The sequence below is a fragment of the Labeo rohita genome, chromosome 5, assembly GCF_022985175.1.
Source record: "Labeo rohita strain BAU-BD-2019 chromosome 5, IGBB_LRoh.1.0, whole genome shotgun sequence".
Lineage (NCBI taxonomy): Eukaryota > Metazoa > Chordata > Actinopteri > Cypriniformes > Cyprinidae > Labeo > Labeo rohita.
The window spans coordinates 20190400-20248806 of NC_066873.1; the positions used below are offsets into that span (position 1 = coordinate 20190400).

A 58407-nucleotide genomic window follows, 5' to 3' on the forward strand; every position below is an offset into this window, starting at 1 on the left:
TTGGGGAAAAGATGCATGTTTGTTTTTCCCCATGTTTGTATCTGCGTGTGTGCAGAGGTCAGCTGCTGACAGGCGCCAAGAATGAACAGCACTTCTCTATGTGTGATGTCATGCGTGTTTTTAGCATCCAGTATTCTTCCCATGTGTGCCGTGTAGATGCATCACTCATCCTGTCATGTGTTGTGACACGTCCTTATGGACACTGGAATTTCTAGCCGTTCCTATTGGAATCTGGATGGCACTTTGCCCCGGTAGAGAAAGTGGAATGCGGAACGCCCCCTCCCCCTTCTTGTATCAGGCCATAGGGAGCCCAAGAGTTAAAGATGTTAAAGTTAAAGATGTTGCTCAATACACTGCCCTCGGGTCTTATATAGCTCCCAGCTGTGTGGAGCTGGCCAGCTCCTTGGTGCTCGAGAGGCCTGGAATGTTTGGAGCGCAAGCATGCTGGAAAGCTCAAGTCACCAACAACAATCTCTTGGAGATGGAGTAGAGAGAGAAAGAACGAGAAAGAGAGAGAGAGAGGAAGAAAGACAGGGCGGTAACATGTTCCACAGTCTGCCTCACCCAAGAAACAGTGGGTTTAGTTCCATGACAGATAACAAATGGGTGGAAAAACATGCAATTGTTTTCCTTAACTGGCTCTAACTGCCAGTAATTATTACATTTACATTGTTTTTCAGGTTTGCATTGTCTAAATAACACAATCATCTTTAAATCTATAGATATGAATCAGAGTTTAAACATTTGTCATGGCAAGTTCCATTACCTCACAGATATGCATCATAGCATAAAAAAAGTTACTGATTAATCCACAAATCAAAGTGAAATAACAAAGAATGTCCTTTTGTAACTAGGCTTATTATGGAAATGTAAATGATGGGCGTTTCCCACAATCACTATTAATATTAATAATTACCATGCATTTATTCTTGCTTTAAAATACTCTGATTCATCATTAATATAATGCAGCAGTGAGGGTGCGGTGTGGATTACGACCAGACAGTCAGTGTTTACTCAGCTGTGTGAATTCCTCAAAATTTACGTGGAGAAATGTGGAACCAATATAAATTCATTACAAACTGACATGCACATCAATTATGAAGGGAAGGACTGAGATTACTGTAACTGTAAATGTGCATTACGTGTTGCTGAAGCACAGGCATTTTCAATCTTAGCAGTGCCTGGAACTCATAGGATTAACAAGACTAAATGTTCATTTAAAAAAATAACATGGATTGTTGGAAAGTAAAAAAAATAGATATACTTGGGCTGTCATGATGCCATGACCCACTGAACCCCTTGTGTATCTTTAAGAATCCTGAACGCATATAATTTACACCAGTGACACAGATTTGTTGTGTGTGTGTACAAAACAAACACTGGCTGTATCTCAAAACTTACTGAGTTGTCTACACACACAGCATTCGTGGGCATCATGTGTGACTGCAATATTTTATGACAAGAATGCACCTAGTGAATCTTATCTGCATAGCCATTTAGATCAATTTTAAGATACAGCCAGAGCATGACAAAAGACAAACAGTCCTAGCGGACAGCAAATCTGCTAGGAAATTGCTAAAAGTTGCTACATTTTTAAAGTTTTTTTAACTTTAGTAAAAGAATACAGCATTTTGAGTCTGCTCATTAACTTCTATTCAATGTAATTTCTATTCAATTTCTTTTGTTTTCGGAATTTCAAATCAATGTTTTTTTTTTTTTTAGAAGAACGACTGAGAAGGGTTGAAAAAGTGCAATGAACAGCATTGCACTGCAATCACAGGTTGCCACTGCCACTTTGATTTCATTTCAAATTTAAGGCAACAATTAAACTTATTTTTTAAATACTATTTTAATATGTAGCAATGTTTCACAATGTTAAGGTGAGCTTTAGTCAACTTCATTCTCGAAAAGAAATTGCGTTTTAAAAACGGAGAAAAACTGCAAAATAATGCACACGCGGGCAAAAACAGTAAATCACACTAAATACAGACAGTAAAACATCAGATAATATTTCAAACTTTAAAGTTTTTGTTTTTAAAAAATTCTTACCTTTAATGTGATCTCGCCTCGTGAATCTTTCGGGTTACACGCGTCAGTAAAGTGCTCACTGCCTTCTACTTACAGAAAAAGCATACAGTTTTGTGTCCTTCTTCCATAAAGATAAAAGAAAAAAGAGTTAGTCACTCAGCTGGGACAGCCCAAAACTCTAGGGAGGGACAGTAGTTGCCAACCAACAGTTCTCAGATCCTGTAACGACGAGCTTCGGTTCCGAGTCTCTTCCAAACAGACCAGACGAAGTGTGCTCGCGTGGTGCTGATGCGAGTTTTCAGTCTCGCCCTTTTGATTCTGTCACGCCTTTGAAAAGAGATTGGTACAATTATCTCTCTACTTTGCCACAACACTGAAGGAATGCAGTTCGGGATATCCAGATATAGCGACGTAGACCACAAACCCCCAAAAGGACCAAACAAAGCAGGTCTCTCAGATGCTTTGGGGGTGAAATGAATCGCGCGAATCAAAAAGTCGCTGTGAATCATGTGAGATTATTAGCGTGATTACAGCGAATGTAACTTTTTATTATTCAGTCCGCAAACGTGTCCAAGTTGTCTTTGGGCGGTCAAAAAACTACATGCCTGCGATTCCTTTGTCTCCCCTAACCCATCCTCCCACCCTGTAACATGTGAACTGCCCCTGTCTGTCACAGTTGCGTGCTCACCGTATCGCCTTCAGTCGCCTTCTGCCCCTGAAGCCCGAGTCTGTCTCGTTCTGGCTGCTGTCATATGCTGTCCACTTGCTGTCCTGTCAAGTCCACTGACGACCGCCAGCGTCTCTTAACAGCGTGACGACACTGACACTGACACTACAGCGCCACTCCCATCCATTCATAAAGTGGAGCGCGAGCGATTCTGCCTACAGCTCGCGCTGGAGCGCGTGGACAGTCCACGGCGCGTGCTGCGTCGCCGTTCAGAGGCTGAAATTGTGCAAGTGATAAGACAAACGATTGTGAACGTAATCATCTGATACAATGCACTTATTGTTTTCAAATTTAAATGCATCTGTAATTACATTTATTACACTGTTGACCAATCCCTACATCTTAACCCACTCTTAAACCTATCCTTACCATCATAACTTTACCCATATCCAACCTCAATAGCATAAATGACTTTATTTTAAGATGTTATTGTTACAGTGTAATTATACATTTAAATATTGAGCAACATTAATTCATTACATGTACTTAGGGATAGGATTAGGGTTTGGCTTAGGGTTACTTGCGTGTAATTATGTATAATTAATTGTTATTATAATAGTAAGTATGTGTAACATGTTACAAGGACACATTAACATAAAGTGTTACTGCCTTGCAAAAGTATTCATACCCCTTCATTTTCACGTTTTATGTCGCTACGTTATGTTAAACTGTTTTCAATTACTTTTCCTCCACATCAGTCCACGCTCCAGGTACCATAATGACAAAGCAAAAACAGAATTGTCACAAAAATGAAATAAGTACATTGCATAAGTATTCATACCCTTAACTCAGTACCTATCTGAAGCACCTTTTCAGCCTTAAGTCTTTTTGGGTATGATGCGACAAGCTTTGGATATCTGCATTTGGCAATTATCTGCCATTCTTCTCCTCACCTCTTCGCCTCTCAAGCTCTGTCAGCTTGGATGGGGTCTGGCAGATATTTTCAGGTTTCTCCAGAAATGTTTGATTGGATTCAAGCCCAGACTCTGGCTGGGCCACTCAAGGACATTCACAGAGTTGTCTATAAGCCACTCTTGCTGTGTGCTTAGGGTCATTGCCCTATTGAAAGAGGAACCTTCTGCACAGTGTAAGCTTCTTGCTTTGGACTGAGTTTTCATTAAGGCTATCTCAGTATTTTGCTGTTGTGAGCTTTCCTTCTTCTCTGATGAGTCCCTCTTAAAAACAGTCTCGCTTAAAAACAGCCCTACAACATGAGGCTGCTACCACCACACTTTATGTTGTGATGGTACTGTGCAGGTGATGGGCAGTGCCTGGTTTCCTCTATAGATGATGCTTGGAATTGAGGTCCATCAGACCACAGAATCTTGTTTCTCATAGTCTGAGGGTCCTTTAGATTTTTTTTTTTTTTTTTTGCAAATTCCAAGTGTGTTTCCATGTATCTTCACTGAAGAGAGTCTTGCCACACCGCCATAAAGCCCAGATCAATGGAGTGTTGCAGTAATGTTTCTCCTTCTGTAAGTTTTATCATCTGCATATATGATCATTCAGAGATCAACTAGAGTGACCTTCAGTTTATTGGTCACCACTCTGACCAAAGCCCTTCTCCATCAATTGCTCAGTTTGGCCAGGAGGCCAGCTCTAGGAAGAGTCCTGGCTGTTTCAAACTTCTTCCATTAAGGGTAATGTGCTTCTGTGAACCTTCAGTGCTGCAGTTTTTTTTTTCTGAACTCATCCCCAGATCTGTGGCTTGATGCAATCCTGCAATCTGAGCTCTACAGGCATTTTTTTTTAACTTTAGGGCTTGGTTTTTCTTCACTCAAAGTGTAGTGACATCTTCAAGCAACATGAATGCTCCTGAGCTAAATTTTAACTGTCCCAGAGAAGGGTATGAATACTTATGCAATGGAAGTTTTTATTTTTAATAAATTTGCAAAAATGTTAAAAGCCTGTTTTTTGCTTTGCCATTATGGTGTATGGAGTGTAGACTGATGTGGAAAGAAAGTATTTTAAAGCAGTTTAACATAAGGCAGCAACATAAAATGTGAACAAAAAAATGAAGGGGTATGAATACTTTCGCAAGGCACTGTAAGTATGCTGTACTTTATAGGTACATAGTAGCTAAGGCCACCAAATATAAAGTGGAACCATTGTGTTTGCTAAATATAGAAATGAATGGTTAAATTTAGTTATGAGCTAATTTGGGTTCACAATGTTGGGAGTAAGTAAATGCTATTAATAACACATAAGGTAAACATTACCACCAGTGAATTTATTTCCATGTAATCAGTGACTTCCTCTCAAGAAATGCATAACAGTAAATATTTACAGTGCCAGAACAAAATACATAAAATGAATGTAAATATTTAAAATCTAAATATAATTGCTGTTATCAAAACATGAAAATGAGGATAAACGAAATATTATGAGAGATTTTGTGAATAATTTTAATTTATTTCATTTAAGAAGTGGGGTTGTTTTAGAATACTGTTGGTTTAACTTAATGTAATACACAGAAAGTATTTTATTGGCTTGCAACACTCCCAATTCAGTCTGCTGACTAGTCACAATGTCTCCTATCATTCAGCAAAGGAGAGGCATGTTCTATTATAAGGCAATCATTGTGCAACAAATCAATTTTTTTACAAAAAATAATAGTATATCAATACCTGCTTTTATGAGTAATTGTCACTTTGTTGTCTTTCACACAAGTTTTGCATTTTACTTTACAAATACTAACATAGTACAGACCCACAGGGAACACACTCGCTGGTGAGCATAAAGCATGTTAAACGTGCTCCACTGTGCAGTCGCCGCTTCACCTCTGTGCGGATGGCTCTGCTGGACCTGTCAGAGCGCTTCACATATGGCCTACATCAGTGACACGCATTCAGCTCCATCTCATTACAAACACACCTGGGGTACATTCAGCAGGGTTTGTTATTCTAGAACATTTCAGCAAATTTCAGAGAACAGAATCCCACATGTGATATGAGCCTGATCCATTCTTAAGCAGAACCTAAACTTAAATAAACACTCTTGGGACAATATTTGCTCATCAATATTAAAATGTTAAACTGTGGCCCGTATGAACAATAATAATAAAAAAAGTGAAAGATTTGTTAACAATAAAAAACACGCTAATAACTAACAGCCTGGAAAGTCCCAAATGTTTAAAAACTTGAAAAGGTTTTTATTATTATTACTATTGTTTAAAAATGGATTCTATGTCATGGCACTGACAAAGCACGATTTTTCCTTCTGTTTGCAAAACAGAACACTTTTCCATAATGAATGAGCATTTTTAGCTGATGCTGTTTACTGTTCATTGATCTTAGAACTTTCCGAGAACTGCCTTGATAATACGTCTTGTTCTAAAATAACATCCTTTAACTTTTTCCTCAATAATTATGTCGTACTGTTTTTGCTGAGGCTGAATGACAGGTGAACAGTGTGGCAGAAACATATCAAGCTATTCAAGTTTTACACTCATGTATTATTAGTTAAGACAGTTATTTGCTATTTGTAAAATATAGAATTGGATTCTAGGTCAGCTTCCCTAAATAGTATAGTTCACCCAAATATGTGAAAGTAAATGAGTCATCATTTACTCATCCTGATTTCGACCTGTATTTATTTATTTGCATCGTGATACTCTCGTGAACGCATGTCGAAAACTGACATGGAAGAGAAGAAATTGTTAAATAAAGTTGTTATTTTTGTTTTCTTTGCACACAAAATTTTTTTTCGTAGCTTTATAAAATTACAGTTGAACCACTGATGTCACATGAACTATTTTAACAATATCGTTACTACCTTCCTGGCCTTGAACGTGGTAGTTGTGTTGCTGTCTAAGCAGGGTCAGAAAGCTCTCTGATTTAATTAAAAATATCTTAATTTGCGTTCTGAAGATGAACAAATGACTTACGGATTTGGAACGACTTGAGGGTGAGTAATTAATGGTGAAAAGCGTGGCAGAAACACATCAGGTTATTTTAAGACCCATGTATTATTAGGACAGTTATTTGCGATTAGCAAAATAAACTTTCCTGAAAGGTATAGTTCAGCCAAAAGTGTGAAAGTAAATGATTCTGTCATCATTTACTCATCTTGATGTCGTTTCAAACTTGAAGTCCTATTTGTTTATTTCTTTATTTGTGTTGTGCTACTCTCATGAACGTGTGGCGAACACTGACACAGAAGAAAAGAAATTGTTGAATAAAGTTGTTATTTTTATTTTCTTTGCACACAAAAAGTATTATCGTAGCTTCATAAAATTACGGTTGAACCACTGATATCACAAGGACTATTTTAACGATGTCATTACTACCTTTCTAGGCCTTGAACGTGATAGTTGTGTTGCTCTCTATGCAGGGTTAAGAAAGCCCTCAGATTTCATCTGAGTAGTTAAAGGGTCATGAAACCCCCCTGTTTGATAGGTTGCGTTAAGGAGTTGTAAAAACTGCTATTATACTCACCTTATGAATAAATCGCGTTTGTGCCGAACTCTACTTACAAAGCAAACAAAAACTTCTTCGATCCATTAACGTTTCTCTCAGTTAATATATGCAGTCTCACAGTCTGAAGCGTCTGTCATAGCAAATCAACATGCGCTGTCGTGAATAATTAGACGAAGCGTCTTCTCATAGGATAAGAACACGCAGCCTCATGAATAATTATGAGACACCGACGCGTCATCGATGTACTATAGTCCATTGCCACGTCACAAACTGTGACGTCAGCACAATGTAGATTTTAAACCCGGAAGATGAAAATAGAGTAGAAAAGCTCAAAATTAACCAGTTTTCTCCAACAATTAAAATTAATGGATGCTACCATTGTCATATATGATGTGCAACACAAACACCTCTGCTCAAATCTCAGAAAAACTAGTCTGGGGTTTCATGACCCTTTAATGGTGAAAAGCATGGCAGAAACACACGAGGCCCATGTATTATTAGTTAGGACAATTATTTGTGATTTGCAGAATATAGAATTGGATTTTAGTTAAACGTCCCTTAAAGGTATAATTCAGGCAAAAGTTTGAAAATAAATGATTGTGTCATCATTTATTCATCCTGATGTTGTTTCAAAACTGTATTTATTTATTTATTTATTTGTGTCATGCTACTCTTGTGAAATAGTTGAATAAAGTTGTTATTTTTATTTTCTTTGCACACAAAAAGTATTCCCGTAGCTTTATAAAATTTCGGTTGAACCACTGATGTCACAAGGACTATTTTAACAATGTCATTACTACCTTTATGGGCCTTAAATGTCGTAGTTGCATTGCTGTCTACGCAGGGTCAGAAAGCTCTCAGATTTCATAAAAAAAAATCTTTATTTGTGTTCTGAAGATGAACGAAGGTCTTACGGGTTTGGAACAACATGAGCGTGAGTAATTAATGACAGATTTTTCATTTTTCAGTGAACTTTTCCTTTAAGTGTCTCCAACTAAGCAATTCAAAAGGCGACAATGGCAAGGAACCCAAACTCCATTGGTGACAAAAATGGAGAAAAATCCTTCGCAGAAACCAGTCTTTAGTTGAGGGGCCAGTTCTCCTCTGGTCAGACGAACCAACACGGTGTGGTTTAGTTCGAGAGTGCAACGCAAGTCAGACTGTGGACTGGCATCACTCAAAACATCAATTCAGGTCCTTCCTCTTGAAGACTGAATACATCACACTGTGAAGGAGTCCAAGCTGGCTGCAGAGTCTGGGCAGAGGGCTTGTCTGGTTTTTGTGGTCTTTGCTGAGGATTTGTGTCGATGGCTTTCTAGAGGCATTTTCAGGTGGGGTTATTTAAATACCAGTCACTGTCCAAACTAAATGACCCAGTTTATTTAACCTTGTGGCAATTGGCGATTTCACCAGGGTTTTCAGATATCCTGGGATCTGTTCCAAGAAAAAAGCTCCCTCATGCTTGCCACTCTGTTCCACAAAGTGCCGTCTGAAGTAGGCCAGTAGGATGTGTCCAGACTCGTCCCTCTCAGTTAAGATATGAAGTGTCCCTAAAGCATTTGAAAAATCTGTCTTCATCTTATTATCTAGAAATAATTAGGTACTGTACCTGATTCGTGGGTTCCACGCAATTGAGTGACACTGTTGGATCTAAATCTAGATCTCATACACAACAATGGAAAAACCGAACAATTTACTCATTATTCCAAACACGTGAGTGCACTTTTATTGCATTAACTTGTAAAACAGTTTGTATAGGGTGTTACAATAAAACAACAAGCTGTTGCTGATTCCCCCTGGGTTTTTATTCCAAAGTGTCTTTCCCAGCAGTTTTTTTTTGTTTTTTTTTTTTTTTTGCTCAGGCTTCTACTCGACGCTATTGATGTACCCATGGGCACAATGGGGAATAAAGGTGGCTTCTGTGCAGTCCACTGCCTCTCTCCCTTCTCCCAGGGGGGTAAAGTGCTGATCATTGGGTTGGAAAGACCTTGCGTAGGCTGATTCTAACAAAGCCAATGCTGGCCAAAGCCATAGACACATGAAAGACTAGGGGTTAAGCCTGGCCAGATCAATTTCTCTCAGCAACTCTCCGTGTCCCTGGCACTGAACAGGCAGAGCCCACAATGGCTTGTTTTCTGTGGCATAGAGCCGTGCCATTCTAAACACTGATCCACTTTACAAAAGCCCATTACAGAGGTGCCAATTGAGCTTGAACAATCACCCACAAAAGCTGTTATTTACATAGATTCTGTCCCCAGGCTCAACCCCTCTGCCCAAAAAAACTGTCCAGTCGCAGACTAGTTGAGCTCTTCTCACTGTGTGAGATCACTTTTGGGTCCAATCGCAGAGTCGAGATCATTGAGCCGTAAATGCATGGAAGCGTTTAGTAAGTATATGAGAGCTAACAAATAATTAGGAATAATTATACTTGTTCATTTTATGACATAGAAATAAAAATAATACAGATAAAATAATACAAATATTTTATTATTTTTTATTTAAAACGTAAATGCGTCTTCTTCCAGAAACAAAAAGTATCCGAGATGAACTTTTTATGTAGTTTACCTACTTACACGTCCGCACGTCTCACGTGGATATTTAACATTTAAAAAGCAGAGCCGCTTGTGGTCGTGATTACATTAGAGTTAATGAGTTTAGACGGGAAAAACTGGAGCTGGCGCTGGTATCAAATGGATTACTTTATCAGAGAATATTTGTTTTCGACGTGACTTACTTTATTTAAAACTAGACATTTCAAGCGTTCTTTACATATATGTGTAATGTCTGTAAAGTATGTATTCGCTGAGATTCAGGTTGTTTTATTTACATGCCTGTGAAGAGAGGTGGCAGAGACAGAGACGGCAGAGAGCGCACCCTGTCTATTTTCTTTATTTTACAAAAGTACAGTGTTTTGTTGTTATTATGACTATACACAAATAAAAGTAGACCCTTTGCCGTTTTAAATGATACCTTGTTCTTATCTGTTGGATGTTTTTTCATGTCCGCGGGTTGAAGCAACCCCAATAACGTGATATTTAGCCCCTGGAAGGTGTCTCTCACATTGTTGCACAGCAACATTAAAATAGTGTAGATTAGTGTACAATGTTTTTTTTTTTTTTTTTTTTCATTTAACATATTTTTATATTGGTGGCATTCAAGTTATTTGTCATATTTGAACTTTTTTTTTTTTTTTAAGTAACACAATAGTTACTTTTTCTGGTAATTAGTTACTTTTATGATGATGTAACTCATATTAAGTATTACACTCAATATGTATATTAAGTATTACATTCTATTACTTATTACAAATACGAAAAAGAAAAAAAATACAAAGTAATACACGTACCACAAATATACAAATGTCCTGTTACATACTTTTCACTGTACTCTCTCTCTCTCTCTCTCTCTCTCTCTATTTCTACATTGTGTTGTAAAATGTATTTCTGATTCATTCACTTTAAAATATTCAGATTTCATTAATTTATTAATTTTTTTGAATGTGCAAAACTATCGAACAAATTTATGCCGCATAGTGTTTAGTGTACACATCATATTGGGTATGGTTGTATGTATGTGTGTGAATTATTATTTTGAACTTGAAAATCTGAAAATTGTCAATTTGAATTTGAAAGACAAGATAAATAACAAAAAAACCGAATTGCCATAAATTATTTTGAGGTTTGGACTGAATTGACTGAAATGAAATCAAAATGAACATCAAGTCAAAATGAAATAAACATATTTGTTCACAACTAAAAAGAACATTCCAACAGTACTCCAAAATGGTCCTAATAGTTTCTATCTGGGGAAAACTGTGTCACTAAAGCCCATCGCTGTTGGATAGCAGGTGTTATTCAGAGTTGAGCTGAACTACTGAGAATTGAGATTTTGCAGGCAGCCCATGAACACACCTGCGCTCTGCTAGCCCCCCTTGCGCTCTACCCTGCGTTTCTCTAAAATCAGCATGAGACGGTCTGATCTGGGCTGGGCTGCGTAGCCCAACTGTACCCGCCACATGCCCATCCTCAGCGTGGCTCACCACTGAGCACTATGAATAGAAACTTAGCGAACGAGAGATAAGCAGTAGGCTTTGGCACATGCCACACTCCTAGCAGCGTCACACCTCCTAGCAGCACTTTGGGGTCGCCATGGAAACAGGGACGAGTACAGCTAACGCTGCCCTGACATCTTCCTATCATGCCCACTCAAGATGATTAACATCGCACGTTTATTTCCTAACCCCCAAGACAGGTGAGAGTCTTCCACTGAAATTTGAGGGTCAGTGGAGTTGGGGTCAGCAGATTAATATGGCTCAGGTGAAAAAAACCTTCTGCTTCAGTCCCCCTGAGAGTTTTCTCAAATTGTTTCTCACTGCTTACGAATGCGTGCTCTCAGGTTTATAATGCTTGGTAAGATTAATTTAAATATAAATTAGTGGGGTGTCATGTAAGCAATAACCACACATTCTAGACTGCTGCTCTGAATGAACCCTATTCATATTTCTGGGTATGGAATGTTTACATAGTATTTATTCCATAAAGAATTTACAGATGGTGGCAAGCTACAATTATTCTAGTTGTATGAAAAAGTTCTTTGGTTTAGGCCATGTCCTTTGTCCAAATCCTGGGGATGCAGATTTTGGTCCTGGCTGAAGATGAAGAAATTGACTATTGTGCGTCTATGGACCTGATCGGATATCTGATCTGATTTGTTTGGCCACTTTGGCCACATAAATGTGTCTTCGCAAAATGGACATAAATCTGTTTTTCAATTCCCACGCTATATGCAAATTTAACAGAGTTCACGTCAATGAAAGCAACAGATATGCACTGTATTTTATTAATTATCAGCTAATTTCAAGATCAAAGACCGCAACAGAAAGAGCATTAGCACCGGAAATACAGGTTAGTCTTACTACTTTTAATGAAGATGATTGTGTGTTGAGCATCTGCAACTTACTTTCAATTTCATTTGTGGCAGTTTGCCTGTTGGCTTTCTGAGGAGATACTCAATTACTTATCTGTGGCAAATAAATTTTAACATCTACCTCCATTATTACCCAGTGTAGACTGTAGTGTCCATGTCCGAAAGTCCTAGAATGCCATGCGTTGCCGACGTCACGTTCCCATACTCTATAAAACGCTCTCACATGTTTATTATTTTAATAATAATAAGGAGTAAAATTTTCATAGGTGCTTTTAACAACTAGGTGCATTTAACTCTTGTCCAGTTTCAGCTCAGACCACCTCCTGATGTGGTTTGAGCAATCGGATTTAAATGCATCCCGAAAGCGTTTCGGAGGGCATTTACACCTGCTCTTTTTACGATCAGATAACTCTCCGATCAGAGAAAACGCATGAGGTGACCAGGTGTAAACAGGCCCTAAAGGCGAGTCATTGAATCTATTGTTCAGCCAGTTTGTTCAGACAACATTGATTTATTTAGGAATGAATAGCTGGGCTTGTCCAAATACACACACTTGTGGTCTAGGCCACTTGAGAGCACGTGCACACAACAGGAAGTAAATTTGCCAGACTGTCCAAGAATGCCAAAGCTCAGTGCCCTTAATGCACGCTAAACCCAGACTTAAAGGGATAGTTCACCCAAAAACGAAAATTCTGTCATTAATTATTCACCCTCATGTAATTCCAAACCTTTAGTTTATCTTCAGAACACATATGAAGATATTTTTGATGAAATCCGAGAGCTTTCTGACCCTGTATAGACAACAAAGCAACTGACATGTTCAAGGCCCAGAAAGGTAGTAAAGACATCATTAAATTAGTCCATGTGACATCAGTGGTTCAACTTTAATTTTATGAAGCTACGATAATACTTCACGAGAGTACCACGATGAAGGTCTTACGGATTTGGAAGGACATGAGGGTGAGTAATTAATGACAGAATTTTCATTTTGGGTGAATTATCATTTTAATAACACACTGACCAGTATTAGAGGTTAAATGTATCCCATCATGCATCATAACCAGGAACTCACATACCAAATCGTGAGAAGGAAAACATTCCATTGTAAGATAAATTAATTAGATATTAAATATAATTTGGTAGTAAAATTTAGTGCTGTATATTTTATTGCAAAGATGAGTATGTATATTTTATATTCAGATCAGATATATACTTGCAACTGCTTTTTATAACTTAATTAGAAGTGTGTCCTGTTATAGGGTCTACTAAACAGACATTTAGATGTTTATTTAAAAAAGCAAAGTATTGAAAATCAAAAGTAAAGCTCTGTAAGCACTTGAATTTTTACAACACTGTGTGTTCCGTTCGGTAATCAAACATTCCAAAACTAGAGCAAGAAACAGAAAATGTGCTGTAAACAAGTGGTTAAGTGCAAAGATTGCAAGTGTGGGTGTTCGGACAGGCCTAGCTTTTCATTCATAAACAAATCAAAGTTGTTTTAACAAATTGGTTGAATGAATGATTCAATGACTCACTTATAGAGATAACTTCTCATCACCCACTGGCATAACAATATATCCTACAGATATATTATATTTATTATATTATATTTAAGCACAAGCAAAGGATTGTATTTTCAAACGAAATATGAGGAAAATGTCTGATGACTGTTCACTAACCACTGGTAGTCTATCATTAGTCTATCATTAAAGCCCACCTCCAACGCTTCTTATTGTCAAAGCCAAAATTGTGATGTTTGCACTTCATTTGACCATTTTCATTTAGTGTCCATCCTCATTAACTGTGTGGAAAGACTAAATGAACAGACCACTGTATTTGTCTTTCTGCTCCATTTAGATTTCTGCGTTCATTCACCTCTGATCACGCTGTCCAGGCCTGAGTGCCCATCTGGAGGCCACACAGTTTATCAACCCAGTCTCCTGTGTAAACCCGGTCAAGAGGAGAATTCCCTGTATAGGTGTTCTATTTCCAGGGCATGCCGATGTCACGGCCTCTAGGATCTTGTGACTGTGGTGTCTGGAATAGAGAACACTGACTGCTAATATGCTAAAGTTCAAATCTGACTTCATGTGTATCGGTGCTGATATAATTTATATTTGCTTTTGCAAACTGGATGGGAAAACAGACTGTAGATCTGAGTTCAGTCTAGGGACTTGTGGGTTTTAGGGGGGCTGAGAGGATTGGGGTCAGGTTTGTGTTTTTTTGTGTGCATGTAACTATGACTAGGTTGAATTTCTGCTCAGCACAGCAAATTTAGATCCTCTCAAGGGGCAAAGGCCAGTGTGTGTTATGAGTGTAGTGGGTTTCCTTGAGTGACAGCACAGCTGGAGCATACAAACACACACATACACACGTACGCACTCATATCGAAGAAAATTACCCACTGTACTCCCATGTTTGCTCATGGTAATTATATATTATGTAATTGATATGTCTCTGTTGAGGCCTGCAGCCAGTTCACTGGAGCTGTCATTGTTTTTTAATTTTTTAATGTGCTAAAACATTGGCTAATTCTACATCCTTTGAGGCAAAATTTGTACAGCGTTGTAATATATTTAGCCTGTAAGTGAATAGTTGCACAAGCGCACTGATAAGAAAAAATAACAAACATCTTTGCACGCACTATTGAGACAAGAAAATATTGCTTACACTGCCATGTCAAAGTCCTGTTCCTGATTCAACAAAAACTAGCACTGCATTTTGGACAAATTCAGAAATGTCAACAAAACTAATGTCTACAAGTCTGTTATGGATGAATTCATATAACTGCTCTAGATCTAAATCTTAAGTGTATGTTTGAGTGCACCATGAAGTCACCGGTTACCCATGTGATAGCGTTCAAAACATATTGACTTTAAAACCTGACATATGAAACCAGGTCTGAACACTCTGTGAAAAACTTACCAGGAACTCCCTGGTAAGACCTTGCTGCTCTGCAAACATTATTAGTTGACATAATCATGAAGTGGTTATATAACTAAATATCTAACTAAAACATTAAGTTTAAAGGGTGGAGTGCTGCATTCAAGCCTGAGAACATACTTTGCATTTGTTGTTTGAACTGAAATTGTGAATAAGTGTGGGAATCATAAAGTTAAGTGATTCTGAATTTGGTTCTTCTCAGTAGCTCCATTTCCATTTCAGTTCCATTAATGTTTCTTTTTGTACTTTTTAAGGAACATTTGGGGATAAAAGCAATTCCATTGCCAAAAGATCTTGATAAGGTAACTGACCCCTTTCATTACAGCTGCTATGTCCGACAAGCCATGGCGCTCTTACGCCACACATCATGTTCTCACACAGTGAAAAATACATTGAGGAGCAAAGAGGAAACTGACAACATGCTGACAGACAAGACAGAGCAGGTTACTTTAAGTATGAAACAAAGTCTCAGCTTTCAAATTTTGTAATTTTTTAAGAAATTGAATTGTGGCTCTTCAACTTGTGAGAGATCACCGTAATGCCTCATTTCAAGTGGCACATGAACCGATTATCTCTTTCTCTTTACTGGTTATAGCATGAAATAAACATGAACATCAGAAGGTATCCTGTTTAAATCGCGGTAAGATGTCAATACACACCATTTTTCAAGTTTAAGCCGACGTTATGACTGGTCAGATCGCCTGTCAATCAAAATCTTTGCAAGGGTTGGCTGCAAATAGTTTTTCTAAAGGGTGTTTACAGAGAATTTTAATTTACAAATTGCAATATCCAACAGACAATGTGGTAACACATTTAATTCAGTAATATTTATAAAATACTGCCGACCAAATGCATAAAGTGTCTTTAGATGCACGCTGTCATATAAATGACCAGTCAGTACCTTACCGTTTGATTCACTAAAGAACCGACTCATTCGAGTGATTTGTTTAAATGATGTGTTTGTTTCACTAAAACAAACCAAAAAGAATCTGCTCATAAAATAAATAGTTCAGGAATGGCCTTATTGAATTTTATGCTAATGAAAATGAGGCTGTGAGATGTAGATTAACAGTATAACTGCTTGAGCTATACAGGTATACTGATCACATATTGATCACATCCCTGGTAGCACCCCTGATAGCACACATACATCACAGAGACGTCTATTCGACGTCTGCATTTACGTCTGGAAGACGTATTTTTTGATGAGTGTTTGCTCATCTGCAATACGTCTATAGGACGTTTCCTATCAGATGTCAAATATGTTTATGATTTAGAATGAATGTAAAACTGACATCTTACAGATGTCTGTCAGATGCTTGTTCACAGTAGGTGCTTTCCAGATCAAGTGATACATATGCTATCTGGGACACGTACATCACAGAGATGCCTATTTGACGTCTGCATTTACATCTGCAAGACGTATTTTTTAGAGTCATCTGCAATACGTCTATTGGATGTGTCCTATCAGATGTCAAATAGATGTATATTAGATGTCTTTAAGATGTTTATGATTTAAAATGTATGTAAAACTGACATCTGAAAGACATCTGTCAGATATTTGTACTCAGCAGAAGCTTCCCAGATCAAGAGATCTTGCAGACATAAGTGTACTATCTGGGATGTCATATTCAAAACTCACAATCAACTTTCATGTGTGGTTTTATGTAAGTTTTTGCCTACAGAAAGCCTTGTGGAAAGATGTTTCATCGGCTGAACAACCAATATGTTGTTAAACAACAGTACAATCCATTGAACACACTGTACTTCTAATCCCCACAGTATAATTTTCATTCCTGTCAAAATTAATAATGGCACTAACCTGACTATAAGGTTCGTTTGGTATATGGTATTCTGTCGCCAATGACGGAAAAGAGTAAGAGAACAATTAGATCCATAGTAGGTTAGAGCAATTAGAAAATTTGAAAAAGTTTGAAAATCATCCATCATGGTTTGAAAATACAACTTATGGTGATTCGGAACTATTTAATGTTTTGATGACTGATGTGTATGAATTCTTACAATCTAATTTGTCAAAAATAGTCACCTGTTCTCATGAGATTGGGTTGAAAAATACCAAGTCGCATATCGGAGATCCAATTGAGCATGGGACGTGACTGTAAAACACACCACACCTGTATTTCTTTTAAACGCAACCGGTTCTGAATAAGGACCAATTCACGGTTGCCAGCCTTTATTGTGAAAACTCTTTGAACGGATGTGTCACACATACATGTCTATACATAGTCTGTAGACCATATTTTGACTCTCTCTCTTACACACTCACACACACACACACACAGACACTTACACATGCTACTTAAGTGTTACCTCACTTTTTGGGGCCTGTGTGGTTAGGTCATGACTAAGTCCTGCTACACACCCCCAGCACTTACATACACACACACTTCATAGTCAGAAGTGCTTTGCCCGTGCTAACGTGTTGATCTCTGATGCCTGTCTGCTAGTGCCAAGTCTTTGGGCTGTCTGCTCACTCCTCTGTGCCAAACTCACACCCTTGTGCCCTATCCTGCAGTGTCATTTGATCACACCTGGCTCGGGACATTCGTTTCTGATAATTGAGGTGCAAATTCAGGCTGATGACAATAAACACACTTGATCTTTAAAGACAATTACCTCATTAATGAAGCTTTGCAATAAATCAGTGGGCACTGCTCCATGCTTGTCTCTAGCTGAGCTATTTGAGGGTGTCCATAAGAATAGGAATATTGGCATGCATGACAGTGTAGCTAAGATTTTAAAAGCAGAGAGTAGATCACATAGAAGTAATAACTTAGTTTGTACTTTATGTGATTATATAATCTAACTAGGCCTAGAAGAAAACAAATAGATCTACCTACTGCCATTTTGAAGCCTTTTGTGACCATTAAAGTCAACCATCCAATGCCTGGCAACGCTACTATTTCACTACAGCTTGCATGTTTATTTAACATTATAACTCTCAAACCTTAATGTTTCTTGAGCCAGCTAATTAGTATTAGCAACAGTGGAAAAAGAGACTGGTGAGGTGTGGAAATGTGGATTATTCACTGTCTGCCTGGATTTCTCATGTACGATAATGACTGTATGCCTATTTAATTTAATTAGAATAAAAGGTCAAATTGAGGGTTACTTTGCTTTCAGTTTTCTGTATTTTTCCTTCCAGGAATCTCCACTGAATTTGTTTAGCTCACACAAAAATGAAAATTCTGTCATTAATTAGTCACCTTCATGTCGTTCCAAAACCGTAAGACCTTCGTACATCTTCGGAAAACAGATTAAGATATTTTTGATGAAATTCGAGAGCTTTCTGACCCTGTAAGGACAGCAACACAACGAAAGGTAGTAAGGACAATGAAAAAATAGTCTGTGTGACATTAGTGGCTTTTAGCATTAGTACTTTTTGTGCGCAAAGACAACATAATAACAACTTTATTCAACAATTTCTTCTCTTTCATGTCAATCTTACAATGACACATCAAAAAAATTGAGGGTGAATAACTAATGATGAACTTTTAGTAGTCATGATGTACTGTATGACTGGATGGCTCATTTTACAGCAAGAAGTCATCATCACAGTTGCCACACTCTCAGAAAAAAGGTACAAAACGCTAAGGTATATCTTTGTACCTTATTTAGCCCTAAATGATACATATTAGTACTTTAAAATTACATATTGGTACCTTTTGAAAGGGTACCACACCTCTGACAGTTTTGTCAGAGAAAGAGTTAGTTAATGACAAATTCATGAGGAGTTATAGTGAAACTGACTTGGCTCATGGGCGGAGGGTGAACTAACTCCAGGGGCCGGTTGCACAAAAGGTTTGAACTAGTCTTAAAAGTTAGTCATCAGTTTTTTTTCTCCAAGACTTCTCCAAAATTTCTAAAATTTGGTTACATTAGTCTATGTTGAATCCAAAATATAAGACTGATTACCCCTTAGTTAACTGCTAGTTGGTCAAACTAAGTTGTAAGACACTGTCTTAACATAGAGGCTAAGTTTATGGAACTGTCCCCAAAACGGGCGTTTCAGTGGTGACTCATCTGAACGCCTCTTATTGGCCACTTCATTCCTAAACTCAACAGAATCGTATGTGATTGGCTATAAAGCGCAACACTACAAAAATGCCTAAATAGAAATAACGTGCAAAGCCACAATCGACACTTTCATTCATTTCACTTTGTTAGCAACATAAGTCCCTGTGGCCAGGGGAAGGCTAAGCCTTTCCCGGCCTTACACACGCTCTGCCTATGACTTGACTTGTTCATGTCACAACATTAGTTGTGTTTTTCATGTAATCAGTGATTTTCTAATGTTGTCATGTTTGTAACAACATTAGAATACAATGCAGGGAATGGTGTAAAGTTTTGAGAAACAAAATAATTGATAAAGCCAGAGTTGAGATGCTTTTAGTTTTGGTGCAGCGCCCCATGGGTAGGACAGAAAAATGTTTCAAACAGCTCAGTCTCCATTTTTACTGTTCTCACAGTACCCAGCAGAGGAGACGGGAGCAGCTGTTGGAGCGGGTGGAGTGTGCACACGTCTCACTCTCGAGATGACCAGATGAATCATCAGCATGGCGTCAACTTTTTCTCACTCCGCTTTCTATCCCTCCATGTCTCACTCATCCAGTATTTGTCTGTGTGTCTGATCCCACTTCCCCCTCCTGCTGATTCCAGTCTATTTATATGAACTATTTTCAGGAGACACTTTTCCCTAATTTCCTCCTTGCGTCTGTTTTTTCCTCAGCTCCAGACTGGTGAGGAATTACTTTGTCAATCCCTGTGTGGCGAAGCTTTCCCAGCAGGCTCAACGCTGAGGCCGATAGATTTTGGAAAGTCTTGAGAGAGGGGGAGCGAGTGCATCATGTTCCATCCAGACATCTCCAAATTAATCATTCACGTTAATGGGATGCGTCCAGCGGCTTTTGTTTGCTGAACATCAAAGCCGGGTCGCTGGGTTTAACTATTGCTAAAAATACGATGACAAAACAGGCACGATAGAAAGTGAATAAACTGTCATGTTTTATATAGACAGATTATTGTGCACAATTCAATGCCAGTTCAATCTCTTCTCCATGAATAAAAAGACATGTGCGTCTGCAGAGTATTTTGATCGTGCTCACTTGCGTCTGAACTGTCCTCGAAACCCTCTCCCCATCTCATTTACATGAATAAACATGTAAAATCTAGCATCAAAACATATTCAGTTCAGCCTAATGAGCCTGTTATGGTTTCTATTGGCTTTTATAATACCAAGTACGGAAGCCAGAACAAAGCAAACAACTAATGCATGTTTATTTAAATCCCAAGAGCTAATTAAAGATAAAACAATGTGCTCGTGTTTAACTGTCAAGTCAAAATTAGTATGACAGTCCCTCCATCATTTATGTATTTTTCTTCAACTAATGTGCACTTCTGACCCAGTGGACCCTGTGAAAATATAATGCACATTTTAAGTGACAAAACTAAAGCAGTGACAGATCTTTTCTTTTGTATTGTGATGTACATCTGAGTGAAAGAAGACAAATGTAGGGTGGGACTTGGTTTTACCCATTGTTTGATGATTGTGAGAAAGGAGCAGGGTTTAAGGGGACTAAATGATTGGAGAATTCCTGCATATGTCACCAGAAACATGTTGTTGTTTTCATGGGAAGATCCAGCTATGATATTTTTATTAAATATCACAAGATTTAAAAAAAAATTCAGTAAACATATGCATGGGTCAGGGTTATTAACTAAAACTAAACTTGTAGTTTTAAGGACTAAAGTTATTTAAAATAAATAATAGATTTTTTTTTTTTTAAAGCACATTTTAACATTTTAATTTCAAACATTGTATATGCTTGTATCCAAAGAGAATTCTGTGATTTTTGTCATTTCAAACACAATATAATTTCCAGCAAACTGACGTATTGTGTTAAATGGTATTTCGTTATGGAAATTACATTTAAAGAGTTTATTGCTAAAATAGCAGACTCCTTTGCCTGCTAAATGTTATAGGTACTACTTTATGTATACTACATATAAAATATAACAACATGTCTGCATAATTTGAGAGCATTACATCTTGACTGGAAAAGATGCACAGCAACATACTCTTACTGATTTTTTTTTGGGGTCTGAGTCAAGGATACATTTACAGTGCCTTGCAAAAATGTTCATACCCCATTATTTTTTTCACGTTTTGTTAGGTTGCTGCCTTGTTAAACTGCTTTAAATTGCCCCCACATCAATTTACACTCCATACACCATAATGACAAAGCAAAAACAGAACTGTCACAACTTTGCAAATTTATAAAAAAAATAACTTAAGTACATTGCATAAGTATTCATACCCTTAACTCAGTACTCAGCTAAAGCACCTTAAACCCTTACGTTTTTTTGGGGGGTATGATGCGACAAGCTTTGCACATCAGCATTTGACAATTATCTGCAATTCTGCTCCTCACCTCTTCACCTCTCAAGCTCAAGTTGGATGAGGGCTAATGCACATTTTCAGGTTTCTCCAGAAATGTTTCATTGGGTTCAAGCCCAGGCTGTGGCTGGGCCACTCAAGGACATTCACAGAGTTGCTGTATGCTTAGGGTCATTGTCCTGTTGGAAGGTGAACCTTCTGCCCAGTCTGAGGTTCTGAATGCTGTGGACTGGGTTTTCAGTACACCTAACTCAATATTTTGGCACACTGAGCTTTCCATCTACTCTGAGTCTACTACTAAGTCTCTGCCACTGAAAAACAGCCCCACAGCATGAGGCTGCTACCTCCATAATTTACACAATTTACTGATTTTTTACTGAATTGACTAATTTCTTTTTTTTTCTGAACTGTTCCCCAGATGTGTGACTTGACACAATACTGTTTCTGAGCTCTACAGGCGGTTATTTTTTTTTTACCTCAAGACTTGGTTTTTGGTCTGATATGCATTTTCAGCTGTTAGACCTTTTATTAAGACGTGTGTACCTTTCCAAATCATACCCATTTAATTGATTTTGCCACAGGTTAACTTTTCTTGAAGTATAGTAACATCTACAAGCAATATGAATGCTTCTGAGCTAAATTTCCAACTGTCCCAGATAAGGGTATGAATACTTATGCAATGAAATCATTTATTTTATTTTATTTTATTTTAAATAAATTTGCAAAGATTTTAAAAACCTGTCTTTTTTTTTGCTTTGTTATTATGGTGTATGGAGTGTAGACTGATGTGGGGAAAAAAAGTCATTTAAAGCAGTTTAACATAAGGCAGCAACATAAAATGTGACAAAAATAACTTTCGCAAGGCACTGTAAATAAAAAAAAAGGCTTTTGAAAATGCTAGAATTTTTTTTTTATGTAACCTTCTTATAACAAAAAAAGAGAAGCTGAAATTTTATAATAAAAATCAATTCTTAGCAAATAAAAGTGCCCATATTAGTAGAAATGTCACATGACATGCATAGAAAACACAAAAAAACACTTTTATTTGTAATAAATGAGCATCTTGTGTCCTCTGGAACAGCACTCTGCCACACCGGCTGGCAGTCCCCATCTGCAAACACTGCGACCCCCCCGGAGGCCACAGATCTGGTGTGTCTGGAGAGCACTATTGAATTTTACATGGCCTGCAGACCAGCCATAGTGTTTATTACCACAGGTCCCACTAAACACAATGACCTTAAACCCATCTCACTGTAAAACTCCAGTGCTGCACGGCAGCGTTACGTAATTCCATTAAACCCGCAGCCAATGCCGCAAAGCAAATGACGCTCTCTGGTCTCTCTCCCTCTCCGTCCACCATCAAATCTGACGGTCAGCAGTCTATTCTCTACCCATTAGATCTGTCCCTCTGTTTCATTGATATTCACCCTCTCTCCATAACAGATATAGGGCACACACAGTGTCATTCATAGGACAAAGTTAAAAGTCTTACATAAGAGACCATGGTGTTTTATCAACAGCAAGCTAGAATTTGAGGTCATGTGTAGATAATACTATGAGGGAACAACAAAAATATGGACATAAGTATTATGGGGGAAATACAGTCAAATGAGCATTGCAGATATTTTAGTAAGTTAGAGAGTTGACTTGATAATCTGCATTCCTCTGGTGTTCTGCTTTGACCTATAAAAACAGGAACCTGCATAGATGAATGATGTAATGACAACAAACCATTACAGTGTGATAACAGGGTGTAAATCAAGGACAAGGACTCATCAGGGCCTCATGGGCAGGTGTATGAAGGACACATCTGACAATCAAAGTCTTCCTCTCTCTTTTTTTAACAGAGGCACAAAGGGACTAAGGTTAATTGTGATGAATACAGTCATGGATAAAAACACTGCTTATTCATAAATTTGCTTTTGATAGAAAATTGTCATGAAGCTGATCTAAAACATTTTCTATTCACGTCACGCCTTAAGGTTACACAGAGATAGCACTGAGGACCATTAAAACCCAATGCACACAGGTAGTGTGACCATATGTCTGCTTTTTCCTAAATCTCCTGGCAGGAATTTGTAAATTGCCTAAAATGTCCGGGTTTTGATTTTGTTTTCCTGTTGTTTTCATACATGCTGAAGGGTAATGACTGAAAAGTAGCTTGCGCGCAGGCATTGTACATAATCAAATAACCGTGGTGTGCGAATCGTGGTATTATATTAAAATCAGTTCTACAAAGAACTGTCAAAACAATGTAAATATATACATATAATGTATAAGGACATAGAGAGTGCAGCAATAGACATTTCAGGAATTTTAGCCCAAAACACTGACATTTTAGGCAATTTATGTTTGATATTTTTTACATTTTGAATAGAAATGAGTGCTGGATATGTATGTCTAATATGTTCTATGGTATGGTTCATAGATGTTTTTATATGGATTAATGCACTTGTGCTTAAATTAAATATGCTAATCCTGATCTCAAAAGTTACAAATGTTCAAAATGTTTTAGAAAACCATTAAAGATATAAGATCTATTGCCATCTACTGGTACACATTTCTAATTGCAATAAAGCCACAATATATTAATCATTTTCTTTTTTCTTTTTTAATAGAGTGCTGAATTGTCACTGACAATTGCTTACAACGAAACAGAAAATAGCAAAAACTATGACGACAACACAAAATATAAAATGTGTGGTTTAGCATTAAGCTGAAATAACTACTTAGATTCAGTGTTTATTTCTAGACAAATATAAAGAAAATTATAATTCCACTTGGAAAAAATAACCTCTGCTATATTTAATATTCATAATATTCATAATGAATAAATACTTTACAAACTATTTTGATATGTTTTGTTTTCTGAACCACAAATATGACTACATGCCATTTGATTCAAATGCACATTCAAAACTGTTCAATGAGGTAAAAGAAATTCAGTAAATAGATTTACTAAACAAATTATGTGAGAAGCAAAACACTAACAGAACAACCCCTTCTAACATGTATTCACATTAATGCTTCATTTCCAGATCTACACTACCAGTCAAAAGTTTTTGAACAGTAAGATTTTTAATGTTTTTTTTTTTTAAAGAAATCTTTTCTGCTCACCAAGCCTGCATTTATTTGATCCACATTACAGCAAAAACAGTACCATTTTGAAATATTTTTACTATTTAAAATAATATAATTTTAGAAAATAATTTTCTATTTGAATATATTTTAAAATGTAATTTATTCCTTCTGTGAGTTTAAAGCTGAATTTTTAGCATCATTACTCCAGTCAGATGATCCTTCAGAAATTATTGTAATATTCTGATTTGCTGTAAAAACATTTATTATTATTACAGGTGAGTAGAATTTTTTCAGGTTTCTTTGATAGAAATAGAAAGTTCAGAAAAACAGCATATATAAATGTCTTCATCATCACTTTTACAGGATCCTTGCTAAATAAAAGTAATAATTTCTACAATTTCTACCCAAGATGCTGATCTTCAGATCTTTCGATTCATCAAAGTATCCCAAGAAAATCTAATCAACTGTTTTAAATATTGATAATAATAATAATAATAATAATAATAAAATGTTTCTTGAACTTGATTTCTGAAGGATCGTGTGACACTGAAGACTGGAGAAATGATTCTGAAAATTTAGCTTTGATTACAGGAATAAACTACATTTTAAAATATATTCAAATAGAAATGTTTTTTTTTTTTTTTTTTTTTTTTTTTAATAATATTAATATTTATTTAGTATTTCATAATATTACTGTTTTTGCTGTACTTTGGATCAAATAAATGCAGGCTTGTTGAGCAGAAGAGGCTTCTTTAAAAAACATTTAAAATCTTACTGTTCAAAAACTTTTGACTGGTAGTGTACATGTTCTGTATTTAACAAAAGTAATTTGTACTTATGATAACTGTCAATCATATACTGTACTAAACACAGTCACCTGATTCAAGTGTGGCTTTTTAGGCATGTAGTGTCTATGAAGTTACAAGGAGATTTTAGGATGACATTCACTCCAGCCTGACCCTGCCTATCATGACTGCATACCAATATATTGTCCAGACATGACCTTCCTCCAGGTGATCCTCATATGACCAATGGGAATGTCTTAGAAGTGCACGCCGTAATCCTGACTAGGCTTGCGTGTAGCGGATGATCTCACTCAAGTCATAGCCAGTCACTGCAAAGGCGTAGCCGTCCCCGTCACAGAACTTGGCTCCACAGATCTGCGTATCAGTCACACACTCATTGTACATGTGCTCAATCTAGAAAGGGTAGAGAAAAATGTGGGAATATGTTTTAAAACAGCTGTACACGAATGTTCATTTAACTACTAATGCAGCTCTAGTGCATGTACTAGTGTACTGTATGTGTCTGTGAGTGGTTTACCTCTACACTATTAGTCTCTGGAGTCAAGCTCAGATGCCACACTCTAACCCAGGAGTCTTCTGCTGCAGAGATCAGCTTTTTCATTGAACAAAGGACAATAATATCAGTATATGAGAGTTTATCATTTTAATAAAATACTTTTAAATACACCAACTTCTTAATTAAGCCTATTTGTGCTCATCAATGACTTATTTACTACTTAAAATGCACATATGTATAATTGCGTACATTAACTGTGCAACATACAAAATGTATACATAGTTTTTCCCTCACCAGTCCAGTGAACGGGGCAATGTCCAGTGAGTAAATCCAGCGTGCATGGGCATTGACCTCTGCATGCAGTATACCCGTGACCCCCTCATACAGACGGATCTGTCCCGTTCCATAGCCAGCAATGACTGTGCCCTTCCAGAGTTTTACTGAAGAACAACTCGTGCTGAGAAAAGAAGATATGTAATAACAAACATTATATTAATGATGTATTTGTATAAGTATAGTGAGCTTCTTTCAGGAAACACAAGATGAGTACAAGCACATGAGCTTTTGTGTAAATAGTTCGTACAGTCGCTCTAATGTAAATTTTCAGTTTCATGAGAAAGTGCATTTTGTTCTTTTAGGAAGACTGATCTATTTTAATAACACTTACCATAATAATGTATAATCACACAATGAATTAGTTATCCAATTAGATGTGAAAAAAAAAAAATCACTGCTAAACAAAAGGCAGACATGAGTCTCATTATGAGTCTTCTTTTGTTTTAATTACAGAACACTATTATTTGTGCACTAGCATTATTCTGCAAGCTTAACACTTTAATTGAATCAGTTGTGTTAGGAATATGGCCAATTATTATTTTGTATTTATGTAATATATTGGAGCCAACCCTGAAAAGGGAGTATACATAATTCATGTTTTTGTAATTTATGGGTGGAGATTTTACTAATAGTCAATGAGTGTGTAAATGAAGTTCTGTGGTTTACAACTTGTTTGTGAATCCAAGGGAAACTTTTCAGGAAAGTGCCAGTTTTTTAGAATATACTAATATATTTGCAAACATTTCATGAACGAAATTGTATAGTGAGTGTCAATTCCTAACATACTCAAAACCAGGGATCTTGTTGAGCAGCTGAAAATCTTCTCCTGATTTCCACACACAGAGGAGGCCTGAGTCATCAGCACTAACTAAATCAGCAATGCACTCCTAAAAAAGAAATTCATTTTTAATAATAAAACTCCAGTAACTTAAAGAGTTAGTTCACCCAAAATATTAAAATTCTGTCATTAATTACTCACCGTCACGTCATTCCAAACCCAGACCTTCGTTCATGTTCAGAACACAAATTAAGATATTTTTGATTAATTCCGAGAACTCTCTGTCCCTCCACAGACAGCAAGGGTCCTACCACGGTCAAGGCACAGAAACATAGTAAGGACATTGTTAAAATGGCATTGTGGTACTCTCCATAATGGTGCTAGGGTGACGTGGAGGAGAAGAATTGTTGAATAAAGTCTATTTTTTTTATTTGAGCACAAAAAGTATTCTCATAGCTTCATAAAATTACGTTTGAACCACTGATATCACATTTTAATGATGTCCTTACTGCGTTTCTGCACATTGACCGTCGTAGGGCCCTTGATGTCTATAAAGGGTCAGAAAGATCTCGGATTTCATCTAAAATATCTCAATTTGTGTTCCCGAAGATGAAGAAAGATGAAGGACTTATGGGTTTGGAACGACATGATGGTGAGTAATTAATGACAGAATTTTCATTTTTGAGTGAACTAGGGGATCGTCCATTGAAAATTCTGTCAATAAGTCACCTGAACCAAACATGAAAAAAGCACGTATAAATAGTATAAATATAGTATAATAACGTATAAATATCACACATATGAATGTTACTGTAAGTTAATACCAGGTTGCCTGAGCACTCGGAGGCCATGTCTGTGATTGCTTCTTTGTGTTCCTCCAAAACCTCAGACAGGGTGATGTTACTGCCTTTACTGGGAACGTCAAACACCAGCACTGAGCCAGATGAGACCCCTAAAGGAAGTGTGAGGTATTGAAAAGGGCACTTTTACTGTAAATACTAAGCAAACATGTAAATGGATTAGAACAGTATCTATCCACTGCTGATAGATTAATCCACTCACCTACACAAATATATTTTTCCCGCACCGCTGCAATTCCTCGGGCAAACACTGCCTTCGCTGGAAAATTACAACAGACAATGTCAGACAGGTACACAGTAATCACAAACTTCAAGTCACGAGAATAAGAATGAACACATTTACTGTATTTACAGAGACACATAAGTATGCACTGACCAGTAGGAGTCTCTGGTGTGTCCAGTGCATGCCAATAGACCATAATGGATCCATCGGATTCATACATCTGATGAATAAGCAAAGTTCAAATCATGTTTCCTGGGCAAATAAGCCTTTTTAAAGAGAGAGTTTGCCCAAAGATGAAAATACTGTCATGAATGCGTGACAAAGACTGGCACGGAACTGAACGTGTCAGTTACGTTGCTGTCTATGCAGGGTCAGAAAGCTCTCAGATTGAGAGACAACATATTAATGCTAGAATTTTTTCTTTAATAGCATGGCATAACACTCAACCCACCTGGATTCCTTTCTGAGAGGTGAGAACAAGAAGATCTCTAGAGGGCAGGACACACCAGGCTGCCTGTCAGATTAAAAAGTTAAATATGATCTTGGAATAAAGGTGAAACAATAAATAGTTGACACTTTTTGTTTACATTTAGATACTGTAGGCACAACTGCACTAAACCATTATAATCAATTGTCTTTATCAGGAGTCAAATGGTACTTTAGTTAACATGGTACTTTACTTATCATGTTACCTGCATGATAAGTGAGGAGCTGGTGGCCACATTGCCCTCTTTAGATTGCAGCTGTCGGTGAGAATAGTTCAGCCCGTCCCAGGAGGCGCTGACCATGTTCACCACGTTGGCGTGGACAACCGTGAAATAGGTGAGACAGCGCGGCGCGATGCGCAGGACGCTCAGGTTGTTGTAAAGCGCGGACGCGCTGCTCTTCAGCTGAATGCTTTTCTCTTTGTGGTACATTTTCGCCATATTTGGAAGAGCGCCCGATTGTTTACTTTATAAACCAAAGATGTTGTTTCTGACAAGACAAGACAAGGCAGGACATGGAAATCAGTTCCAACTAAATTAACAGTAGTGAAGAGTTTCTCGAGAAAGTGAATTCGAGGTTAGTTGCGATGCATTGCATTAAATCGGCTTTTAGCAGCACGTCCAGGTAGGTGGTCTCTCGACAGCAAGATGTGAAACATGAAATACTGCTTCTTTTCCAATAACACTGACATTCAGTTAATCTCAAAAAATATTATTTACCATGTAATTGGGCGTGATATATATAAATCTAAGCAGCTACCAACCCTAAATGAAGGCAGCTGATGGATTCTCCTGTTAATCCTCTTCGTTTCAGAGCGAATACTGAACCAAACGGCTCCAGATATGAAATTAACATACGCCGTTTCTGTTATTAGACCAAAGAACGTCAGATAAGAAGTATTATGGATATACTTGTCTAATTGTATTCAAGCAAGCTTTCAGCATCTCGCGTCTCTTGCAGCCATAGTGACGGAGCAGACGTGTGTACAACGTCACCGTTATCGGCGGTGCACGGAGTGACGCAAAGTTCTGAGCGTCTGAAAAAAAAACGTATCTGCAGCACCAAAGGGCGGCACTGTATTACATGTAGTGATGGGAAGTTCAGATCATTTTACCGACTCGGACCTTTGAGTCTCGTTTAGCAAAATGAACGAATCCTTTTTCGAGTCATTTCGCTCATTTTAGCAAAATATAATTAAATGTTACGCGTTACCTCCCTAACACATCTACTGCTTACACAAACGTTGATAACACTACAAAGAGGACAAAACTATAATGCTATAAGAAGCAGAAAAGATTAATTCATTGTTTACCTGGGTCTTTAGTCTATGATTAGCTCTATGATTATCTGACAAGTTTTCGGGTTTGACTCGTTCGGGTATCACGTGACAGCCCCATATACTTAACCTATGTAGTCTGAGCCGGTTTTGTGCCCAATTCTGACCCCCACCAGATTACTACACCCCCAGAAAATTGATTAGTCTTAGCTCTCGAGTCTTCGGGTTCGAGTCATTCGTTCATCACGTGACAGCCCCATAAGATGAACAACCGACTCCAAAAACCCGAAGACTCGAAACAGGTGAACTAATTCCAGTACAGAACCTCATAGAATGTTGCGCACGCGCGACTGAACGAATCACTCCCCGAATCACTTTTTTTATTTTTTTATTTCTGTATTTCTTTATGTATGTAGGGTATGTACCCTGCTGAAAAAAACAACAACAACAAAAAAAAAAAAAAAAAAAAACAATAGACACCTTCAAAAATTTTGTAATGGTTTTACTGGTTATAATGGGACTTGTATTGGTTTAATGGAAACTGTAATGGACCCTGGTTGGCCTCTACTGTTAATTGGTCACCTTCTATTGGTGGCTTGTCAAAGTCGATAAATCCTAATGGAATATGTCCCAAAACACACTACAGAAAACATTTTTTAATGGTTTTAATGGTTAAAAGTTGATGGTTTGTAATGTTTGTAATGGTATTTGTAGTGGAAACCATTAGAATTTCCTGTGATGGTTCTATTGTTTGTTTGTTTTTTTTTCAGCAGGGCGCGTATGTTTTATATGGTTAGCTGCTTCTGTTCATATAGATAGATAGATAGATAGATAGATAGATAGATAGATAGACTGGATGGACAAACCTACAAATTGCCACTGTGAAATTCTCAAAAATTGTCAAGGGTCCTTCGATTTGATGTCAAGGAGAACTGTCAGGGAAGAACACGATAAAAACTGGGAAACTGGGACATTTAGGAAAAATGGGTAAAAAGACTGGCATTAATGTACAATCCTAGTCTGGTTCAGAGATTGTTGCCCCTTCAAACAATTCATGCAGAGTAACCCTGTCAAGTACTGTATGGCATTAAAGTCTGGGCAGCCTGTAATGCCAGTACAAGCTAAACCTAGAATATGTAGGTCTTCACAGGCAAAACTGCTGGGGCACAGCCTGAAAGAAATCAGGGCAGACACATTGTACTCCAAATGACAGCTGTTCTCTAGAGACATGCAATAACGTGCAACACTTTCTTCACATTGAAACTTCTGAGAAAATTGACCATGGTTGGAACTGTGTGTAGGAATAAGCCAAAGCTCCCATCTTTAGACAGAAGACAGCTTGCTGGCCCATGGCACTGTTTTTCAATATGCTGGATATTTACATGTACAATTCCTTTGTGCCTGAGAAGGAAATAAATCTTTGTTGGATTCAAGGAAAGAGCTACCAGAGGAGGTTCTGGATGAGATAAAGAGCACTGGTGTCCCCTGATTCTGATGAGAAAGGCACAGGAATGGACTTTTGATGACAAGGACGAGGTCATCATCTTCTCAACAACTAGGGATTCATTAGAAAATCTGCAGCCTTCTAGTGGTTAAACCATATCATTACATTTGACTGGGATTTCCCCACCACCACCAGATGGCACCAGTATACAGTATGGTAGTATAGAGTGTACATTTATTATATAGAGTTTTATAATTTTATGTGAAAATAAATTTTAAATGTGTATAATTTAGAGATTATTATGGTCTAAATAGCATAAATAGCATAAATAATTCTTGCTGCTCCCTACTGAAGGCTGACTAAGCCTAATATCCAAAGCATTTAGATTTTAACTGCCACTGAATGGGTTCAGTCTGTGCAGAAGTTATTTTGGAAATACACCCGTCCCATGCAAATATGGACACCTGGCTGTAAAATTAAAACTCAAGAGGTTTTAATTTAGATACTAATTTTGATTATGGTTTAAATGAGACAATGTGATAATATGATATGGTGATCATTTAGGATAAGTGCATAGAATCTGCATCTGAAATGTCAAAATTAGGCCTATGTAAGATAGATTTAATGCAGATGCAGGTTAATGCAGATCACATATTATTTGTTTACCAGTTAAGACAAGATTCTAGCATCCTCGTTTTACTTTTTGCAGCACATTGGAAAACAAGAAGCTGCCTGTAACCCTCCTACGTCATGCAATATCAAAATCTCTTTTGATATCTAGCTGTGAAAGATCTAATTGTCAGCATTCTGTGGGAGGTACAAGGTTTCCTCCTTCTGAAAGACCTGAGCAAAATTTTATTTAGTCAGTGAAAAGCAAAATACAAATACAAATTCTGAAATTTCCCTCAATAAAAAAATATTTTTTTAAAAAGGTAAGACCATAAAAGCAGTAAAACAATCATACAACGCAAAACAATTAATGAAGAAGCAACATGAAACATGTTAACATGTAACAATATATAGTATTGTCAACCTCACACGATAACCACACTGTAAACTGCTTACCACAAAGTATATGTGTCCATTTGTCGACAGCAAGCGAAGAGAACAAATGAATGACTTTGTGCACAAGAGGCCTGTCAGGGAGGTCAAAGATGTGTGTAGGCTTGTGAAAGTATAGTGAGCATGGGCCCCATTATGTAAAGAGATGGGCATGAGAGGGAGGGAGACAGAGGCCAGGATGGAGTCCAGGACATCTTTTGTTGATCATGTAATGAACAAAAGCCTTAACATCTGAAATGGTATAAACTGTAAATTCAGATCCCATAAAAACATTCTTTAAGAAGAATCATTTGCAGGATATATTGTACAGTATACTGTAAATGGCATTACTGATTTAGGAGGTCTAGCTGTCAAACAATTCTTACAGTATAATTTGAAGTTCTGTTTTACTCTACACAACTGTTGTGGCAGTGTAGAAATGCTTTACTCGCTATCACCCATTAAAAAATGTATTCAGCAAAATAATAACAGCAGTACAAAGATGAATCATCTTAAATGATTAGTTCACTTCCAGAATAAAAAAAAATCTGATAATTTACTCACCCCCCATGTCATCCAAGATGTTCATGTTTTTATTTCTTCAGTCAAAAAGAAATTAAGTTTTTTGAGAAAAACATTCCAGGATTTTTTCCAGGTCCAAATTTCAGGTTTAATGCAGCTTCAAATGGCTCTACACGATTCCAGACAAGGGTCATATCTAGCAAAATGATCTGTTATTTTCTGAAAAAATAGAAAATACAAATGCATAACTTTTTAACCAGAAATGCTTATCTTGCACAAGCTGTGCAATGCACATGCATGACTTCATGCATTACGTAATCATGTTGGAAAAGTCACACGTGGGTTTGTTCTTCGTCTGTGTGCTCCGTTTCAAAAGGATAGGTCTTATTTTCTCCAACTTCAAAATTGTCCAACATGTTTGTTTTACCTTGTTCTGTAATGGGCGTTTGACTTTCTTTGCATGTTCGCTTTGTAAACACTGGGTCGGTACTTCTCCAAGGTGCCTATGTAATGCTTGAGGTCGAGCTAGTGCAAGACGAGCATTTGTTGTTAAAAAGTACATACATTTCTATTTTTTTTCTTTTTTTTAGAAAATTACCGATCGTTTTGCTAGACAAAACCCTTATTCCTCGGGTGGGATCGTGCAGAGCTCTTTGAAGCTGCATTGAAACTGCAATTTGGCTCCCACTGAAGACCACTACATAGGCTATAGAGGAAAATCCTGGAATGTTTTCCTCAAAAACCTTCATTTCTTATCGACTGAAGTAACAAAGACATGAACATCTTGGATGACTTGGGGATGAGTAAATCAGGATTTTTTTTAGAAAGCAAACTAATCCTTTAAGGTAAGAGCCTACTTAACTTTCATTTAAAAACTGGCACTTTACAGTGACTATCCAAACCGTTTAACCCACAATAGCTAGTCCAGAAAAGCAGCATTTTGTAGCATTATTTTAGACGTTCGGCACCATAGAAACACAACTAGGTGGAAACATGCTGTAAGTGTTTTCTTTCGCGGTCCCATTCTCTTTAAATACGGCCTGACTCTGTCGACACCAACTTAGAAACAACATAGCAACGAGAACAGAAGCTCTGTCATCTCAGTTTAAATGGAATGCCATTCAAACTGTTGAGACGCATAAAATGATCTTCCTCTTTGTACATCTGTAGATTACAGTTCAGATTTCTTTGCCAGTCATGCTTAGCCTGTTGAAAATAAACGTCTTTTACATTAACACACTTATAATGTCCACAATAGTTGATTGTAGTCTTGTTTTACTGCCTTTACCCCAACATAGCAGAGCACTTAATTGCCTTTCATCGTCTCTTGTTAATTAGTATTCTGCACTCACTAGTTGAACACTTTTGCGCTTCATGCGCCATAAATTTCCAGTCTTCTCTCATGTGAAAATCTGTTGTGCTACAGTGTCCACTATCGGGTGGATCAACATTGTCGCTCTTCACTCTCTGCCTTGCTTTAGGGGCATATGCGTGCTGGGAAATAATACTTTATACGCTATCTTTTTCAGAACAGATCATACCTGTAATCTGGAAGTCGAACATTTTATGCTTAGTGTTGTTATTGCACCACATACCCGCAGTGATGGATTTCGTCTGGAGAGGATTCTGCACTTTTGTTCTCACAACACTTGTTTTCCAAGGTAAAGAACACGTAATATCAGTAGCTAATCTTAATTCTAACGTTTAAACTTATAGGACAAATTGCATTTGTCGATAAACAATGTTTGTCTTAAATTATAGCCTACCATTTGTCAGTACACAGGCTAGTTGCTAACTTGTTTATACTACAGAAACTTTCTATTTCGTAAGTGAAACTAAACAGATATGTTTATGCGTTATGACATTTCAGCAAATACTGGTCGCAGCACCACGAATATTATTTATTAAATCGTAAATATGTAATAAAGTTACTGCTACAGTCTTCTAACTTCTAACTTGAACAAGACTGTTGTCTTTTATGCTTCTATCTGTGAAGTTGTTTATATAGTGCTGTTAGCAGCAGATGTACTGAGGATTTTGATGTGTGCTAAATTCTATTTTTCAGCATCTCTCTTTTCCTGTGTAGAAGTTACAGGACTCATGATCAGGAATGAAGAGCTGAGAAAGTGTTTACAAGTAAGTGAAGATCAGGTCAGCAGCCGGTTAACGCTGCAAGAGTGCAGAGCAGATTCGGCTCTGCAAGAGTGGCACTGGAACCCTGAAACACGCTCCCTCAGCAACCCACGGACGGGAGGGTGTTTAACTGCACCTCAGATCCAGGAGCATGAGAGTGTTTGGCTGCAAGCTTGCAGCTCTGAGGAGATGGACCGTGAGGGCCAGACCTGGAGCTGCTCTAAAAAGGGTCTCCTGACATTACACGGCAAGGGTCTGCACCTGAGCGCACGTCACGATTCCTCCAAGGTCTTCCTTTCCAAAGAACGTGGGAAAGGCAGCAAGTGGAGGACGCTGACTAATCAAACGGTATGCGAGGAGACAGACAGCACACATCACGGCCAGAATGTTTTACAAGAATCTCAGCAGACACTTTCGACCGGACCCCGAATCCTCACTCAAATTCGCTATTGGCATTGTAAGAGAAGTAGATAAGGAGTTCTTCATTAGTGATGGGTCTGTGTTTCATTTTTTATTCTGCCATCCCATCATTCTGATTAATGATCTCATCTACTTCTTCAGTTAAAACTCTGTCATACCAGACCATACCATCTTCTGTCATGTGTGTGTCTTGTTTTTTTAACTTGCTCATCTGGTCATGTTCATAGGGTTCCCACAGTACTGGAAATCTTGGAAATATCTAAACATTTTGAAAAGTCATGGAAACATGACAGTTAAAGTCAATTACATTTTTTTGGCTTGAAGACTCAGAAAGCATGAAGCTGACACAATTAAAATAGATTATTTAAATATCTTAATTACAAGGATTGTACCTGGGATACAAAATGGAAATCCTTCATAGCAATCTCTGTCAAATTTAGAAAAATACTTATGCAGGACTTGAAAAAAAACGGTGGGGACCCTACGTACTGTCTGTTCAGCTTCTAATAGTTTCTATGACATATTGCATGATTGTATCTTTATAATCTCTTTTTTTTACTTAAGCTGGGAATAGTGGCCAAACCTCCAAAATAAAGTCAACTGAAGCAACGCAAACTTCAGAAGCGTCGGCTGAACCTCAAAGTAGCGTAGAGCCTGACGGACCTTCTGTTAATGTGTTTACAACAGACTATGGTGAGTGTGGAAAGAGCTCATCCGTTTTCAAAATTAAATTTCTTTATCTATTAAATCAGTCAGGAAATATGGTATAAACAAACAAATATTTGAAACACACTACATTCCCCTGATCTGGAATAGTTCGTCTGACTTATTGTGTCCACATGAGGGCAGCAGAGGAGGGGAAACCTAAAAATGTTTCCATATCTTCGGTGATAAGCAAAAGAAACATTCATGAAGTGTAATGTAAAAATTGAATAATACACAAAATAAGAACATTAGTTTGTGATACTCTAATGTGTTTAATAACAGGAACAGGCTGGAAAATGACAATGTTGCTTCTAAGCAGCTTGGCACTGTTACTTGGGCTTGTGATCCTCACTCTCAACATCTACCAGAACAGGTAAGATCTAATTTATGATCGATAAACCTTCAATGCCTTTTTGTTCTCAATACAAACATTTAATATCAATCATGTAAATACAGAAAGAATTGATTAGTTTTTTCTTGAAATGAAACTGATCTATGAACATGCTCAATTGAGATTGGTTTCATAACAAGGAATGACTCAACACGTTTTTCACCCTTAATGTGTTGCTTATCAATTGTTTTTTTGTCTTCATGCACAGGAGGAAGAAAACAGTGGTGGTGTTGAAATCCTACAGTCCGACAGGAGAGGCCAGTTTGCCTGGGTCACCGGTGCCTAGTGAGAGAGCTCCTCTAACCCGACACCCTATGAAAACTGCTCAATCTCCCTCCATCCAGCGAGGCGAGATCCTGGTTGAATGGAAAGATGGAACAGTAACCCCACTGTTTGAAACATATCTAACTGACTAAGTGGTGTCTTATAGAAGAAATGGCTGTGAGTAACTTGCGTATTATTTACAAGCAAACAAACAGACCTGCATTGGTGGCTTTATTCACACGGGCTAATTAATTATGATTCAGCAATCATCTAAATAATCACTGTCTTCCAGGGAATCACTGCCAACTCCATAATTATTGCCAATTTCCATGTATTTATTTATTTGATATGAGGTCGTAGAATAAGTGGGATAAAATTATTGCAAGAAAATAAAGATAGAGTCACACAGTCATTATCACAACTTTAACACAAGTGTATTGATCAGGACTGAGCAGTATAATTTTAAATCAAATCAATCTTTAATTTGCATTAGTTATTTTGCTATAATGACCATCTGACTGTACATTATTCCTTACATATCCAACATCTTAAAAAAATCACAGACATCTGTTGGGTTTACAGAATGGCATCCCTCTGGTGAATTTTGAAAAACTGAGGTTGGGTCCTGATCAAAGACAATATTCTGTACCTTGCCAAAAAGACATAAGGTAACGTCAGGTCAAATACAGATCAAACTTAACAAAAGATATATATGCTGTATAATTAACAATGAATGCTTATATAAGCTGCATTGCGTATATGTGACCCAGGACAACAAAACCAGCCATACTGGTCAATTTTTTGAAAATGAGATTTATACATCATCTGAAAGCTGAAATAAGCTTTTCATTGATGTATGGTTTGTTAGGACAATAGGACAATATTTGGCTAATATACAACTATTTGAAAATCTGGAATCTGAGGGTGCAAAAAAATCAAATTTTGAGAAAATCGCCTTTAAAGTTGTCCAAATGAAGTTCTTAGCAATGCATATTACTAATCAAAAATTACGTTTTGATATATTTACGGTAGGAAATTTACAAAATACCTTACTTAATATCCTAATGATTTTTGGCATTAAAAATAAATCAATAATTCTGACCTGTACAATGCATTGTTGGCTATTGCTACAAATATACCGATGCTACTTATGACTGTTTTTTTTTTTTTTTTTTTTTTTTTCCGGTCCAGGGTCACATATGTGAGTGCAAAATAGAGAAATAGCAATGTTATATAGTAATACATTCAAAATATTCCTCTAAAACACACTGACTTTGACTGAATATTTTCAAAGAAGTGTTGTGTTTAACAGTAGATTATTCTTGAATTGCATAAGCCTATATCTGCAATTATTTTTTATATTCTGAAGACAGCCGTCTTGTAAGTGTGTTTAGGAATTAGTGTAAAATATATGAAAACCATTTGTTTGAAAAAATAATATTATTAAATATCTCATGTAATATAGCAATATTTAACATTTTCAATAAAGTACTGTTGACGTACACATTTTGTTGTAACTTGCAAAAGGGTGGAGGGGCACCTCCTTAACGGTTTTGCCAGATTTATAATTGTCAAACTAACTTTACCTGTTTTTTGACACACATGTCTATAATGCTTTTCTGCAGAGAACAGCGAAAAGATGAAAAACATGTCTGTGCAAGTGTGTTGTTTGGGTGTAAAGCAGACATAATTTAAGTGGGAGAGAGGAATAGATGTGATGTTGACATGCAAGCATTTAACTCAAAGCCAAAAACACAATCATATGGTATTGCAAATTCTCACTTCTTTACCCACACGTAAGTTTATAATGACAAACTAAACTAAATATTTGATTAAAAATTATACGTAAGTTTATAATGACAAACTAAACTGTAGATATTTTATCAAATATACAATTTTGAATTTAAAGCACATCATATTAACCACATAAAAGATAAAAGTATCACATTCGCATACAATACTTCAGAAGACTCTCACAGTTATGCAGTGGTATTCTGGTACTGTGGTTTTAGTTGCAAGGTTTGGCTGTATGCAGATAAACAAATCAGCTACATTTACAATCACAGAACAAATTTGTTATGTAGCTCTACAAGCGGCGACTGTAAGATAGCAATAAGATGTGAAAGACATGCCTGTGCAAGTGATAGGGTGTGTCAGCTTTTTGAAAGCAGCCATACTGAGCAGGTGTGTACTGAACAACCAAATGCATTACATCAATTTGTTTTTGGTGTTTGCTTTTTGTTTTATAATCATCGTCATCGTTTGTTACAACAAATACTATAGATACGGATGACCTTGAGGTCATTGTGTCGCAATGATATACGCATATACATTCCAGAGATAAGGTCATTTAAGAGTGACAGCTTTTCATACCATATATTTAGTGTTCCATGCACTTAAGCCAGTAGGCAACAGCTACATCTGAGTGCTTAACAGTATCCATAAACAATGAAAAAAAGTACAATCAAACATGGAGCATAACCTCTCTGTGTTCTCACACATGCAGTATAGGTATAACTTACATTACACAAGACAGGACCATTGAAATGGCTTGTAACTGTCTTTGTATATAAGTAGAAGCTCTCCCATAGGATATCTATTTAGATAACAGAGGATGTCCCCACCCGAAAGAGCGTGATTGAGCTCATATCTGTTACTGTCGCCCTTTTTCCATTGGCTGTGTATTTGTATCTTTGATCACAACCTTTTCTGTTTTCCCACAAGCATGCAGTTATGGAAATTAACATAATGGTCATGTGTAGCAACTGCACGTATCTTGGTTCATAAAAATGCATCAGGAAGCTAAAAAAATGAAAGATGATCAGATAAATAAGATGGTACCTGACAAGAGATATTTTAAATGAGACTGAACTCCCTGAACGAAACTCAAATAGACAAAACACGCTGGGCAGGACCTCTAAACGATGCTCTGTTAGTTTGTACAGATTGCAGAAGTGCATCTTTAAACGTGCCCCTAAAGGAAAATTGTGATTTGTGGTTTCCTGATTAAAGATCACAATCTTTGCTCTCACATTTTTTTAATGAACTCTGAAATAAGAATAGGCAGTTGTTTGTAAAAGAGCACCAAAGGTCATAAATGAAAAGAGTCATTGTGCAACTTACTGTCACAATAGATTCCAGCCAGCTGAGGTCACAAAATCTAAAAAGCCAATGTAAGGCCAACATATGACTGTCAAATCAACAATGTAGACAACAGGTGTCTTGCAAATCATTTAAACCTTGAAAAGGTGTTTGTTACAGTATATTTGTTAAAGATAAACTATGTCTTGATGAAAATAGATCCAAACATTTTAAGCAATTTATTTATTTCCAATTCACTGTTGACCCTAGGATTTGCTTTGGTAAAAAACTGAAGTGATATCAGAGTTTACAAAGTCTGTGAAAGGCATGTTGACAATTTATTTTAATGCCCTGGAGAAAAAAAAAAAAAAAATAAATAGAGAGATTGGATTCTGCTTTTTTGTAAGGTACTCAGTAGTGCTGTCAAACGATTAATCGTGATTAATCGCATCCAAAATAGACGTTTTTGTTTATGTAATATATGTGTGTGTGCTGTGTATCTTTATTATGTATATATAAATACACACGCATGCATGTTAAGAAAAATATGTTATGTTTATATACTAAAAATATTTATATATAATATTGATTGTATGAATATAAATACATACATGTAAATACATGTAAACATTCTCAAATGTTATACTGTATGTGTGTGTTTGTATATTATGTAAGCAAAAGCTTTTATTTAGGATGCAATTAATCGTGATTAATCGCTTGACAGAACTAGTACTCAGACGCCTCATACTCAAATGCCTGTACATGAACAAAATTTGTCCTGCGGAGATGTGGTACAATTCACAGTATGCTATATTATCTTTTTCAAGCAAGGTATTCATGTTTTAACCGGCTACTGAAAAAATTCCAGAGCAACCCTGCTAAAAATAAAACATGAGGGATTTAAAATCAGGTACAGGTTTTACCATCTAATCGCAGTTTTTTTGGAAAACATCTGAAAAAGTGTCATCAGTATGGATTCCTCTCAGCTTGTTTTTCCACATGTGGGAAACATATGGGTTGGCAGTATCTTAAAGGCATCTGGGTGCTGTGATCTCTTAGCTCCCAGCAAACGATCCAGTGACCCTTTAAAATGCATGTCTTCAGGCAATTTTGGTGCATCCAAACAGGAAACAACATAGTAAACTTAGGAATGTGCTTTACAAGCACTTGTGGACCTCAAAGGGTGTGACTAAATCATGACCTGCACGTTCAGCCCTTAGAAATTGTGTTAGTTTGACAATATTGTAGAGATACACTCTAAAACAACACAATTTGGCTAACATAAAATAAAATCAGTTGTAAATCTACAAAGTACACACATACTGCTTAGGGTAAAGACCGAAAGACATAATGTTCTTTTGGACATCACATGTGGTGCTGAGGCCAATGTTTATAGCTACGCCAGTCAAGTCTTTCAAGAGGATTTTCAGGTACATTACAGGTTTCTGCAAAGAAGAAAAAAAACGAGACGTCATCCCATAGGGCGTTTTATTGAAACCACTCACATTCTTAGCCAAATGCTATGCTGTCTGACCTCTAAGGTTACTAAACAGTGCTTAGGTGCTACACAAAGGAGATAATTTACTCTTAAGAGGATTTTTTTTTTTCCAAACTAGAAAACCAAGTAGAAATTCCTTCTCATTGAATATTCCATGCAGGCCATCGAGGAAAATTTGTCTCTCTTTTGTGCTGCTATCATTTTGTGCACAGGAAACTGAATCGGACAAGGATGCATGCTGTAATTACTCAGGGTATTCCTGTTTACGTAAGAGCTCCATACCCAAGCGCAATACTTTTATGTTATCAAGCAAAATATTCAGCAATCCAAACAGAGCAAAACACCCTCAAATAACTAGATTTCACACCTCATTAAAGCTGGCATGCATTACGTAAATGCAAGTTAAAGGGCGCCATACCTAAAATGAAACACGTGCTCGGAGAGACCTCCACGCAGATGTATGGGCTTTTAGCCAGCGCTGGATACCGTTGCGCTAAGCTTCATGGAGTCTCAACAAGGGCACGGGTGTTTTGTCATGATACTTGTTTAACTTGTTTTTCACACTGAGTGGGAATTAGGATGAGATGTCGTGTGGATGTTAACCTTCATTAGAATCATTTTTTTCACTATCCTCACTGGCTGAATTGTATTGAATGCGGATGTGAAATCCACAAGAAGAGCCCGAGCTGAACTTTTAGGCTTATCAGATGCTTCAAAATTATATCAGAACGATCTCACCACTGCATCCCCTGTACTTTCAATTCCACAATTCTCTTTACACCACAGTTTTCATCACGAAAGGGGTCAAGGCAACAGGACAACAATCACTTAATTCCTTCCCCATTTCTTTGGATTGAGTGTTATATACAAAATCTTCTACCTATCAGGAATTATATAAGTGTCTATAGGACACGGAAAGATAGGTTGCCACACAGGCGCAAGCTCGTCTGCAAATGTTTTCAAAATAAATGCACTGAGATTTTCTGGCCTGTATCGTTCCTTTGATTTAACTGCACTAAAAGTACTTCTTACTTGTTAAACAGAAATATCAATTCTGTCTAAAAACCGATACTGATACTACTGATCTGAATTTTCAAACCTAGAAAAACATTGATTCAGTTGGTTTGCAAACTGCATCTAATCATCAGCCAGTAATGCTTTCCGTGTGGTTGGCAATCCAGTCATTCCCTCCATAGTATCCCGTAACTGTTTCGTTTTATTAATGTAATGCAAATGTAAATGTAAAACATTACTTTTAAATCGTAATTAGATTTTTACTGTATTCTCTGATCTGAAAACAATGGTGACCACAAACTTTTGAATGGCAGTGTTAATCCATAACATGCTTCCTGGAGAAAGGAATTTCTTGCCTAATCAATCAATCTGCAAGCTTCAATTAAATGTTCTGATTGTTATGTGTAGAGGAGGCTGGTCTTTGTTTAGTCATTGGTTTTATAAATGTAACAACAGTGAGTTATTGCTCTGTCAGTAACACTGTGTTTTTAGCAACAAGTAGTTTTTTCACAGGGTTCTGGGAAATAAATGAGAAATAACATAATTGTGCTGAGAGAAGTTTAACCTGGCGTGTTGCGGCTTGAAGTAATTACATAAATTCTCTTTTAGACTGTGGTTTTCCTCTCTAGATGGTGGGATGTATTGTATTTTAACATGCACACACCCAGGTTTTTCTCCCAATAGCCTTAAAATGATTGAATGTGAACCTGAGAGAGGCTATAATGTTCTTTCTCTAGTGCTTAAATTTAAGCCTGCAGTAGTCCACACCTATTGTTTCATAAGCCCATAATTAGACTTGTTTCATTCACCTTGTACTGTTTTTGATAATGAATGGTTTTGGCATATGTTGAATTCCACTACAAATAATTTAAAACCCTAGGGGAGAACATGAATGTGCACATCCTTAACAAGACAAATCAGCAAGGGTGGTTTCAGCTAAACAACATAATAATAAAACATCACATCACTTTGTGAGACTTTGTTAAAAAACAAACCAAAACAAAAAACTTTATTAAGATAACAGTCCATTGCTTCAAAACATTCAATCACTAAATTAAAATGGTTATGACATTAACAGATACATGAGAGGGCGAAAGGACACTAGTCTAAAGACTGTAAAGCTGTACAATTGCAGGGTCACTACACTACTGACTGTTAAATTTGTACGTTAAGTTGTAATTCCTACTATGTAACAGAAAAAACTGCTTTGAATGAAGATGACAATACAGAATATTTACACACACACACACACAAAAAATGAATTTCTGTAGCTATTTTTTGATAGAACTGCTCACTTTTCTCAACAGGAATGGCAACGTTTTTGGATAATAGTAGTACAAAAGTGTGAAATACTGTAAATATAGATAGGTGCTACACTACATTTTTACTATCTTTAAAAACAGTGAATTAATATAATTCGTGTTGCTGAAGAAACACCTTTTTCCCTTAATGGAGGAATCTGGAGGATGTGTGAAGAAAAACAAAACAAGAATCATGCTAAAGAAAATAACAAAAACTGATTGAACAATTAAGAAAACATTGTAATCATGAAATTTGCAGCATTCTATTTAAAGTCCATCTGACGGTCTGCAAGGCTACCAGAATCCTCTCTGAAAGAGAAGAGGGAGTCTTGTGTGGAACAAGACATATTTGTTGAACTCAGAGACTCATAAGCTGAAAGTTTCTGCGGATTTGATGGAGATCATGCAGTTCATTCCTTGCTGGTGACGTCATTAAGTTTCAAAGACTCTTCGGTAGTTTTATTCTTCTTGTCCCGTACTTCTCCCTCCACATGCCATCCCACCATCAGCTGGTACACAATCACACCAATAATGGACCCAAGGAATGGGGCAAAGAAAGGCACCAAAAACCAACACTGGCGGGTGCTGTTGCAAACCAAAGGAGAAACACTCGTAAGTCACTGACAAATGCAGATATAAGCACAAAGCATTGCAAGTTGGTTCGTGATGTACCTCATTAGTTAATTTCATATGGAAATTAAATAAATGGACTTACGTGAAGACTTCACTACCCCAACCAGCCATGGCGGTGAAAAGACGAGGCCCGAAATCTCTAGCTGGGTTGACTGCATAACCAGAATTGAAGCCCATTGAGAGTCCAATGATGAGGACACTGAATCCCACTGTGAAGGCCTCAAGACCTTGAGGGATTGGATTGTTGAAAGGGTCCACAATGGCCAGGATGCAGACAATCAGAGATGCTGTGCCTATCACCTGTGAAGATGATTATATTTCAGAGATGTAAATATATTAAACATAATAAATATAATGCGTGTATATAAATTACTGTATAAAAATAAATAAAACTACTAAATTTAAATATTTGCTAATACTCTCGTTTGCAGAGCATGGGTTTGTTGGTTTTATGAGAGATTAGTTACAAGCGGGTTACAAGTTTACTGACCTGGTCAAAAAATCCATTCAAGATGGTGAGATGTGGGGCTGGGTAAGTAGCAAAAATACCAGCGGTGGCATTTTGCCCAGTTACAAGCAACTCATTTTTTTCTCCAGCAAAATCGTACATTGCATCTAAAATATAAAAAAAGAAGTATCAGAAGGAAGAAGCATAATACACACCTTCGACAAGAAAGAAAGCTAATATTACATAACATGTACCATGGTATTCAGCAAAGATAATTGCGGCGCCCAAGAAGGCTCCAAGTGTTTGAAACAGGAAGTACACAGGGAACTTTCTCCATTTTTCTCTTCCCAAGAGGCAGAGAGCAAACGTAACTGCCGGATTTAAATGTCCGCCTAAAAAAAAAGCAAAAAACATCCCATAAGTTCATTGTTATGAAAAATCAGTCCAACAGCTTAGGATGCAATTTTAGAGGAGTTTGCCCACCTGACACCTGGCCACAAACCAAGATTCCAAGGGTAGCAGCAAACCCAAAAGCAAGGTTTACAGAGAGAAAGCGACCATGAGATTCTCCACTTAGTACCATCTGGGCCACCGCACCACAGCCAAACATCTGCGAACATTGTGAAATAAAAACACGCGTTAATCACTCTTTGAAAAACCACACAATTTTAATGTGTAACATTCATGTCGCGGACTATGAAGAATCTAAGTGAAAAAAGCTTTTTTTGACCTACTTTACTAACTCAGAGTAGTTTTACATCATGTTGAGTCACAACATGTATTTTAACTGGTGATGAAAATAGCAGGTTGCTGTTTCAAACTCTAAAAATAAACAAAGTATTCCCTTTCGCTCAAACTCTACAAGTCTACAGTGACTAAGGGCTGCAATTTTTTCACATAGAACATCTCAGACAGGTCATTACAAGTCCCTTCTGACAAAGAGCAATTGCAAGTTGCTGTTGAGACTTGTGGCTGAAGTTTCCATCGGAAAGGTCACCTCAGAGTGCACTGAAATACCTGTGGCATTACACCGAATTATCAGGCTCACCCAGGGTGCATTGAAGAGCTTTCACAAAAGTAAATCTCAGCAACAATGTCGACACAATTTTAAAAAAGACATCTTACAACCCCCTAAAAGTATTCTATGCATTTCGGTAATGACAGCTAAATGCAAATTTTTTAGCTTAATTAATTCATTTAGCTTTTCTGTACGAGCAAAGAGCCATGGTTCCTGTTTCTGCTCTAGGAGAACATCCGCTGATAAGGTCAATAACGCAACACTGACCTTCACAGACAAAGAGCATGTTCAGAGCAGCTTGTACATCGAATACCTTTTTGCCGCTCAGCAAACATCACACCTGTTAAGTGATCCAGTTATCGCACGACCTCTGTATTTATGTATTATCTCTGGTGTAACCTGTGCCACACACCTTAAAAGCAAATTACAGGTGTACTTCTCGAAATTAGTTGTTTTTACTAAAGGCCTTATGAAATTGCCTAATTGCCCTGAGATTGTTTTGTAGCAGCAATCTGGTGTCAAGTGCTTCTTTATTGAACTCATATTTCATAGCACTCCTGTTAGTGTCATGTCACAACTTTGACTTCTTACGGCTGTGGTTTCCTTACTGTTGCCTGCTGCGTGTGATGCATTTATCGAACACCCGTGTAAGTGCAAAGTTTGAGAACATTTCCTCATACTGATATCACTATCAAATTGTGCCACTGTGTCTGTCAGACAGGTTTGTCTGTTATTCTTTTTTCACCCTTGTGAAATATTTAAATATGTTTGCATTAATTTCAAACCTAAAATGTTTAGAATAAGATCAAATGGATTTTAAAATGAATCCTTGGTGTTTGCAAATGCATGATAATATTGACTCAGCGCCTTAGGGTGATTCATTAAACCTCAACATTCTGGTTTGTATTATGTGTGGCACGATGATAGACGTGATGAAACAAGTAGTATTCATCAAAGGCTTTGGCACGCGTTGCTTTTCTTCTGCAGGCTGCATTATTACGTTATCTGCGCTGTTTGTTGCCACTGAATTAGGGAGGATGTTTAAGTACATTTTTTTCCTGTTTATCAAGTGTCAAGAGCATTTCTCACAAACTGAGTTATTATCCGCCCTTCTTTCTTATCTATTTGCGAATGACTTCCTTTAAGCATACTTCCTCAGTGCATAATTAACATTTATAAATACTCTCAATAAATAAGCACACAGGAAACTTCCTTTAATAGGTTGTAAAGGTACGTTTGAATTGTTTTTGAAAGTTTTGTGCATAGAATGACTTTCATTGTATTTATAAAAATTGTTCTTTTATATTTTTCCAAATAAGAAAGTCATACAGGTTTGAGTGATTTTTAAAATGATCCATTTAAACAGATTTGTGGATAGTTTCTGAAGCATTCCTTGCACTGAGGAGCAACTGCAGGAAGCTAAAACACACTGTAAGATCTACACTCTAGAATCCACACTAATGTGTGCATAATACAAGCTAATTTGCACTAATTCACCATTAACTTAACTTGTGGAAAATCAAAGTAAACATTGCAGTCTGTTTTTGTTGTCAATCTGAGTGAGAAGAATAGCAAGAGTGTAACTGATGCTCTACTGTAACTCTCATGTGTGCAACGCAATACTATTTCCTACTTTTATTGCCGATTATGTGAGACATAAACATGTTGTTTCAGTCTAATTGACCTCAACTTTGATGCTGACAATAAGTAATTCATTGAAGAGAAATACCCACCACCAGGATGAGAGTTCCCAAGCATTCAGCAAGTCCTTGCCGCAGTAGCTTGTTGCGGACCTGGAAAGTGAGTGAAAGCTTATCCAGCATGTCCTTCTGCCAACCCATCTTTCAGGCAAGTCCGGATGTCTTCCTTTGCCTATATGAAACAACCTGTATGTCCCTCAGAGATGTATGCTCATGTGAAGGCCAGTGCTCTGCTCTTATAGACATGACAGACCAGGACCAGCCCTTCATGCTTCTGCCTGCCCCCTTACACACTTCACACACACACAGACGCAAACATGCACACTCACCTATACAGCACATTAACTCCCTCGATCCCTCCCTGTATTATTCACGTATGAACTCACACCCCTTCACACTGCATTCCTGTCCTCTCTATTACAGAACAGGTTCTTCCTTTTTTTCCCTCTCTCTCTTCCCTTTCTGTCACATCTTTGTATTTTTGAAAACTGCTGAAACTTCATCACCCACTATTAAGCCTTGTAGTTTAAAAATGGGCCGGGTGTGAAATTTTAGAATTAGATTAGACTAATCTCTAAAGGGCCAGTGGTAGGAGAAGAGTTTCATTTTGATTTAAGATAAAACGTGACTAAGACTCTGGCTTCAGGAATGGGCAGGGTCATTTGCTTAGTTTTCTATGATTCATAAAATCTGTTACTAATGATGCTGATTAGACAATAAATGAATCTAAACCATAATCATTAGTTATTACTGAAAGATATAATTGTTTTTCTTACTTACAATTTCAAGGCTATAAATATTCTGAAATGATTTCAACTGCAAAACAAGAGAATTGTTTTTACATCTTTTAACATTTTTTAGTAGATTTTTTTTTGGTAGATTGTGACAGAATGTTTACATCAGTGCCAACCCGTCGATCGCGACTGACTGAGAGATCTTTATCAGTGTCCTAGCAGCTCCGAAAACAAAACAGAAAAATGTTTAACAGAAAAATAAGTACAAAAATACATAGTGCCTGATTAATGTTTAGAACTTCCTGAACATTGAAAAGTGATGCTGTGTATCATGGGACAGAGAATTGCACTTAACTTAATTGAGAATTCACAATTTTGTTATTACAGTTCATTTATAAAATGCTAATGATAGTACCTCCAGAAGCTTTAGTGAATAGGCAATTTACTGTTAACAATGGCACTTTTTTATCTGCTCACACTGTCAGTTTTAAAGTTTAAAACCAAAGCATTTAATGTAATTTAAATACAATTAAATTTAGAACCATAAATGGGAACCAGATTTTTTTTTTTTTTTGTTTGTTTTTTTTTTTTTTTTTTTTACATTTTTGTGCGTTCAGCATTTTTTAATTTTACTTTGACCGGGTCATTGTTCCGGAATAGCACTGTGACCGAAAGCTCTAAAATGCTGCCTTTGGAGGCAGCATTCCAAGGTAGGAAGGCATCAAGGAATGTCCGAATCCAAATTCTGCTTCACTTCGTCTCTCCGGAGGTTCCTTCTTCTGATCAAATTTTGAGGGCAGCATAGATGTATCCTTCGCTGCCTTCGACTTCCCACAATCCTGTGCGTGTGCATCATATAGGCAATATAAATAAAGATATTCTGGTGATATTAAACTTGCTACTTTATATTTATATTTATCATTTAGATGAGATTTTGACCATAATATACTTTATGAACAGTAATAGTGTAAAAAAGCATAATAAATAATATTGTTTGTAATAACAGTATTTTACAAAAATGTTAAAACGGTTCAAATAAGTAGTAAATAAGAATAATATTTACAGTATACTACCAATAATAACGAAATAACTATAATAACAATGACCTGTTCTGCAATAATACTTGCAACAGTGCCTTTATTTTTTTTAACTTTTTTCTGACGCACAGACCTTTAATGATAATGACATTGAGGTCTTTATGTATTATTATATCATACATACATAACTGTTTAAGATCGTTTTTTCGACAAAATGTACAACTTCCTCTGAAGTCTGTCCCATACTGTTTCTAGAGTTGCCTTTGCAGCTGACTAGGCTTTCGGACGCAACCATTCTCACTCCCAACTCGTCACATATTGACGCTTAGTCAGGGCCCTTTGGCGTCATTTTCCGACGTGCATGGTCCTTCATTGCTTTAAATATTCCACCCTTGCCGTCACAATACTGATGCAATTGTGGTATGCAAGGTACTGGGAATTGTATCGTCATGATTAAATTATATATTGGGTAATAATATTGTCATTATTGTATATATGTTGGGGTGCGATTTTTAAATGTAAACAATCACAACAGTTTTATTTACATTACATTATTTGCACATTTATGAGCACTTAACCCAACCTCTGCCCCTAAACCTACCATTTGTCAATAAAACACAAGATATAACAGGCAGATACAGCTACAGTCATAATGTATTTAAGGAGTATTAATATTCCAAGTCTTCTGAGGCAAAACAATTGATTTGTCCGACGTAAAGCTCAGTCAGTCTGTGCGTAAATTCCAAGCGGCAATCTTCCGAGCTCTCTATTGAAACCAACAGGGAAGTGACTTAAACTGCAATTCATCGACTGGCCGCTAGAGACTGGCTCCAAAAGGAAGTCAATCCCATAGACTCCCCATGTTAAAATGCCCAACTTTACAGCAGAAAAAAATATGTTTACCACCTGATACAAAAGCTGGTTTGGTTTATATAGCTAATTGTGCCCTTTATGTCAGCTGTGAGGGGGTGAATTTTTTTATAACTCATCCGTTTAAATTATATTAAGCCTTAAAGTTCTGCATAATTTAGGGCGTGGCCACTTGAGTGACAGGTGGATTGCTGCTGCTGTCACCACTGTAACGCTTAGGCGGGCATGATTTCAGCAACCAGCTTCACCCACGCCCCGCCTTTTTGCCCATTTTCAATTATCCGAGAGTGACGTAGAGTGACACGAGTCCAAGATGGCTCCCGCCCACTAAGAGCTTCAAAAATGCTCTTCAGAAACGTACGGGTGACGTCACGGACACTACATCCATATTTTTTACAGTCTATGGTAAATTCAAAAAATGCCGCCAGAAGAAGCGTTATGTCAGCCTTGGTTGTGAAATACCACTGGCTCTTGTGTGTCTCGTGAACTATTGCGTCTTGCTAATATTTTTGAGTGTTTTTGAATGAGTGAGTGTGTTAACGGAGCCGGACCATTTTCATCGATTAAAACCTTATGTTTTACTCTCTTCTTCGCATAAAGATATCATATGGCTTCAGAAGACTCAGAATACAGCAGGACTTGTTTGTAATGCATTTACACTGCTTGTTTATGATCAGTTTCTGCAATAAATACCTGTGACTGTACTTATATTATATTTGTATTTAAAATATATTTGTATTTTATATTGTTCAGAAGTGGGTAAGTCTAGGGTAGGGGTGGGGTTAGAAGCGCCAATGAAAGTATAAATTTATATAAAATTACATTTTTTACAAATGTATGGCAAACAACTGAAATCAATGGAGGACCCTGAACATCCAAAAGTTTTGTGTCTTTCTTTCTTCAGTCGATAAGAAATGATGTTTCTTGAAGAAAAAAATTCTCTTCATATAGTGGACTTCAGTGTTGCATCCAAGTTTGGAATTCAAAAATGCAGTTTAAATGCAACTTCAAGTGGCTCTAAACGATCCCAGCCGAGGAAGAAGGGTCTTATCTAGCAAAACAATAGTTCATTTTTGAAACAAATCTATACCTTTTAACCTCAAACGCTCGTCTTGTGTAGGTCTGTGTGAACTTTTCCGGGTCAATACAGTTAGGGTATGACAAAAAACTCCCATCTCGTTTTCTTCCCAAACTTCGAAATCACCCTACATCAAAAGTAACGACCCAGTGTTTACAAAGTATACATGCAAAAAGATCTAACAGCCTTTACAAAAAAAAGAAGGTAAAACAGCGATGTAGGAATGATTTTGACATTGAAGAAAAATACAGTCTCTAACTGTATTGATCCGGATTGCACAGACTACGCATGCGCATCGCAGAGATGAGACAAGACAAGCATTTGAAGTTAAAAAGTATATAGATTGTCAATTTGTTTAGAAAATAATCGATCATTTCGCTAGATAAGCCCCTTCTTCCTCGGCTGGAGTTATTCAGAGCCTAGTTATTTGAAGCTGCATTTAAACTGCATTTTGGAAATACTTGGGAGCACCATTGAAGTCCACTATATGGAGAGACATCCTGAAATGTTTATCTCAAGAAACACAATTTCTTTTTGACTAAGGAAAGAAAGACACGAACATCTTGGATGACAAGGGGGTGAGTAAATTATCTGTAAATGTTTGTTCTGGAAGTGAACTTCTCCTTTAAATATTTCCATACATATATATTTTTATCATTAAGAATAACATACATCACGAAAAAAGGCTTCCATGCAAAACTGGAGGTTTCACACTTTGTTGAGTTTTGGAGCCAAGCAAGAATATGATAAAATAAAATAGGTTATATATACAGTGGGTACGGAAAGTATTCAGACCCCCTTAAATGTTTCACTCTTTGTTATATTGCAGCCATTTGCTAAAATCATTTAAGTTCATTTTTTTTCCTCACTAATGTACACACAGCACCCCATATTGACAGAAAAACACAGAATTGTTGACATTTTTGCAGATTTATTAAAAAAGAAAAACTGAAATATCACATGGTCCTAAGTATTCAGACCCTTTGCTGTGACACTCATATATTTAACTCAGGTGCTGTCCATTTCTTCTGATCATCCTTGAGATGGTTCTACACCTTCATTTGAGTCCAGCTGTGTTTGATTATACTGATTGGACTTGATTAGGAAAGCCACACACCTGTCTATATAAGACCTTACAGCTCACAGTGCATGTCAGAGCAAATGAAAATCATGAGGTCAAAGGAACTGCCTGAAGAGCTCAGAGACAGAATTGTGGCAAGGCACAGATCTGGCCAAGGTTACAAAAAAGTTTCTGCTGCACTTCCTAGAGCTGGCCGTCTGGCCAAACTGAGCTATCGGGGAGAAGAGCCTTGGTGAGAGAGGTAAAGAAGAACCCAAAGATCACTGTGGCTGAGCTCCAGAGATGCAGTCGGGAGATGGGAGAAAGTTGTAGAAAGTCAACCATCACTGCAGCCCTCCACCAGTCGGGGCTTTATGGCAGAATGGCCCGACGGAAGCCTCTCCTCAGTGCAAGACACATGAAAGCCCGCATGGAGTTTGCTAAAAAACACCTGAAGGACTCCAAGATGGTGAGAAATAAGATTCTCTGGTCTGATGAGACCAAGATAGAACTTTTTGGCCTTAAAAACAGACCAAGATAGAACTTTTTGCTCTGACATGCACTGTGAGCTGTAAGGTCTTGTATAGACAGGTGTGTGGCTTTCCTAATCAAGTCCAATCAGTATAATCTAAGCGGTATGTGTGGAGAAAACTAGGCATTGCTCATCACCCGTCCAATACAGTCCCAACAGTGAAGCATGGTGGTGGCAGCATCATGCTGTGGGGGTGTTTTTCAGCTGCAGGGACAGGACGACTGGTTGCAATCGAGGGAAAGATGAATGCGGCCAAGTACAGGGATATCCTGGACGAAAACCTTCTCCAGAGTGCTCAGGACCTCAAACTGGGCCGAAGGTTTACCTTCCAACAAGACAATGACCCTAAGCACACGGCTAAAATAACGGAGTGGCTTCACAACAACTCCGTGACTGTTCTTAAATGGCCCAGCCAGAGCCCTGACTTAAACCCAATTGAGCATCTCTGGAGAGACCTAAAAATGGCTGTCCATCAACGTTTACCATCCAACCTGACAGAACTGGAGAGGATCTGCAAGGAGGAATGGCAGAGGATCCCCAAATCCAGGTGTGAAAAACTTGTTGCATCGTTCCCAAAAAGACTCATGGCTGTATTAGATCAATAGGGTGCTTCTACTAAATACTGAGCAAAGGGTCTGAATACTTAGGACCATGTGATATTTCAGTTTTTCTTTTTAAAATGTCAACAATTCTGTGTTTTTCTGTCAATATGGGGTGCTGTGTGTACATTAATGAGGAAAAAAATGAACTTAAATGATTTTAGCAAATGGCTGCAATATAACAAAGAGTGAAAAATTTAAGGGGGTCTGAATACTTTCCGTACCCACTGTAGGTCTGTACCTTTTAATGTGGCTCTTGAAATGAACATTATAAGAAACTGACACCAGGGGAGTCGTTATGGTTTCTGGGCCCCCTCGTCAGGTCCTTTTAATCATCCTAACTTTCCCGCCCATTACAGCAGATTAAAACAAGGCTGTATACATTACTGTTTGCACAAGTAGCATATTACATTCCAAATTAGATCTCTTTCATTCGGTTAATTTAGATGTAAATATACTTTTTTTCAGTGTTAGATCATCACAATTATAGTGACCAAAATGATTAGTATTATCAGTATTGTGAAAATGTGCTGGAAAATCTCATTTTAAAGAAGACACTTGGCAGCTTGTTGTCCGAATCAACAACCGTTATAAGAAAAATAGCTACAAGGGCTTGAATTTATTGTAGTAAGTTATTAGAAATGTTAGAAATTTATTGGCATGAAATACCTTTGACAAAAAAACAAAAAAAAACAAAACATGAAACTGGCTTTGTTGCTGTCTAGAAACACAGTGCAGCTAAATCCACAAACCACAAATCTGACAATGCAGTTTGTCTTGTGCTGTCCCGATTCACGTTTTGTTTTCACACACACTGAACACACACATTCTACTGGATGGAGGACTTTTAGATGTCTTTTAGACTTTTAGACTGTTTGATCCGACATTTCTTTAACTTCTTTGAACTTCATTTCACCTTTAACATTTATATCAAATGTCTTACTTAAAAAAAAACAACAACAATAAAAAACATTATCCTCTTAAGTTGATTCTTTTTCTGTCAACAGGTGTTTAATGGCTATCAGCTTAGTCACCTTAGTTTGTCATCAACACACCAATTAATACTGTTTTTGCTAAAAAAAAAAAAAACATTTTTAAAACGCCACTGGGTGTTTTTTGGCTTCTTATTACAGAAAGAGCCAAAAATATATTATTTAGTAGTATTCCATTCTGTGATAAGGCTATGTCGATTAGCATTGCATTACAAATATATTCTATTCTTAAAAAAATACCTGACACAGCTTCAAGACCACATATAAACAATATATTGTTACAATTGTGTTTTTTGTCTTCATGTTTCACCAGAGAAAATGTTTAGATATGTTCTGCTTTTATTCATTTATATTCAGTGGTACATATGGGATTTCATTGAACGTCACAACAGGTCTATAACTTTTATGAGTCTACCTCAGCCCTTCAGCTTTGAGTATGAATTGCACCATACATTACTGCAATAATTTAATTCAGTTTAAAACATAATTAATTGTGAAATAGCAAAACTAACCGTCTGGAAATTTAGCATGAAACTGGTAATAGTTTCATTCTTATTACAGTGTTACCGAGAATCACACAATGCTAGAATTTCTTAGAATATTACACACTTTCCACATTAAGGATGATGATACGTGGGGCAACTTTGCGCAATGTTGCCATCAACGGGCAACAGGTGACACTAGGATAGGCGATATCACTTATTTTGTTTTATTATTTTATTATATTATACATTACAGAATAGAACATGATCAATATGATCTTTTAATGTTCAGTTTAAATAAATGTAATTGCACAAACTTTGTAGGCTACAATTTCAACTTGTTTATTGTAAAATAACTCAAACCTTGACCAGCAACATGACCAGCTAAGGACCAGCATAAACCAGCAAAGGATCAGCATAAACCAGCTAAGGACCAGCTTCTAATTTTTATTCCAAAATAGCACACATTTGCATTGCAATCATTTCCCAAAATGTAATTTGTGTGGAACTATTATGATGTCTGTAAATGTCTGTTAACAGAGACCAGAGACCCTGAAGACGTATGCAAAACTGAACCAGGCAGAACGAGCTCACTATTCAGCTTATTCAGCAATATTTCCACATATATTTTTTGTCATTAGGAATAACATACATAATGAAATATAATACAATATTAAAGAAAAAAAAAAAAAGATTTCCTGCAAAACTGGAGTTTTCACACTTTGTTGTTTTGGATTCCAATGAAGTTGTCACTGCCTTAAATAACCGTAGTGTGTGAGAATGTAAACATGTCAAGGACTCATATACAGGATCGGAAATCATATTCTGCTGATGTGTGAATGTGTAAATTTGCATTCTCATTCAGTCTGTCAGCTGTTTTTTGTTTCAAACAGATATGTTTTATGTAAAATTTCACAAAGCCCTGGTGAAAAAAACAGCATATGCTGGTAGGTATGTTTTGATGCTGGGATGCTGGTTAGGTATGTTTTGATGCTGATTTAAGCTGGTCCTTTGGACCAGCATAAACCAGCAAAGGACCAGCTTAAACCAGCTAAGGACCAGCTTAAACCAGCTAAGGACCAGCTTAGACCAGCAAAGGACCAGCATCCCAGTATCAAAACATACGTACCAGCCTATGCTTGTTTTTTTCACCAGGGAGCTAAAGTCAGACAATTCTGTTTTTGCTCAAAATCTTGATTATACAACCTCATTCAAATCAAAAACAACTGCTCATGCTACATGTGTGCAACATCAGTGGCTGCCTCTGATTTTAAATGGCTACTTTTGCTTAACACAAGTTTGCCTGAGTAAATAAACATTTAAAAAAATGGTAACCTATATAGTCATCCCCAGCATAGCCTTTTCACACACCTATCATCAGACAGACGCCACAAAAGCGTTAAAGCCGACATTAAAACTAGACCGTTTTGTGAATAACACACATCCGCTGCCCCTCCTCCCATCATTGCAGACACGGATTCTGACTCTGAGAGGCCAACCACCTCATCCTGACTACACTCACACACACACACACACACATAATGCAAATAACATAAGAGACTACAGACTACCTCGGTATACTTTGCGCACACCCTTTTCATTGCGCGTGCACACGCGTCCTTTTCACTGCGACAGCATGGACTCAATCTAATCTTTGCACAATCGTGTCTTCCTTGTTTACATTATACTTTTTACATGCAACAATTTAGTTTATTGTATAATTTGCACTATTAGTAATCTTGTAATTTCAGTAATTTTGTAAATGCAAATTTCTAATTTACATATTGTGTCATTCTTATGTCCTTAACTTATGTATGTCATAAGATCTATTACAGCGTGTTGTGTTTGAATAACTTAAAACACTTTAATATTTAAACTGACAGGGCTTAAACACGTGAGAATGGTAAGCTTTATTGAGGAAGCAGCACGGATGATTCAGATGATTCGCTAGGCCATTTTGGCTATAGGAGAAACAGAGGTGTGTGTTTATCGATAGATTGTTATAATATCTGCATCTATGCAGTTTAAATACAGTTTACAAACTATCACGGGGGAGCAATCGATTCCCCCTATCTACTGAAGCCTAAGTTTTCGCTGCGTTCACCCCTCATCACACCACAGCTGTTTCCTCGAGCAAAAATGAAGCAAATATAAATGCATGCTTTAAAAAACGATCATGTTGCCATTTTCATTGGAAAATTTAACTTTCAATATAATACATATTCCAGTGCATGTGGCAAAGGGGTTTGCATACTTGAACTAAGGAAATAGAGTTGTAGAAATACAGAGAGAAAAATTTTGCAGTGTAATGCAAATATGTCTGAATGGTGTGAAATAACAATAAAGTGTAACATGAATGATATTGTATAACGCGTTGTTTGTTTACATCCCATTGCGCCTCGTATTATGAAAACATTGTTTGGGATGCCACGATCAAAACTCAGCATATAGACAGCATATAGACCATATAAATTATGGTGTATAAAAATAACATTTGTGTGTTCAAAATGTAAAGAAACGCTTTTATTACACCCCGTGACGTCACATGCTGTGGTATTGCAAGATGGTGACGCCCTTGCTCCAAAAGCTATAACAAAACATCCTTTTTTCTTTAAAATGGTTACATTAATCATGTTTGTTATATATTTTTTTTAATTCAAGTGGACATCACTTTTCTAAATAATGTAAACTTAACTGTTTCACTTCCACTTTAAATAAGCAGTTTGCATTTCAATAAAGCTGTTGATCAAAAAATGAATAAATAAATAGTAATCTACATACATATATTCACACTTACAGTATGTTTGCGTATGTAATGTAAGATAAGAGATTAGAGCAGTAGTAGTGAGCTGTTACTCCAGGATATATATAGGAATCATGTAGTTAAAATTAATACCTTTTTAAGACTCTTTGCATACATTTTAAGACCTCATCGCCACTTCAAGTTTTAACTGGTTACATAGGCAACACTTTAACTTACATTTACTATATACTGATTGTAAGATGGCACAACTAAACAGTCTTAGTCTGTGATGACTCATCAATTCAACATAATTCAGAAGAGAATTAATTGAGTGACTAACCCACTGTAAGGTTAATGAGAAAGAGAAACCCGAAACAAGAATTAGACCAGTAAACCAAACAACTGACAAAACTTAGTGAAGAGGGAAAATAAAGCTCTCCGAGCTAAGAGGACAATGAGTTCACACAATATATTCAACAGAGTATTTGTAACATCAACACTTATAACTGTCTGCAAACCATAGCTCTTTTGTGGAACATTTCTCATGACAAACACCTGACTGGTCAGTTTACCTGTTATTACAGAGTGCTTGACTTGATGCACCAGAGCAAATCCTTCAAACACAGTGTTAGTACTGCCTACTCAAGTCTTGCTTCTCAAAAGATTCTAAGCTCATTGACAAATATCATACACCGTGCATGTCCTAACAAGATGTAACGACAAGGTTCCAGCAAAAAGCAATTTAGCTGTCCACACATGAGTCACGTGACGCCACAGCCATTCAGAAGCACAGAATTGCACTGCACTCTCTGCGAAATGGACAAGTTTATAATCTAATTCATAAATATTAAACCTTTTTAACATC

The 58407-nt window shown here is 37.1% G+C and overlaps 3 protein-coding genes across 5 annotated transcripts; 1 reads left to right on the top strand and 2 right to left on the bottom strand.

The window, feature by feature from the left end:
- Positions 1-25170: 25170 nt before the first annotated feature.
- On the bottom strand, positions 25171-29519 carry wdr54 (WD repeat domain 54). Its single transcript, XM_051110036.1, has 10 exons — positions 29290-29519; positions 28733-29015; positions 28492-28554; positions 28194-28260; positions 28020-28076; positions 27782-27909; positions 26966-27066; positions 26138-26300; positions 25865-25939; positions 25171-25740 (listed from the first exon to the last, which is right to left on the bottom strand). The coding sequence occupies exons 2-10, from the start codon at positions 28964-28966 to the stop codon at positions 25609-25611; spliced, it is 1020 nt and encodes a 339-aa protein (XP_050965993.1). The 5' UTR covers positions 28967-29015; positions 29290-29519; the 3' UTR covers positions 25171-25608.
- Positions 29520-33463: 3944 nt separating this feature from the next.
- On the top strand, positions 33464-38224 carry si:dkey-245n4.2 (uncharacterized). Of its 3 annotated transcripts, XM_051110038.1 has the most exons (6): positions 33464-33654; positions 34339-34470; positions 34875-35399; positions 35927-36055; positions 36350-36440; positions 36667-38224. In XM_051110038.1, the coding sequence occupies exons 2-6, from the start codon at positions 34413-34415 to the stop codon at positions 36872-36874; spliced, it is 1011 nt and encodes a 336-aa protein (XP_050965995.1). In that variant the 5' UTR covers positions 33464-33654; positions 34339-34412; the 3' UTR covers positions 36875-38224. The 3 variants fall into 3 exon arrangements, with proteins under 3 accessions (XP_050965995.1, XP_050965994.1, XP_050965996.1); XM_051110037.1 differs by lacking the exon at positions 33464-33654 and having other exon boundaries at positions 34219-34470; XM_051110039.1 differs by lacking the exon at positions 33464-33654 and having other exon boundaries at positions 34219-34470; positions 34896-35399.
- Positions 38225-43305: 5081 nt separating this feature from the next.
- Positions 43306-47700, bottom strand: aqp3a (aquaporin 3a). The gene is made up of 6 exons (XM_051110040.1): positions 47449-47700; positions 45181-45307; positions 44952-45089; positions 44740-44864; positions 44332-44549; positions 43306-44201 (listed from the first exon to the last, which is right to left on the bottom strand). Exons 1-6 carry the CDS (start codon positions 47554-47556, stop codon positions 44027-44029), a joined length of 891 nt encoding a protein of 296 aa, XP_050965997.1. The 5' UTR covers positions 47557-47700; the 3' UTR covers positions 43306-44026.
- Positions 47701-58407: the final 10707 nt, after the last annotated feature.

Bases quoted from the DNA above. Each gene is read 5' to 3' on its own strand.
- si:dkey-245n4.2 (XM_051110038.1), top strand. From the start codon at position 34,413: ATGGATTTCGTCTGGAGAGGATTCTGCACTTTTGTTCTCACAACACTT. The intron at 34,471-34,874 runs GTAAAGAACACG...TCTATTTTTCAG, and splicing joins CACAACACTTGTTTTCCAAG to CATCTCTCTTTTCCTGTGTA. The intron at 36,441-36,666 runs GTAAGATCTAAT...CTTCATGCACAG, and splicing joins CTCAACATCTACCAGAACAG to GAGGAAGAAAACAGTGGTGG.
- wdr54 (XM_051110036.1), bottom strand. From the start codon at position 28,966: ATGGCGAAAATGTACCACAAAGAGAAAAGCATTCAGCTGAAGAGCAGC. The intron at 26,301-26,965 runs GTATGTTAGGAA...TTCTTTTCTCAG, and splicing joins AACAAGATCCCTGGTTTTGA to CACGAGTTGTTCTTCAGTAA. The intron at 25,940-26,137 runs GTGAGGGAAAAA...TCAATGAAAAAG, and splicing joins TTGCCCCGTTCACTGGACTG to CTGATCTCTGCAGCAGAAGA.
- aqp3a (XM_051110040.1), bottom strand. From the start codon at position 47,556: ATGGGTTGGCAGAAGGACATGCTGGATAAGCTTTCACTCACTTTCCAG. The intron at 45,308-47,448 runs GTGGGTATTTCT...CAATGTTCGCAG, and splicing joins TGGGAACTCTCATCCTGGTG to ATGTTTGGCTGTGGTGCGGT. The intron at 44,550-44,739 runs GTCAGTAAACTT...TCATCTTCACAG, and splicing joins TGAATGGATTTTTTGACCAG to GTGATAGGCACAGCATCTCT.